The 72089-nt window shown below is 41.2% G+C and overlaps 1 protein-coding gene across 1 annotated transcript; it reads left to right on the forward strand.

Moving 5' to 3' along the window:
• Positions 1-3544: 3544 nt before the first annotated feature.
• On the forward strand, positions 3545-48251 carry tmx3b (thioredoxin related transmembrane protein 3b; the record flags this gene model as incomplete). Its single annotated transcript, XM_084048210.1, has 16 exons — positions 3545-3660; positions 6143-6203; positions 8810-8849; positions 10983-11106; positions 14037-14082; positions 22376-22456; positions 23905-24004; positions 24867-24944; positions 26633-26699; positions 38392-38490; positions 39891-39948; positions 40393-40446; positions 43551-43607; positions 45330-45459; positions 45767-45835; positions 47910-48251. Exons 1-16 carry the CDS (start codon positions 3615-3617, stop codon positions 48249-48251), a joined length of 1452 nt encoding a protein of 483 aa, XP_083904336.1. The 5' UTR covers positions 3545-3614.
• Positions 48252-72089: the final 23838 nt, after the last annotated feature.

A 72089-nucleotide genomic window follows, 5' to 3' on the forward strand; every position in this document is an offset into this window, starting at 1 on the left:
CCAGGGTCAGTGAAACCACAGCATTTTAACTAGATAATGACAATGCTTTATGTATTATTTGATTGAAGCATGCAGTGTTCTCTTATTTAAGCAGAAGAAAATGATCTAAAAGTTAAATGATATCCTACCGGTCTGTACTATCACAGTAATATTCCCTGTTTATTTTATTCTCAGGTGTTTTTGACCCATCTGCAAGTAATAACCTGAAACACCTCCAAGGAGTCTAATTAAGACCATCTGCACTCCAGGCAGCTCCCAACACAGCGTGTAGCAGCAGGACCCTCGCTACAAGAAGAGTCACTCCAGGCAAGGCAGCATGACGCTGGCCACCAACAGAGCCGTGCCTACTGCTCAAAAGCCCAGCAGTTTGATCAGCGTCACCACCAGCGTCCATCAGATTTTCCTGGAGACTGTGTACTGTACTGGTTGACAGAGGATTCAACATTGCAGATAGTGTAGGATCTGTCATGGCATGATTAGTCACACTAGCCTTTACAAAAGGGGGAAAAACAGCTATATTAATCTAAACTAATATTATACTTTACTATACTAGACCATACCCGTAGGGGAATATGAGCACCCAACGTGTGCAGTTTGGCTTATGCGCTGAGAACAGACACTATCAGGGATCGAAAGTGAGTTTGTACTGTGTAGTGGAGTGGTTCTCAAACGTTTTTATGTCAAGGACCCCCAAATTGACACTTGTTAGCCCGCGGACCCCCATTTCAAAAGATATGCCAGGGACCCCCATAAGAGCGTTTTTTTACGGCTCTAGCAGTGAATCTCAACCATTTTAATTTCAAGGACCCCCAGTTTGACATGCATTAGGGCTATGGACCCCCATTTAATGGCATTTCTATGTCTTGGACCCCAAGTTATATAGTAAAGTCCACGCAGACCAAGTGAAAGGTCAAGTTTATGGTTTAAGTGGTTAAATGTCTGAAAATACAAATGAACATGGATCCAATATAGTGCTGTCAAACATCTATGAAGCTATCTATGAAATCTATGAAAAGTTTGAATCTGCCACACAATTTTATACAATATGTAGTGGGGATCTCTGATCATCTCTCAGCTATGGGGTCCTTCGTCTGAAACACCTTGAAGACCCCTGGTATAATATATAAATAGAATTAACTGTAAGCGTAGGTATGAATGTGACATATACAGAATATGTTATTTTTGCAGACGATACCAACCTGTATTGTTCTGGGGAGAGTTTGGAGCAGCTCCTGAATGCGGTAGAGGTAGAGTTGACAACACTAAAGAAGTGGTTCGATATAAATAAACTATCCCTGAATTTAAGTAAAACTAAATTTATGATATTTGGCACAAGGAAAATAAATTGTAAACAAAAAAATAAAATTAATGATGTTGAGATAGAAAGAGTGTATGAAAATAAATTCTTGGGTGTAATTATTGATAGTAAATTAAACTGGAAATCTCATATAGATAATGTAAAAATAAAAATGTCTAAAATTATTGCAATATTATACAAAACCAAACATATTCTGAATCAGAAGACACTATATATATTGTATTGTTCTCTCATAGTTCCATAAATTACTTATTGTGTGGAAATATGGGGGAACACATATAAAACTAACACAAACCCAATATTCATATTACAGAAGAGAGCTATAAGAATAATAACTAGAACAGATTACTATGAACCAACTAATAAACTTTTTATCAAATTAAATACCCTAAAATTCGAGGATCTAGTTAACTTAAAAACAGTGCTAATCGCATACAAGGCGCACAATAAGCAACTCCCGATCTGCATTCAGGGGCTGTTTGAAGCTAGGGAAACCAGGTATTGGTTGAGGGGAGCAAATATGCTTAAGATAAAAAAGGCCAGAACAAATATAAAAAAACAATGTGTTTCTGCAAAAGCAATTCAGATATGGAATAACTGTGAAAATGATTTAAAAATATGTAGTTCTATTGGCAAATTTAAGAAAATGAAATATAGTAATATAATATGATAGGATAATTACATACGTTGCTATAGTAAATATAGTGATGTGGAATTGAGGATTAAGCAATTATTTGAAGGATAGAAGTATTATCAATGATTGAAATGTAATTCATTTTCTGTTTTATATCGTTTGAAAGTATTATGTACGTATATGTGTATATATATATGTGTATGTAGATAGATATGTATATATATATATTTATATTTATACAGCAAAGGAATATTTTCTTTTTCAATAATTGAGTATAAAAATAGATTTTCTGTTTTTTTTAAATATTATTCAATGCAAGAAGGGTAGGCACTATAAGCTCTTAGCTTCAGCCTACGCCTTTTTGGTCAAGCAGTTTTGTTCTGCTTTGTTTTTGGTTTAATTGTTTTGTCATTTATTGTATGAAATGCCATATGTATGTATGGTTGTATTGACCGAAATAAACTTTAACTAACTAACTCTACTGGTATTCCATATTGTCTCTGTATCCCAGCCAATTGACCCTAATAATGAATACATATCAATTAAAATGGGCAACTGTGTGTGTGTGTGTGTGTGTGTGTGTGTGTGTGTGTGTGTGTGTGTGTGTGTGTGTGTGTGTGTGTGTGTGTGTGTGTGTGTGTGTGTGTGTGTGTGTGTGTGTGTGTGTGTGTGTGTGCGCGCGCACACACACACAAATATTGTACATTTACTCCAATACAATTATTTGACAGTTTTAGTTACTTTGCAGATTTAGATTATGATCACAAAACATACATTAACCACTTCAGCCCCATATATACATTTCTGCCACTTGAAAATAGCCGATCTACAAGCTCACAATGCGTGGCGATGCGATGCATTGTGAGCTTGTAGATCTGCTATTTTCAATAGATTGTTATACATTTTGAACTTGTGAAATGGGACATTCTGCATTAGTACTTTAACTTCTGGTACTTTATGTACATTTTGATACCAATACTTTTGTACTTTTACCTTTAGTACATTTTGAATACCTTACTTTTACTTGCAAAATAGTATTTCTACACTGCAGTATTGATACTTTTACTTAGGTAAAAAAAGAATAGTAGGCCTACTTTTTCCACCACTGGCTTGTACTAAAAAAAAAACAAGCCCAAAAGTCGCTTATAATAAGCAAACATGGCAACGCTAGGGATACAAAAAAAACGACAGTGTCTCGCGCAAGCGAAAATAGCCAGATCTACAAGCTCACAAACCGTAGCGAAGCGACGCGTTGTGAGCTTGTCGATCGGCTTTTTTCCCTCGCGCGAGACATGGCGCATGCTCAGAAGCTGTGCGCTTCAACCAAGCCCCCCCCAGAACCACGGAGAACGGTCGGCACTTCAGAGGCCTGGTGGCTAAAATGTAGTATTGCAGGGACTTCCGCAATTAAACCACTACCGCGCACGCTCCCACCGTCTGAAATGCTAGCGCGCATGCTCCGCTCGCTCCAAAATGGAGCCCATCCAGGAAGTAGATGAAGCTCTGGGTGTTCCATGCGCTTGTATGAGCAAACTTTCACTTGAAATGAATAGCTCGGAGGCGGAGGGGCCGTGCGTTCTCTAGATATATCATAAACTCTATGATTTGGTTTCAACGGACAGAAACAGTATTTCCTGTTACTAAACTGAGACCATAGAGGTGATGATGATGATGGCAGGACTAGGGAAAGCCTCCCTGCTTCGTGGAGGTAACATTTAATACGTTTATTATAGGTTTATTGGGTTTATTTTGAGCTGTAAAAGTGCATGTTATTCATTGCAAAACAAGCGAGGGAATTGACAGACAGCAGGAAGAGGAAGAAGACAGTTTTTTAGCTGATGATGCTCTGCTCTCTGCTCCAGTCTAACTACTAGGGCTGCTGCCTGCTAATGTTGACTTTGTTCACATTTATGTTCATTTATTCATTGTTTTTTTGGCTTCATATTATAACTATAGGTGGTGTTGTTTGTAGCAGGCATTGCTACATCTGTGTAGCTGACATGATGAACAGTCCATGTTATTCATTGCAGAGAGGAGGAAGGATCCACACTCAGTTTAGCTGATGATGCTCTCTGCTCCAGTCTAACAGTACATAACTACTAGGGCTGCTGCCTGCTAATGTTGTTCACATTTATGTTCATTATATTCATTGTTTTTGCCTTATGCTGTTACACTAGATGGTGTTGTTTGTAGCATTCATTGCTACTGTGTAGCTGACCTAAAACAGTCCATGTTATTCATTGCAGTGAGGAAGGAAGGAGGACCCACACATTTTAGCTGATTATGCTCTGCTCAGTCAGTACAGTAGATCATCGGTTCTCAAATAAGTGGGGTCCGGGGACCCCCAGGGGTCCTTGTTGAGGGAGTTCCAGGAGCAGGGCTGCCAACACTCCTGGATGTTTTTTTTCTGGAGCTTTGTTGTAAACCCTTTCCAGTGAAAGTATATAATGTTTATTTTTGCAATGTTGACAATGCAATGTTATATATTAGTGTGTGGGTTGCACCCCCCCCCCCCCAAACCCCAAACAAAAACAAAATAATGTTGGCAGCCCTGTCCAGGGGGTCCCCAGCTAAATGATGGATGGTTAGGAACCAAATGGACCCTTATGGGTCTGTAACTTGGAGAGTGTACAAAGGGTCCATTTGGTTCCATGTGTACACTCTCAGTGTTACATTAACATTGATTTTAGACATTAGATCCCAGAGAAATGTCATTGAAATGTCATTACATGGGGGTCCCTAGCCTGATGCATGTCAAACTGGGGGTTCTTGAAATTAAAATGGTTGAGAATCACTGCTATAGAGCCGTAAAAACCTTCTCTTATGGGGGTCCCTGGCATATCTTTTCAAATGGGGGTCCGCGGCCTAATAAGTGTCAATTTGGGGGTCTTTGACATGAAATAGTTTGATACACTGGTCTACAGTACTACTAGGGCTGCTACCTGCTGTTGTTGTTCACGTTTATGTTCATTAATCTATTGTTTTTTATTATATACTAGGGTGTGTTGTTTGTCTGTAAGCATTCATTGCTGCATCTGTGTAGCTCGAGTGGTTTTCAACCAGTGGTCCGGGGACTACCCGGTGGTCCTTGAAGGGGTTCCAGGTGGTCCCCAGCTAAATGATGGAGAGTTGGTAACCAAATGGACCCTCATAGATCTGGAGAGTGTATCTGGATCTGCAAGTGGATCTTGAGAGTGTAAAATGAAACATTCATTTTACACTCTCAAGAGTTAAATTATTGTTAAACACCTGCATTACTTAATTTACAAGAAGTCACACAATTAGAGCATGTAGAAGAATTGTTATTTTGATCAACGTTTTCCTGTTATCTCCCCTATGGAACCAACATCAATACAACATGGATGGAATTGTGGACAAAATCTTATTCAACGATTACAAAATATTCTGAGTCTTGTGTCTGAGAGTCTAAATCTCATCAAACGGTGGTTCTGTGGCTCAAATGCCGAAAAAATAATGGACCTTCAATCGAAAAGGGTTGAAAACCACTGGTGTAGCTGACCTTAAAACGTCCATGTTATTCATTGCAGTGAGGAAGGAAGGAAGACCCACACAGTTTATCTCATGATGCCCTGCTCAGTCAGTACAGTAGATCATCGGTTCTTAAAGTGGGGTCCGGGGACCCCCAGGGGTCCTTGAGGGAGTTCCAGGGGGTCCCCAGCTAAATGATGGATAGTTAGGAACCAAATGGACCCTTGTGGGTCTGTAACTCTGAGAGTGTACAAATGGAACCAAATCAACCAAATGGACCCTTATGGGTCTGTAACTCTGAGAGTGTACAAATGGAACCAAATGGGTCCATTTGGTTCCATTTGTACACTCTCAGAGTTAAATTAACATTGATTTCACAATATAAATTTGGGTCCCAGAGATAGAAATGCCATTAAATGGGGTCCGTAGCCTAATAATGCATGTCAAATCGGGGGGTCCTTGAAATGAAAATGGTTGAGAATCACTGCTAGAGCTGTAAAGATCTTCTCTTATAGGGGTCCCTGGCATATCTTTTCAAATGGGGCTCCGCGGCCTAATAAGTGTCCATTTGGGGTCCTTGACATGAAAAGGTTTGAGGACCACAGCAGTAGATCTACTAGTGCTGCTGCTGTTTGTTCACATTTATGTTCATTTATTCTCCATAATAATTTGCTGGTGATGTTTCCTCTTAACTTTTACAGTGGTGGTGTGTGTCTTCCTGAGTTCTACGGTGCTGGCAGTGGTGGAAGATCTGGACGACACGTAAGTGATGCTGTTTCTGTTGGTTCCTCACCTCAGTGTCCTTCATATAATGGTCACATTGTAGTCTACAGCAGAGGTCTTCAACAGTGGGTCCGGGACCCCTAGGGTGTACCCCTTTGTGTGATGGGATTGAACCCTATAGCATCCATATTCTGAAGAGAACTTTAGCCGAAAAATATTATTACTATTACTATTACTATTTTCGGCAAAGAGGTTTAGTGTAGTTTCAAGGGTTTACGTGGTTAAATATCTGAAAATACACATTAACATGAATCCAACATACACTGATGACAGTGTTGTCAAACAAGTCTATGCAACACAATTTTATACAATATGGGGGTCCCTGCTTCATCTCTCTCTCAGCTAGGGGGGTCCTTGGCCTGAAAAAACATTGAAGACCCCTGCCCTACAGTATATAACCTGTAATGGTCACATTTTAGTCTATGTCAGGGGTTCTCAAACCTTTTAGGCTCAGGGCACCCCTGTGAATAACCTTTTCATCCAGGGAACCCCTGAATTACATTTATTTTACAGCACCTTACATTTATGTCAAATATGTCACTCTTTCCCCCTAACATACAATGTCAGGAGGAGAAAAACTTTGAGAATATATCCGTTTCCATTCGGACAGATTGAAAATAACCTTTATATTTGTCGTTGAACCACTTAAATCCCAGCATCCCTATTTTGGGGGAACATTCACCAAAAATAGCTGATCGTAACGCGTTGTGAGCTTGTAAATCGGCTATTTTTGGTGAAGAGAATTGGTGTACTGTTGTAGGCTGAAAAAGATCGCACCAAGTACAGTGCAACTCAGGTCCGTTTAGAGCAGGTGTTCTCAACTTTTTTTTTTTTTTTTTTTTTTTTTTTGTTACTTTATATCGGTTTTAGGGTTATGGTTAGGTTATTTAATTATAATAGGTTATTTGATAATTATGTATTATATTACATTAAAAATGTTAATAATGAAATATTTTTATCTTGAATTTAGTAAATTAACTGATAAAACATGAATTAATAATAACATACAAAAATATTTTGTTAAAAAAAAAAAAAAAAACTTTTTTTCTTTTTCCACATTCACCCAAAAATCTGGCGACCCCCCCCAAATTATTTGGCGACCCCCAGGTTGAGAGCCACTGGTTTAGAGGGTGTAAGTGATATGAAGTGATATTGATGCATTCCAAATATTAGTAAAGTATTCTGAGGCACCCCTGCACTTGTGTCATGGCACCTTAGGGTGCCACGGCACCCACTTTTGAGAAACCCTGGCCTATGTAAGGCAACCAGGAACAAACAAGACGCAGCATCAGTTTGTTGACTGCAAATATCAGCGTTTTAAAAGGTGTCATGCTCGTTTGGCGAATAGCAGCAGCCAGCGTGTGTCAGGCAGCCTCTTAAGCTGTGTTTTCACTACAGTGCCAGTATTTTACCTGCAAAACCATTAGCATAACTTGCAGGAATGCCAATGGGAAGGGAGACAACGAGCATGAGCCTTAATTACCCTTATTTCCCCCCAACCTTTACCTGTATTAACACAAAACGTCTAATGGACTCTTTAACCAGGTGTGAGCTCTACCTACCTCCATCTCCACTGAAGTGGGTACAAATGAATGAAGGAAATAGACAGCGTTATGCACAGTTTGTTGTATAGTGCAGCTAGTAGCCTACATGATAAAGGGATGTTGTGTGTGTACAGAGATAAACACAAGTGGAGTTAAAAGTATGTAGACTTGCCCTGGATTAATGCATTTCATGAATGACCAGACAACCAATGAACAACAAAAACATGACTGATGACATGGGGCTCAAATTATTATAATGTATTTGCCAGCCAATCAGTGTAATGACTGTAATGTAATGACAAACAGTATAAATACAGGAGGTTGCATCATCCTGGACTCTAGGCTGATGCAACCTACTGTTTTCATCTCATTACAGTTTGTGTGGTTTGAAATTATTTTTTTTTTCCTTGGGTAATTTATAGCAGTGGTTTTCAACACTTTTCATATCAAGGTCCATTATTTATTGGGCATTTGAGCCACGGCACCACTGTTGGATGAGATTTAGACTCTCAAGACCCAAGACTTATCATATTTTGTTCTCGTTGGATGAGATTTCCACAATTCCATCCATGCTGTATTGATGTTGGTTCCATAGGAGAGATAACAGGCAAACGTTGATCAAAATGACAATTATTTAATTAAGTAATGCAGATGTTTAACAATAATGTAACTCTTGAGAGTGTAAAATGTAACCAAATGGACCCTTAAGGGTCCATTTGGTTACATCTTACACTCTCAAATGTTAAAGATCTATAAGGGTCCATTTGGTTTCATTTTACACTCAAGAGTTAAAGATCTAGAAGGGTCCGTTTGGTTACCAACTCTCCATCATTTAGCTGGGGACCACCTGGAACCCCATCAAGGACCACTGGTGGTCCCCCGGACCACTGGTTGAGAACCACTGATTTAGAAGATGGAGCGTTTGTGAGGACAGAGACGATCTGGCCAAAATGATATTGAGAATAATTAGACACTGTGTGTTCTGTGTCGGTTCATAAAAACTTGGAACTTATGCAAGTGTTTCTGTTCTTTTCCCCACAGATTTAAAGACACCAGAGTCGATGATGTCTGGCTGGTGGATGTGAGTTCAACACACACACGCACACGCACACGCACACGCACACGCACACGCACAGGCACACACTCACACTCACATCCATTCCATTCAGCGATGCTTTGCTCCATGGCTCCATGGCTCTACTGTCCTGTGTTCATCCCGTACGGAAGTGGTGGCGTTGGGGTGGATGAGGGGGGGGGGGTGAAGGAGGGTGGGTGTGTGTTTAGTGAATGAGAAGTCATGCATGGCGGGCTGAAGCCGGGGGGCTTGGGAAGGGGTTTATATCAGAGTTCATGTTGTCTGGGGCTCTGGGTCATATCTCTAGCTCCAAAAGCTGCTTACCCTCCTAGTTTGGAATGGAAGAGAGAGTGTGCTGGGGGGGGGGTGTTGGTGATTATGCAGAGACACGCACAGAGACGTCGAGAGATATCTCCAATCTCTACTTTTCAAGTAGTTGTCCTGGAACATATTGTATTGAGTCAGTGTATAACAAAAGCGATGAGTGCAGATTAGGTTTTTGTCAGTCGGCCTGGGTGGTTTGTTCAGATGAAGCCTGAACCATCTTAATGATGGGAATAGTTGTCTTAATGTTCAGACAGTGGATCGAGTTTTATCTAGCAAGGTACTTTTACCTGAGAGTAGTTATACTTATATATCAGCGAGGCTTGGCACACTACTTCCTGGCTTGATCACTGTCTCTGTACAGTAGATGCTCATGACTCTATTGATGCAATGGACATAGTTTATGATCTGGCAACCACTGACTAACTTGGCATGATTGGCCAGACTTATAACGTGGATTCACTCTCACGTTCCTCCCCGGTATCAGTCTGGACTTCAGAAAGATCAGGATAAACACTTGAATCGTTCTGATGCCTTGCTGGGTAATATTGACGTTCCAAAAGATGTGGTTATGTGTCGGGATATGAACTGATAAGGAACCCACAACACTGTAATGTATTATGTTCCCTCTGTATGAAGCTGTTGTGGAGTCTAGGGCAAAACTGTATAATGCTAAGCCAGGGTGGAATGACCATGTTGAAGAGCTCCGTGCAGAGGCTAGAAAGGCTTTTAAAATATGGGCTGAGTCAGGCAAAGGCCTGCCCTAGCCTTGACGACCTTGCAGGATTATGCAAAGGCTAAAATGTAACTTAGATAGCCTGTTATGTAGACAGATGTCAGCCAGGTCATTGTTGACCTGGCATCCTACAGTGCGTATAGTTTCAATGTACAGGCTGATGATTGGTTCACGTATGTATTAGTTCAGGGGTGATGCAATGTTGATGATGTAGAGGGCCACTATATTTCCACACTCACTCCAGAGGGACACATTACATATACTGTCGGGCAGACGCCTCTTATATCCGTATTTTAACATTTTTCGTAAATTAATTCCGTACTTCGCCATTCTATGTCACACAAATGTAGCAAAAATAGCAGATCTACAAGCTGCTATTTTTGCTACTTTTTAGTTGGAATCCAGATTTTTTTTTTGCTATTTTTTAATTGAAATCCTGAAACATATGTTTTTATTTAATTTCAAATGCATTTAGTTATACTTATGTTAACTTTATGAACTTAAATACAAAAACATTGGACATAAAAAAGACAATTGTAATACTAGTCATTCATTGTAATTGTAATACTAGTCATTAAGCTACTAATATAGACTGAAGTCATTAAAGCGGGTCATGTTTGCATGTTTGGAATTGTAACAGCTGAATTCAATAATATATCACTATTCTGATATTAACCTGCGGGCCGCACTAAGTTAAGGTGGGGGCCGCATGTGGCCCCCGGGCCACCAGTTGCCCGTGTATGTATTAGTTATTATTAGACTATTGGTTTACTTATATATTACTTTATTATTAGATTACTATTTATATGCATTTGATGTGTTATTGATGTATTATGATGTATTATCTTGTGTCCTTGCTTACCGGTACTCTAAGTCGCTCCGGATTAAGAGCGTCTGCTAAATGCCTAAACTGTAAAGGTAGACATGGACCTCTGTTTGAAAAGAAAAAAAAACACACTAATGCTTTTTAAATATGCCCTTTGTTTTATCAAAATAAATGAAGACGCTATGAGGTCAAAATCTCTGCTAAGGAAGTTTGGTCTCAAAACTAAAGGGTGTTTTTCTCTCTGCTCTGGTAGTTCTATGCTCCATGGTGTGGCTACTGCAAGAAGCTGGACCCCATATGGTTTGAAGTCGGTGCCGAGTTGAAGAGCTCCGGGTCGCCGGTCAGAGTGGGAAAGATGGACGCCACCGCATATTCTGGTGAGGAAAAACCTTATCTTGTATTAAGCCAAGGATTCATTTGACCCCTTCCTGTCCTGTTGTTGTTATTATTGTTGTCTCCGCCAGGAGACATTGTTTTCACTTTTTTTTTCACAAGCTAACATTGGTCAAGCCTCACGTGACACGTGACAATACGGTGAAATAGTGTGATCTGATTGGCTAGTGACGTATAGCGGCCTATAAATACATGTGTCACTTTGAAAGAGTCTGTGCCTCTTTCAAAGTGAGGTAAGACAGGAATAATCACGAAATGGCTGAGAAATGGCGGATACTGTAACAATTGGATAGGACACTTACACAGACAGGACAGATAGGACACTTACACAGACAGGACAGATAGGACACTTACACAGACAGGACAGATAGGACACTTACACAGACAGGACAGATAGGACAATTACACAGACAGGACAGATAGGACACTTACACAGACAGGACAGATAGGACACTTACACAGACAGGACAGATAGGACACTTACACAGACAGGACGGATAGGACACTTACATAGACAGGACGGATAGGACACTTATACAGACAGGACGGATAGGACACTTATACAGACAGGACGGATAGGACACTTATACAGACAGGACGGATAGGACACTTATACAGACAGGACGGATAGGACACTTATACAGACAGGACGGATAGGACACTTATACAGACAGGACGGATAGGACACTTATACAGATGGATAGGACACTTGTGTCATGTTACTATGACACAGTAACATGTTCTATTCTTTGTAAGAATTAGAACATAAGAATTAGAACATTCCCAACACAAGTCTGCTGGCGGAGACTTGTGCTCCGAGGAGCACTTTTTCTAGTTATTATTCTTTCTGCATTATGCATGATATATCATTCCAACCCAAGCTGACCAGAACATGGGTACAATACAGGGGTTGACACTAAGGTCTCAGAGGCACTTGCCCGTCGGGCAAGTACAGGTCATGTTCTACTTGCCCACAGGTCTTGCCCACTTGCCTGAAAAGTAAATCGTCCTTTATAAAATGAGTAAAATGTTCACTTATTTTTAGCGGCGCTAGCCGGATCCTGCTCTATACCTGACTTTGTCCGTGTGCGTACGTCAACGTTCTGATTGGTCAGGTGCGTCAACAAAGTGATTGGTCAAGCTTCACGTGACACGTGGCTATAAACACATTATAAACACATATCGATGACAAAATGTATCAAAGGCGCCGCTACCTTCTCACAGGGTGTGATTTTTTTAACTTTCTACTTGCGAATTCTTGGGCTGCACGATAAAAAATGTCATACCTCAATATTTATTCATTAGTGTCAACCCCTGCAGTATATCATTCTGTGTTTGAACACAGCTTTGGTGCAGAAGCTCTGATCAGCCGACCTTGAGCAGAGCGCTCAACTACATACTACTGTATATACATCCATTAAGACCGGGAACGCATCTGTGTCATTTTTAGATTTCTTTGGGCTGTTCAAAAATAACAGATATACAAGCTCATAGCACAAGCTATCCGTGAACGCATACTGTGTCATTTGAGGGTTTTTTCCGTCTGTAACCATTATTTTATACTTTGGGCTGTTCAAAAATAGCAGATCTACAAGCTCTTGTAGATCTGCAATTTTTTGGAAAAATAGTGAAAATGTGTGCAAATCTTTGAATATATATCTATCTAAACTAAAGCCAACATTTGTAACTCAAGTCTTTGCTTCTGGTGCAACAAAATATTTTGAGATGGGGGTCTGCGGCCAAGTACTCATTTTGGGGGTCCTTGACATGAAAAAGGACCCCCGCTATGAGCTTGTAGATCTGCTATTTTTGAATAGCCCAAAGTATAACATAACATGGTTATAGCTAAAAATCTAAAATGACACAGATGCGTTCCCCGATTTGAATGGGTTAATATGTCTTTGAGGTAGAAATGAAACTCTCTCATGGAAACAGGTTTGGTTTGCAGTGGTTATTATTAGAGATGTGTCTAAACATGCCTGCTGTATTTTTTCACAATGAATACTGTTTGTGAATGAGGAAAAAACATACTTCTCCACAACTTGTACAAGTTGTGTCCCCATTTCCAGCAAGCTATAGGATGGCTTTTGATTGATTGATTGAATACTTTTGTTTGTCAGAAATGTAAACCGCACATGGTACAGTAAGACATTTAAGGGATAGTTCACCCCCAATATGACTTATTTTCTATGTATCAGTCACACCATGCAGACTTGAATTCATGGATATTTTATAGTTTGTGTCTCACTCCTAAGACAATAATTTGATGACCGGCAGCGGTTCCGGTAGGAGACACAAAGAGTCTCCTTTGTGTCTCCTACCGGAACCGCTGGTCATCAAATTATTGTCTTAGGAATGAGACAAAAAACTAAAACATATATACATGAATTCAAGTCTGCATGGGGTGACCCATCGATCAAAAGTGAACTATCCCTTTCAAAGCTAAAAGGATAACACGAAAAAGCCTTGGGGGGGGCTTCCTATTTCCTTCTCTCCTTTGAAGCTCCACTAATCACGTTCAACCCAGATTTGGCTCAAACAAGGGGTTAAATTTGTTCTCCTGCTATGCCACAAACAGACAGTCATAAAGGATGCCACCAACAGTCATAAAGGAGCATACAGTACATTTAAACATTGAACCCTTCAAGGGCATGAATGAAGTTACACAGATATAACATCATCACAATCCACAGAATCATACATCAAAGCCATGATGAACTATGCTGATCATGAAGTATGAACAGTGAGACCCTAATTGCCGTGCCTGCCTAAAGTATAACGATGCTCGATGAATTCTTTTAGGTCAGTTTTTACATGGTCAGAGTTAAAGTAACAGTAAACTATGAGGATTCCTCTGTGCTGCATTACTGTAAACATACCTGAGTCTGAGTTGATCTATTTTTCTATGTTGTAGGAATGGCTTCAGAGTTTGGTGTTCGTGGGTACCCTACGATAAAACTGTAAGTATCATTACTGGCTTTACTGATATCCATAAAACACCGCTGTAGTCTTATGATGCACATTTGAACCGCTCAAACTTGTAGATCTGCTATTTTTGAAAAATCGTGAACATTGGTGCAAATCTTTGAATATATATATATATACATGTTTTAAAGCGAACATTTTGAACTCCGATCTGTGCTTCTGAGGGTGCCTGGAACAACATATTTTGATATGGGGGTCCCCGGCCATATACTTATCATTTTGGGGGTTCTTGACATGAACAAGTTTGAGCACCACTGATATAGCAACATACTGTTAGGATTTAGAAAACATTTTTAGATATGTATTTGGCCACGGACCCCCGCCCATCTCAAAATATTTTGTCCCAGAGACCCCCCAGAAGCATGTGAAACAAAATTTGAGTTACAAAAAATATATATATTCAAAGATTTGCACATATTTTCAAGATTTTTCAAAAATAGCAGATCTACAAGCTCATAGCGCGGCACTCGGTGCCACGCTATGAGCTTGTATATCTACTATTTTTGAATATCCAAAGACATTTTAAAATGAACAGATGCGTTCCCGCCGGTCTTAATGGGTTAAAGGATAAACAAAAGGCTTGACAATGTTTGCTTAATGACAAACCGTCGTCTCTGCTGCCATGTGTTGTCCTTTGGGCAAGGCACCTTCAGGGAACTCAACCCAGTAGGGAGTCAGGTGTTGTTGCCAAATAACCAAACCCTCAACAACAGCAATACCAACTAATTGTCTTTATACCATGAATGCCTTGCACATTGTTATGGATATTATTAACCCATTAACCTGGAACTGTGTCATTTTTAGATTTGAGCTAAAAAGCTTTATTTTACACTTGGCTATTCAAAAATAGCAGATATACAAGCTCATAGCGCGGCACCGAGTGCCGCGCTACGAGCTTGTAGATCTGCTATTTTTGAAAAATCGTGAACATGTGTGCAAATCTTTGAATATATATATTTTCAAAGCCGAACACTTTTGACTCAAATCGTTGCCTCTGGGGGTCCCTGGAACAACATATTTTGATGGGGGTCCGCGGCCAAATACATATCATTTTGGGGGTCCTTGACATGAAAAAGATTGAGCACCACTGATATAGAAACATACGTTTTTCAGAAAACTGTTGGGATTTAGGAGACATGTAGAATCGGCTTCAGGTCTCAATGGGTTAATCCAGACATTATGCTCTGATGGAATGTGTTTCATATCAATATTTATAGTTTTTACGATGTGGCTCCTAGGGGCTGCGCCGTCCAGAAGAGGGTCTCTGTGTGTGTGTGTGTGTGTGTGTCTGTCTGGGGATAATCTTACAAACCACTGATCAGCTTCAAATTTCATATTCCAGTAGTCAAGGAATATCTGTCACATTTTGTGAACTAGAACTCAAACGATATAGTAACGTAGCAGGAATTATGTTCAATATAATGAGCGGTGCCGTCTCTGGGGGTTTTGTAACCCAGAGAGGCTACACACATGGACCCTTATGGGTCCATTTGGTTACACTCTCCCAGGGTTAAATTAATGCTGGTCCCTGTGTACATTTTATATCTGTTGTGTATGTGCCTAAGAAAACTAAACAAGACCCTTATTTGAGTCGACAAACTGCGTTCTATTCTACTCTTTTACGCTTTTTGTGTTATCCTTTGTAGCACAACTCTACACCCTAGAGAGCAGTGGTTCTCAAACTTTTTCATGTCAAGGACCCCCAAATTGACACTTATTAGCCCGCGGACCCCCATTTGAAAACATATGCCTCAGGGTCCCCATAAGAGAAGATCTTTACAGCATAGAAGTGATTCTCAACCATTTTAATTCAAGGACCCCCAGTTTGACGTGCATTATTAGGCTATGGACCCCCATTTAATGACATTTCTATCTCTGGGACCCCAATTTATATCTTAAAATCAATGTTAATTTAACTCAGAGTGTAAAAATGGAACGGGTCCATTTGGTTCCATTTGTACACTCAGTGTTACAGACCTGTAAGGGTCCATTTGGTTCCATTTGTACTCTCTCAGAGTTACAGATCTGTAAGGGTCTATTTGGTTCCATTTGTACGCTCTCAGAGTTACAGACCCAAATAAAATTCATTCATAAGGGTCCATTTGGTTCCTAACTATCTATAATTTAGCTGGGGAGTGGGGACCCCCTGGAACTCCCTCAAGGACCCCTGGGGGTCCCCGGACCCCACTTTGAGAACCAATGGTTTAGAGAGTACCTCCAGTCAGTTTGAAATGCTGTGGAGGTAACAGTACCAGGGGTGATGCAACTTTTATGATGTAGAGGGCCACTATATTTCCACTCTCACTCCAGAGGGACACATTGCATATACTGTACAGAAACCTCTTATCTCTGTATTATAACTTTTTTTTCGTAATTAATGCTCTACTCCGTCATTCTATGTCACACAAAAGTAGCAAAAATTGCCGATCTACAAGCTCAAAACACGTCGTAGTGCGATGCGTTGAGGTTGTAGATCTACTATTTTTGCAATTTTTTTTATTGGAATCCTGAATTCTTTTTTTGCTTGAATTGGAATCCTGAAAAGTAACATTTTTATTTAATTTCAAATGCATGTTATACTTATGTTGACTTTATGAACTTACTTAAATACAGATACATTGGACATAAAAAAGACAATAACATTTTAATACTAGTCATTAAGCTACTAATATAGACTGAAGTAATGAAAGCGGGTCATATTTGCATGTTTGAAATTGTAAACAGCTGAAATCAATAATATATCAGTATTCTGATATTTACTTGTGGGCCGCATTAAATGAAGGTGGGGGCCGCATGTGGGCCCCGGGCCGCCAGTTGCCCTTGTATGGCCTGGACAGTATTCTTACCATTTTTTAAACTTTTGTAACTACAGACCTCATTAGTGATTGTGCAATTGCCTTCTTTTTCTTATCCCATTCAGCCCGGGAACGCATCTGTGTCATTTTAAGATTTCTTTGGCTATTCAAAAATAGCAGATCTACAAGCTCATTGCGCGGCACCGAGTGCCGCGGTATGAGCTTGTATATCTGCTATTTTTTTTAATGGTGAAAATTTGTGCAAATCTTGAATATATATTCTACAAATGTCTTCTAAATCCTGTGTCGCTATATCAGTGGTGCTCCGACTTTTCCATGTCAAGGACCACCCAAAATTACATGTATTTGGCCTCGGACCCCCATGTCCAAAATGTGTTATTCCAGGGACCCCCCCAGAAGCACAGATAGGAGTTAAAAATGTTCGCTTTAACTATAAAGAATACATCACATAGATGCACCTGGGATGTATCATCAGTGTTGTAGCCTGGGGTCATCGGGTGTTTCGGGTCTCACAACAACATACACCCTCGCCCAGGTGACCCAGCCGGGGTTGATCAAGCCCCAACTTACGTCCCAGGTAGATACCCACGGTCAGTCCTATAGGGCAAGACAGGGCCAATCAGTCCGCTTCTCCAAAACTACTCTGCCGGAACTCGGGGGAGGCTCTGGCACGTGGAGGGACTAGGCTCTGTGGGTTGTCTCCTGGCCGGACTCCTCCTTCGTCTCACCAGGTCCAGGACCTGAGCGCTGCACCAGACCCTCTGCACCATCCCGATCCAAACATTTCTTTCTGGCGTGATGGTTCCTTGGGCCGATACCACTAGATTGGGCCGTCTAATGGTATTAGCACCACTTGCGGTTTGCTTGAATGGCCCTCCTAAAGGCCTCACACGCCTCACACGCGGCACTCAATGCCGCGCTATGAGCTTGTAGATCTGCTATTTTTGAATAGCCCAAAGAAATCTTAAACTGACACAGATGCGTTCCCGGTCTTAAAGGGTGAACATGAATTTATGATTGTGTTCAGATCCCAGCTGCTTCCTCGTGGTGACTTTGACAGAACTAATCATCAGACATGACAGCATGTCTCCTCCTCCCAAATAATTTTTCTTTCAAACAAAATCATGAATCATCCGCCCATCGTAATGGGCTCTCTGTACCGTTAACTGTCGAGCTCGTTTGAAGGAAACTGCCGATAGGATCACAACAGGGTTCATCACATTAACCCATTTAGACCGGGAACGCATCTGTGTCATTTTTTAAAACTCTTTTATTGACAAAAACGGGAATTCCCGTCCGATGGTACTATGGCTATCATGGCCATGGACGGAAATGACAAAATTATTTAAAAAAAAATTGACCCAAAGACCAAGGAGATATGATTTTTCGAAGATCTAGACTCCCATACACTTCCTTGTTAACTTAAAACTTAAACATTCTGTATCTCGGCTCCTGAGTACTTTTTTTTTTTCAATGAAAAATCTCTGGCAATGGGAGCACACTTTTCTGAAAAACTCTGGCAGTCAAAGAGTTAATGTCCTTGGGCTATTCAAAAATAGCAGATATTGTAGATCTGCTATTTTTGAAAAATCGCGAAAATGTTTGCAAATCTTTGAATATATATATTTTAAAGCTAACATTTGTTACTCAAATCTTTGCTTCTGGGGGTCTCTGGAACTAAATATTGTGAGATGGGGGTCCGTGGCCAAATACATGTCTAAAAATGATTTCTAAATCCTAACAGTATGTTTGGATGAGGCTATATCAGTGGTGCTCCAACTTTTCCATGTCAAGGACCCCCAAAATGATATGTATTTGGCCTCGGACCCCCATATCAAAACTTGTTGTTACAGGGACCCCCAGAAGCAAAGTTGTGAGAAGCCGATTCTACATGTCTCCTAAATCCCAACAGTATTCTGAAAAACGTATGTTTCTATATAAGTGGTGCTCAAACTTTTTCATATCAAGGACCCCCAAAATGATATGTATTTGAATGGCAAAATATTTAGTTCCAGGGACCCCTTCCCTAGAAGCAAAGATTTGAGTTACAATGTTCGCTTTAAAAAATATATATTCAAAGATTTGCACACATTTTCACGATTTTTCAAAAAATAGCAGATCTACAAGCGCATAGCGCGGCACCGAGTGCCGCGCTATGAGCTTGTAGATCTGCTATTTTTGAATAGCCCAAAGTATTAAAATAATGCTTTTTATCTCAAATCCTAAAATGACACAGATGCGTTCCCGGTCTTAATGGGTTAAACCAAGTCAGATGATGAAACATCTCAGACAGACAACAGGAGACCTTTCTTCCCCCGACAATAGAAAGATGTCCGATAAAGACTTCCAGTTATTTTTTTTTTGTCTCCCATGAGCTCATTTGGCCCTGTGGGCTGATGCAACCTCCGCAGTCACGCCCGAAACTCCCGTTATACTTGGTTGGCACGACACGACGCGCAGCCGAGTATAAATCACGTCTTTAATGCGTTGTGCGCAACATGGGAGCACGAGTCTCCTTCGCTAGGGCTCCTTCGTTAGTTAGCTCCCTTGTTTTCATACCTGTACCGAGGGAACGGAAATGGAGCCGTATCTTTAACCCATTGAGACCTGAAGCCGATTCTACATGTCTCCTAAATCTCAACAGTTTTCTGAAAAACGTTTGTTTCTATATCAGTGGTGCTCAATCTTTTTCATGTCAAGGACCCCCAAAATTATATGTATTTGGCCGCGGACCCCCATCAAAATATTTTGTTCCAGGGACCCCCAGAAGCAAAGATTTGAGTTAAAAATGTTCGCTTTAAAAATATATATATATTCAAAGATTTGCACACATTTTCACAAATTTTCAGAAATATCAGATCTACAAGCTTGTAGCGCGGCACTCGGTGCCGCGCTATGAGCTTGTAGATCTGCTATTTTTGAATAGCCCAAAGTGTAAAATAATGCTTTTTAGCTCAAATCTAAAAATGACACAGTTTTAGGTCTTAATGGGTTAAGATGTGATCATTTTAACTTGGATGGAAGGCCTTGAGGTTGGTTTCCCTCTCTCGTGGCGTAGAGTAGACAATCCCCCCAGAGCAGCTTGTTTTAGAAACGGGCAGTTTAGACACCTATTAGTGTCTTAAGAGCTCTTGTACCTGTGAGTCATCCTCTCCATAACATCTTGGCAGGCCGGAAAAGCAGTCGTAAGGATCTGTTCTGTTCGTTACGGTTTAAGAACGCTTTTGTCCCAACAGCAATTAGCTCTTCAACTCCATGACCAGCCTCTAGGCCTATGAACTGGACTAATGGTCTTAGTTTCTAGTTTGAGTTATTTATGGGTCTATGTGCAATGACAAAGATGTATTATTATTCCCAGTGACACCTTTTGAATGCTTTTTATGCTTATTCATTATATTTGTCTTCTCTCAGTTTTAACCAGTGCCCCCCCCCCCCCCCCCCCTCTTTTTGTGATGTGTTTTTTACTAACCTTCCTGAATGCCTGTATGAGCTATGGGATATCTGAATTTCCCCTCGGGATTAATAAAGTATCTATCTACCTGCTACAGATGTTTGACATATCACGGTTGAAAATTTAGTTTTAATTTGAGTGTTTTTTTTTTGTTTTTTTTCTTTTCTTTTGCCGTGGTTCTTCTCTGCGTTTTCATTTTCTAAACATTCATTTCCTTTGATACTTTGTGTTTTTGTCACAAAGTATGCAAAGCAATTCCACCAGCATTGTTTCTCACTAGGCCTGTCACAATTATTACATAATCGTCTAATGGCAATTATTTTTGCGTAATTGTCATAATCGTTTCCATGTTGAAACATTTTCACACATTGTCAAATATATATATAAAAAAAAAAAGCAGGAATAGCAGATCTACAAACTTACAACGCGTCACTTTGTGTATCTGTGTCCGCGTATCTTCCCTGTGAAATCTTTTATTCGGAAGCCTAAAAGGCACACAATTATATCGTTAATTGCAATTATTTGAGTGACAATTAATCATGAACTTAAATTTCTAATCGTGACAGCCCTACTTCTCACACTACATTATTTTATTTAGTTCAAATGTCCCAGTTAAAATGTGCCTGTCGGCACTTGAGAGAAAATGAGTGGCATAAAACCCTGAAAACTAGTATTGCAATGAAATGACCTTCCTTATGTTTTTCCCCCCACACTCTATATATTTTCTCACTCTTTCTATGGACATATCTTGTCTCTCTCACTCTTTCTATGGACATATCTTGTCTCTCTCACTCTTTCTATGGACATATCTTGTCTCTCTCACTCTTTCTATGGACATATCTTGTCTCTCTCACTCTTTCTATGGACATATCTTCTCTCTCTCACTCTTTCTATGGACATATCTTCTCTCTCTCTCACTCTTTCTATGGACATATCTTGTCTCTCTCACTCTTTCTATGGACATATCTTCTCTCTCTCTCACTCTTTCTATGGACATATCTTGTCTCTCTCACTCTTTCTATGGACATATCTTCTCTCTCTCTCACTCTTTCTATGGACGTATCTTCTCTCTCTCACTCTTTCTATGGACATGTCTTGTCTCTCTCACTCTTTCTATGGACATATCTTCTCACTCTTTCTATGGACATATCTTCTCTCTCACTCTTTCTATGGACATATCTTCTCACTCTTTCTATGGACATATCTTCTCTCTCACTCTTTCTATGGACATATCTTCTCTCTCACTCTTTCTATGGACATATCTTGTCTCTCTCACTCTTTCTATGGACATATCTTCTCTCTCACTCTTTCTATGGACATATCTTGTCTCTCTCACTCTTTCTATGGACATATCTTGTCTCTCTCACTCTTTCTATGGACATATCTTCTCTCTCTCTCACTCTTTCTATGGACATATCTTCTCTCTCTCACTCTTTCTATGGACATATCTTGTCTCTCTCACTCTTTCTATGGACATATCTTCTCTCTCTCACTCTTTCTATGGACATATCTTGTCTCTCACTCTTTCTATGGACATATCTTGTCTCTCTCACTCTTTCTATGGACATATCTTGTCTCTCACTCTTTCTATGGACATATCTTGTCTCTCTCACTCTTTCTATGGACATATCTTCTCTCTCTCACTCTTTCTATGGACATATCTTGTCTCTCTCACTCTTTCTATGGACATATCTTGTCTCTCTCACTCTTTCTATGGACATATCTTGTCTCTCTCACTCTTTCTATGGACATATCTTCTCTCTCTCACTCTTTCTATGGACATATCTTGTCTCTCTCACTCTTTCTATGGACATATCTTGTCTCTCTCACTCTTTCTATGGACATATCTTGTCTCTCACTCTTTCTATGGACATATCTTGTCTCTCTCACTCTTTCTATGGACATATCTTGTCTCTCTCACTCTTTCTATGGACATATCTCGTCTCTCTCACTCTTTCTATGGATATGTCTTGTCTGTGTGTCTCTTGGTGTCTCTCTCAGGCTGAAGGGGGATCTGGCCTATAACTACAAAGGACCCAGAACAAAAGATGACATCATGGAGTTCGCCAACAGGGTGGCGGGGTAAGTCGAAAAAGCGTTCCATTTCAATGTCAACATGAAAGCAGATATTTTTACTTGAGTAAAAGTAGCAATACCACAATATAAAAGAATACCCTGTTACAAGTAAAAGGCCTGTGTTCAAAATGTTACTCGAGTAAAAGTACAAAAGTATTGGCATCAAAATATACTCAAAGTACCAAAAGTAAAGTACAAGCTTGCAACGCGTTGTGAGCTTGTAGATCGGCTATTTGCAAATGGCCTAGGTATAAAGGGCTGAAGTGGTTCATGTATGTTTCATCATTTTTATCTGCAAAGTAAGTAATAACTAAAGCTTTCAAATAATTGTAGTGGAGTAAAAGTACAATATTTGCCTCTGAGATGTAGTAGAGTTGGAGTAGAAGTAAAAGTATTGCAAATTGGAAATACTCCAGTAAAGTAAAAAGTACCTCAAAATTGTACTTATGTACAGTACTTGAGTACACATACTTAGTTACTTTACAGCACTGCATGAAAGGCCGTAAGCCTATACCCTGCTGTGGACTCTTATCTGCCTTCACAGGAGCAGCCTGTGTTGATGAGCCATGCATGCAATCGCATGTAGGCTTGTATATCTGTGGCCTCGCTCTCTGAGTCTTCTGCCTCAGATCTCACAGTCCTAAGCCACTGTATCAGTGGAGCCTGACACGTTATTCTCTCTCTCTCTCGAGGGAGGAATCAAGCTACCAAACCAAACCCATGACTGAAGAGTCTTATCAAAAGCCTGGCTCACAATTTGAGGTTGAGGACTGTGCCAAGTAATGTGGATTATCCGCCACTAGGTGGCAACCTAAGTCCATTATATAAGTGACAGCTCAAGCAGAGGGAACTGCTTGGTTAAACATGGTGTACTAGACAAAGAATCTGATACAAACGTATTTTAATCAATGTTTATCTCATAGATTATGTTTATTATATACTTATGTATTTGGTTTTAAGCTGAATATCGTCTCTGTCGGGTGGAAACCTGTCCAACATCCTGTTTTCAGGATTCAAATTCAAAAACGGCAAAAGTGGCAGATCTACAAGCTCAAAATGAGCTTGTAGATCTGCTACTTTTGGATGATTTTGTGTGACGCTGTAGTATGATCAAGTAGGGTGTTAATTTACGAAAAAACACAAAAAGTTAGAATATGGAGATATGGGGGGTACAAAATATTTTGTACCAGGGACCCCCAGAAGCAAACATTCTGATTCTGAAAAAATATATAATATATTTCAAAGACTTTCAAAGAATTTTAACAATTTTTCAAAAATAGCAGATCTACAAGCTCATAGCGCGAGTCATGAGCTTGTAGATCTGCTATTTTTGAATAGCCGAAAGACCCTCTCCAGCCCAGCAGTCTGTGCTCTTGTCAGACTGCATTTATGTTTATGTAAATAACTACTCTTGTTATGAATAATAATGTGTCTGTGTTGTTATTCCACTCCAGGCCAGCAGTCCGTGCTCTGCCCAGCAAGCAGATGTTTGACCACATGATGAAGCGACACGACGTGCTGTTTGTCTACGTGGGCGGAGAGTCTCCTCTCAAGGTGGGTGTTGTGGAATTCTGGAATTCAATCAACAATTGATGAGGCATTAGGAGTCGAGACAATATTGTAGGTGGTGATGGTTATAGGAGTCGAGACAATATTGTAGGTGGTGATGGTTATACTTTAATGTACACAATATCATAGGGAGAAGTACAATAACAGTCAGATCGGTGGTACTTTAGTCCTGCCAAAGAGCACAGGTCTCAAACCATAGTTATACTGCTAAGTTATACTTAACACATTGACTGCCAGAATTATTTTCACTGCCTATTGTTATTCATGACAGAGATTTTTCAATGGAAAAAAAAAAGTACTCAGGAGCCGAGATACAAAATTTTAAAGTTTTAAGTTAACAAGGAAGTGGATGAGAGTAAAGATCTTCGAAAATTCATATCTCCTTGGTCTTTGGGTCAAATTTAAAAAAAAAAAAGTAAAAAAAAACTCGTTTTAGGCACTAAAGTGATGAAAAGCTAAAAACGAGTTAAGTCGTTTTAGGCATTCAATGTGTTAAGAACAGTACTTGAGTACATGCACTTAGTTGCTTTCCAGCACTGTGCGTTACTGGCCTAGAATCTAAACATCAGAAACAGACAGACACTGCAATGCTTTTTCCACATCAAAGTGTTTGAAGACACTTTACTGCAGAGCTGTCACAGCAGTAAACGGCTGCCTAACGATCGGATGATGATGATGATGATGAATAACACACGCTGATGTTTATGTCACCGATTTGGCCAAGTGTTATTATATATAAAGACGTTTCAAGCTGTAAGTGTCTGAACCTTGATGGCTGAGAGAGACTTAGAGATCCATTATAAAAACTGAAAGGCTGAATAAATGTGTGTTTTGGTGCTTTTTGCAGGAGAAGTACATCGACGTGGCTTCAGAGCTCATTGTGTACACCTACTTCTTCTCTGCTTCAGAGGACGTCTTACCAGAGGTAAAGTGTTGTTAATTTTTCACTCTTACCAGATGTTAGGTGTTTTATATGAAATTAGCCTTTTTCACTCTTTGAAAGTCCTCTTTGCTGTGTATGCGTGGATTAAAGCAGTGGTTCTCAAACTTTGTCATGTCAAGGACCCCCAAATTGATACATATACGTGGCCGCGGACCCTCATCTGAAAATACGTTGTGCCAGGGACCCCCAGAAGCAAAGATGTGTGTTAAAAATGTTTGAGTTAAATATTTGCACACATTTTCGAGATTTTTCTAAAAAAGCAGATCTACAAGCTCGTAGCACGTCACTTCGTGCCACACTATGAGCTTGTAGATCTGCTTTTTTTTAAATAGCTATAGAAAGATGGCGGATTTGAAATAGCTGAAAAATAGGCTTCATTTATGGTCTGTAGAAACCAATGGCGTCACTTTGTCCATTCTTCTTATTGTCTAACATGGGAGTGACAGGCAGCAAAGCTCGTCGGGAAGTGGACTCAATCCCGCGACACGCTGGGCTTTGCAGCCTATGGGGTGCCTGGACTGCCACACCGCGGCCCAGGCCAAAATAATAAAGAAGCTAAACGAGGCAGTAGATCATTTTAAACACCCAGCTGGTGTTTTCCGGCCCCTTAACCCATTAAGACCTGGAACTGTGTCATGTTTAGATTTGAGCTAAAAAAGCATTATTTTACACTTTGGGCTATTCAAAAATAGAGTGCCGCGCTATGAGCTTGTATATCTGCTATTTTTGAAAAACCATGAAAAAGTGTGCAAATCTTTGAATATATATATTTCTAAAGCGAACATTTTTAACTCAAATCTTTGCTTCTGGGGGGTCCCTGGAACAAAATATTTTGATGGGGGTCGGCGGCCAAATACATATAATTTTGGGGGTCCTTGACATGAAAAAGATTGAGCACCACTGATATAGAAACATACGTTTTTGAGAAAACTGTTGGGATTTAGGAGACATGTAGAATCGGCTTCAGGTCTCAATGGGTTAATCTAAGCTCTCTCCAGTTAGGATGGCAGCAGCGTTCACACAGAACCAAAGGACAGAGGATGACATTCATTCTCTCAGCATTATGATCACACTCTAAATGCCACACGGGTTCATACTGGAGCCTCCATGCTGCTCCTGGCATCATTACTTGGCATGAGGTCCCACAGTTTGCCGCAGTGGCCTTCTGCCAACCCCGCCCCTTTTCCCATATGTTTACTTTCTTGAATGTATGTGTAAAAGTGAAAGGATGATGATTTATGGCAGTGGTTCTCAAACGTTTTCATGTCAAGGACCCCCAAAATGATATGTATTTGGCCGCGGACCCCCATCTCAAAATATTTTGTTCCAGGGACCCCCAAAAGCAAAGATTTGAGTTACAAATGTTCGCTTTAAAAATATATATTCAAAGATTTGCAAAAAAGTTCAATATTTTTCAAAAATAGCAGATCTACAAGCTCATAGCGCGGCACTCGGTGCCGCGCTATGAGCTTGTAGATCTGCTATTTTTGAATAGCCAAAGTATAAAAGGTCATAATTATTCTGATGCTATATTTACACATTTTGCTGGGTACCCCCTGGAACCCCCTCAAGTACCCCTGGGGGTCCCCGGACCCCACTTTGAGAACCAAGGATTTATGGAAGTTGGTTTTGAATTATGTATTTTCTTTTCTGTTTGTTTTTTCCACCAGTCGGTGACATTGCCCGAGCTGCCTTCCGTTGTGGTCTTCAAGGACGGGGCCCACTTCACCTACGATGGTGAGTGTATATGAATGTCGTTAACAGGTGTACCTATAACCGTAGACAGGAGGTGAAGATATTCTTTATGGATTTACTGCTCCATTCGCTCCCTGGTTAACTTATTACTTTAAGATCCTGTATCTCGGCTCCTGTGTATTTTTTTATTTACTATGTGTTTTTGGTGAAACATGCTATTTTCAACTGGCTGCAATTATGGAACGGATTACCGCAATCGGATCGTTTTTTTCCCACGATTCTACGAGACTCCTGTGTGTGTGTGTGTGTGTGTGTGTGTGTGTGTGTGTGTGTAAAGAGGGGATCACCGTGAGGTTCAAAATATTATAATAATATAATATTTTGTGACTACTTAAAAAATGGTTAAAATATCTTAAAAAATGCTGGCACTGGGTGGGAATAAAAAAAAAAACTCTGGCAGGAAATGTGTTAATGATTGAGTTAACGCCTGTTCCTCATATTCGCTCATGTTCACTCCACTGTTTGTGTCTCAACAGTGCCTTTTTAGTTAGGGTGAATATTTGATTTTGACACACACACCAATAATGAAACTGCACTCTGCTGCTGGGATGGAGCGCCTGTGGTTTACATAATGTTGTCATTAAATAGACGATGTAGTTGCTCAATCTTGATCATTTCACAGCTACAACTGCTAAATCACACAAATAAACAACACAGAATCTATCTTGGCCTCCTAGAGTGGATGAATGTGGTTGTTAACAGGTGTACTTTATGTGATTGTAGCAGTACTGTACACTGGTGGTAACAGCTGTACTTTGTCCTATATTCTTCCTCTATTTTGTTTAAGCAGATTCTTTTTTTTTACATTTTCTGCAAATACATTGACCTAAAATAACATGTTTTCTTCGAAAATTAGGCCATTCTAGTTCAGGAATATTTGGGTTGGCATGTGTTCAGCTTGCCTCCTTCTCTCTGTCTCTGTCTCTTTCTCTCAGTCTCTCTCTCTCTCTCTCTCTCTCTCTCTCTCTCTCTCTCTCTCTCTCTCTCTCTCTCTCTCTCTCTGTCTCTGTCTCTGTCTCTGTCTCTCTCTCTGTCTCTCTCTCTCAGTCTCTCTCTCTCTCTCGTTCCAGTCTCCTTCCATCTTGCTCACCACACTGGAGTCAGTGCTCTTGGCTCACTTCCTGGCCTTGGCACCACTATTGTCAGTGTGGTCATGTCCACCATGTTGTGGTCATGTCCACCATGTTGTGGGCATGCCCACCATGTTGTGGGCATGTCCACCATGTCGTGGGCATGACCACCATGTCGTGGTCATGTCCACCATGTCGTGGTCATGTCCACCATGTCGTGGTCATGTCCACCATGTCGTGGTCATGTCCACCATGTCGTGGGCATGTCCACCATGTCGTGGGCATGTCCACCATGTTGTGGTCATGTCCACCATGTTGTGGGCATGTCCACCATGTTGTGGTCATGTCCACCATGTTGTGGACATGTCCACCATGTTGTGGGCATGTCCACCATGTTGTGGGCATGTCCACCATGTTGTGGGCATGTCCACCATGTTGTGGTCATGTCCACCATGTTGTGGGCATGCCCACCATGTTGTGGGCATGTCCACCATGTTGTGGGCATGACCACCATGTCGTGGGCATGACCACCATGTCGTGGTCATGTCCACCATGTCGTGGTCATGTCCACCATGTCGTGGGCATGTCCACCATGTCGTGGTCATGTCCACCATGTTGTGGTCATGCCCACCATGTTGTGGGCATGTCCACCATGTTGTGGTCATGTCCACCATGTTGTGGTCATGTCCACCATGTTGTGGGCATGTCCACCATGTTGTGGTCATGTCCACCATGTTGTGGGCATGTCCACCATGTTGTGGTCATGCCCACCATGTTGTGGGCATGTCCACCATGTTGTGGTCATGTCCACCATGTTGTGGTCATGTCCACCATGTTGTGGTCATGTCCACCATGTTGTGGGCATGTCCACCATGTTGTGGTCATGTCCACCATGTTGTGGTCATGTCCACCATGTCGTGGTCATGCCCACCATGTCGTGGTCATGTCCACCATGTTGTGGTCATGTCCACCATGTCGTGGTCATGCCCACCATGTTGTGGGCATGTCCACCATGTTGTGGGCATGTCCACCATGTTGTGGTCATGCCCACCATGTTGTGGGCATGTCCACCATGTTGTGGTTGGTTTGTGCTTGGGGGGGGGGGGGTGTGCTGTGTGCGCACATCTCAGCCGGGGGTTGGACGAATTTCAAGGACCCCCATAATTCTGAGAGTGTACGAATACGGGTCCATTTGGTTCTATTTGTACACTCTGAGAGTTACAGACCTTGTAAGGGTCCATTTGGTTCCATTTGTACACTCTGAGAGTTACAGACCTTGTAAGGGTCCATTTGGAACACCCTCAAGGAACCCTGAGGGTCCCTGGACTCCACTTTGAGATCCACTGTCCTATAGATTAGTTTAAATTACACACTGGTATCGGAATCCGTATCGGGAAGGATTTTTATTTTATTTGAAGGGTTCTCTTCAAATCAACCTCCAAATCCACCGTGAAAGCTCAACAATAACATACATTAGACCATATGTTACATTAAACACAACATGACACCATGCACAGCATGTAGGTTACACAATTAACCCATTCAATCCGGGAACGCATCTGTATCATTTTTTATGATTTCTTTGGCTGTTCAAAAATAACAGATACACAAGTTCATAGCGCGGCACGAGTGCCCTGCCCAGCTTCCCTCTCTCGAACACGGGGCCAATTGTGTTCATATAGATGCTCGAAAAAGCCGGATGCACGGAGGTGGATTTGAACCCACAACCTCCGGTGTTAGTGGTGGGCGGGCACTTTCACCACTGCGCCTTTTTTTTCTCTTCACCGTTATGCATGAGCGCAGTGGTGGAAAAAGTACTCAAATTCTTTACTTAAGTAAAAGTACCAATACTGCACTATAAAAATACTCTGTTACAAGTAAAAGTTCAGAATTCAAAATCTACTTGAGTAAAAGTACAAAAGTATTGGCATCAAAATGTACTTAAAGTACCAAAAGTAAAAGTACTAAATATTTGAAAATAGCCGATCTACAAGCTCACAACGCGTCGCAATGCGACGCGTTGTGAGCTTGTAGATCTGCTGTTTTCAAATAGCCTAGGTATAAAATGGGGCTGAAGTGGTTAATGTATTTTTCATTATATCATAATTTATATCTGAAAAGTAACTAGTAACTAAAGTTTTCAAATAATTGTAGTGGAGTAAAAGTATAATATTTGCCTCTGAGATGTAGTGGAGTAGAAGTAAAAGTATTGGAAATTGGAAATACTCAAGTAAAGTACAAATACCTAAAAATGTTACTTAAGCACAGTACTTAAGTAATGTACTTAGTTACTTTCCACCACTGCATGAGCGGTGCTCCATCCTCCTCCTCAGCGGTGCAGGGTGAGCGCTCCGCGCTCCGCCATGATCTCCTGCACGTGGCGGCCGCTCAGCGCCTCCTCCGGGAGGCGGAAGCGGAAGAGCCGGGCGTCCAGGCACAGCGCCAGGACGAACGGGCCCCAGTAGTGAGCGTTGGGGAGGTCGGGCGCGCGGTGGAGCGCCCGCAGCACGAAACTGAGCTCCGCGCTGCTGCTGCTCGCCCCCTCCTCCTCCTCCTCCTCCTCCTCCTCCTCCTCGGCCGCCTAGGGTATGGGATGGGACGATAATTATCGTTATTATCGTTTATCGTGATTAAAAAAAAGCGCTCTCAATAATCCAGTGGTGGAAAAAGTACTCAAATTCTTTACTTAAGTAAAAGTACCAATAATGCAATATAAAAATACTCTGTTACAAGTAAAAGTCCAGAATTCTTAATTTACTTGAGTAAAAGTACAGAAGTATTGGCATCAAAGTGTACTTAAAGTACCAAAAGTAAAAGTACTAAAATGTTTGAAAATAGCAGATCTACAAGCTCACAACGCGAGCTTGTAGATCGGCTATTTTCAAATAGCCTAGGTATAAGATGGGGCTAAAGTGGTTAATGTATGTTTTATAATGTAATAATGTATATCTGCAAAGTAACTAGCAACTAAAGTTTTCAAATAATTGTAGTGGAGTAAAAGTACAATATTTGCCTCTGAGATGTAGTGGAGTATAAGTAAAAGTATTGGATATTGGAAACACTCAAGTAAAGTACAAATACCTGAAAATTGTACTTAAGTACAGTACTTAAGTAAATATACTTAGTTACTTTCCACCACTGCAATAATCGAATTGCAGGGATTTTAATTCATGGTGAAATTGTCCTCCGTCATGCACCAGGATGAATTAGCTTTTGTTGGGCTGCAAATTCAGCACCACTTAAACCCTCTGTACTGTACTGAACACAGACCTGTAATGAACGCATTTTGTACGCTCTTATTTCACTCTACACAAATCGATTCACCTCATGACACGTTGTAAGCTTGTAGATCAGCTATTTGTGCACATTTTTTGTTTAGTTTTGGAAAGTATACAATTATTAAATACGTCGGTAATTTATTTTATATATATTCAGTTTTCATATTATGTATATTTCAGTTATTTGTCATATCTGTGCCCTGTGCAACTTATGATTACGAAGCCTAAAAGGCAAACAGAATTACGTTTTTGATGTTGCAATGTCAAAAACACATTTAAATCCTTAATCGCAATTATTTGCTGTCAACTTAAATTTGTAATCCTGACAGTCTTAGCTGGAGGTTCAACTGGTTTAACAAAAGTGGCGTTTTAAGCGTATTTTGATTATCGCGTTAATCGCAATAATTTTGGCCACAATAACGGTGAGGTGTAATTTTTCATAATTACATTACATTACATTACAGTCATTTAGCAGACGCTTTTATCCAAAGCGACTTACAATAAGTGCATTCAACATAGGTAGCGAACGAAACTACTAATCACCAGAAGTCTTAAGTGCATTTCCTGCAAAAACAAGCAACCAAGAGTACTTTCTTAAACAGATGAGACAAAATAGCAAAATCATAATAGCATAATCATAATAGCATAACGGTCCCACATCCCTACCGTTGTCACCCACGTGACGTCGGTCTGCTCCACCTGTCCGTTGTTGAACGGGGTCTTCCTCCTCCGGCACCAGAACCTGAGCAGGAGCGGCTCGTCGCAGAACACGTTGACCACGAACACGCCGCTTTGCACAGAGTCCTCCAGCACCCTGATGCGTAGGCTGCTCCGAAAGGCAGCCGTCGTCATGGTCACTGACGGCGATATTAAAGCCCGTCAAGGATCGAAGACGCCGGCGGCACAAGGGGCGAGATGACACACCACGCTGGTGAATCCTTTGCTCACTTTACGGGTTTTCCCTTTACATCTACGAGGAGGAAAAATAAAGGACGCATTAAAGGTAGGGTTAGTGATATTTGTTGGTTAAAACACAAAGTTTTTTGTTAAACAGCTTAAAGCACTATATTGTGATAGTAATCATTGCTATAGAGTGTTTGTTCAGTAACAGGAGTCTCCCTGTCTCTCCAGCTCTTTAATAAACAGACAATACATTTTCAGGTAGGTGACAACATTTCAGCCAATCAGGAGAGAGTACCCATTTATCTGCTTATTTTTAGCGGCGCTAGCCGCTCTATACCTTTAGGTATAGATCTATACCTTTAGGTATAGAGTGGATCCTGCTCTATACCTGACTTTGTCCGTGTTCACCGTCAACGCTCTGATTGGTCAGACCCGTCAACGCTCTGATTGGTCAGACCCGTCAACGCTCTGATTGGTCAGACCCGTCAACGCTTTGATTGGTCAGACCCGTCAACAAAGTGATTGGTCAGACCCGTCAACAAAGTGATTGGTCAGACCCGTCAACAAAGTGATTGGTCAGACCCGTCAACAAAGTGATTGGTCAGACCCGTCAACAAAGTGATTGGTCAAGCTTCACGTGACACATGGTTATAAACACATTATAAACACATATCGATGACATAATGTATCAAAGGCGCCGCTACCTTCACACAGGGTGTGATTTTTTTTTTTATAGTTTCCAGTGTCTGCTAATTTCTTTGTCATCTCTTCCAATTTAATTTGTTTAATATGTATCCTGACTGAGTTCTCTCTCCTGATTGGATACAATTGGTATCACGTCCTGAAAATGCATTTTTTGTTTAACACATTGGCTGCCAGAATTATTTATTTATTTTCTACAGTAGACTGCCAGACTTTTTCAATGAAAAAAAAAAGTACTCAGGAGCCGAGATACAGATTGTTTAAGTTTTAAGTTAACAAGGAAGTGGATGGGAGTTTAAATCGTCGAAAAATCATATCTCCTTGGTCTTTGGGTCAAATTTTTTTTTAATTTTTTTTAAATAGAAAGCAGGTCTGCGTCTTTGGCAGCGTGCGTTCTAAGGACTCAATAGAACGCAGATCTGCGTTTTTGGCAGCCAATGTGTTTAATAAAGAGCTAATAAATACACCTGTTGCTAAACAAACACTCTGTAGCAATGAGTACTATCAGAATAAAGAGATATTTAACGCTTATTTTGACCAAAGAAAATCACTTACCCTACCTTTTAATATCAGGAGTGGTTTTGAGAGCTGTATGTGAAAGTAATCAGTCTGTACTGGCACCGCGGTGATCCCTTCAGCCGTGGAGAGAATTCTCTAGCATGCATCAAAGAATGATTTTTTCTGACTCGTAGTCTGTGCTTTAAATATGCATTAACCTGTGGTGCGATGGTGCATTACAGCAGGTCTGTCTGTGTGTTCGCTTAGAGAGCAACACCTGTAGCTCAGTTACACAGGGTTGAGGCGTTTATATGGTTCTCTCTATCGCTCGCCTACATTTACATATCGTTCTCCACTGAACTGCACGTCCGCATAGGGAAATCTTGAGTGCAAATTGAACCCATTAAGGCCTGAGGTTCCGATTCTGCAAGATGTCTTCTAAATCCTAACAGTTTTCTGAAAAAAACGTATGTTACTATATCAGTGGTGCTCAAACCTTTTCATGTCAAGGACCCCCCAGAATTATATGTATTTGGCAGCTCACAACGCGTTGTGAGCTGCCAAATACATATAATTTAGATCTGCGATCTGCTATATACATATAAATTAGATCTGCTATTTTCATAATATTTATCTGTGGAACTGAGTTAAGCTAAATGTAATGCCTCAACTCCTACAATTACCAAGTGCTTCTCAGGGTGGGGGGTCCCCAGTTCAAATATGATTATTTTGTGGGATCCCCAGTTCAATTATGATTATTTGGGGGGGTCCACACTCCCCAGTTCAAATATGATTATTTAGGGGGGTCGCGGCCTGAAAAGTTTGAGAACCCCTGAACCAGACTGTGGGAAGGCCATCCGGTTACGTGACTTTTATCATGTGTAAGAACACAGCTCTCTGCCTATACTAGGTAAGCTGCTTTCTTTCCTGGATGATATAACAAAGGCTTTCCGTAGAACCAGCTGGTGGCTTTGATGACATACGTTTTATCGGAAAGTTAGACAAGGGTCAGTTTGCATAATTCTCACACCGCAGAGAGCTCTTTGGTGACGGTCTGATTTACATTTCATGAGTGTGTAGATGAGATAAAAGGCGGGTGACATTTCATGGTATTTATGCATTTATCTATGTGTTGTCTGTCATATTGATTCAATAGCGTTTTGTTGCCCGGCTTCTGTCTTTTACCGTCTCTGGCATGAAGCCAAACACCTTGACATGGTTTTTAGTCCTAGTGCATTCTTTCTCCTCTAACACATTTTCTACTGATCAACAGTAGGATCTGTCTTGGCTCTTCTGCCGCAACAATATGTCACTTTAGGAAACACTAGGGACCATGCGATATCAGCCCATTACTGCCATCTGCCTCTCGCCTTGCCTGAGCTGTCATTCATAGAGTATTATGACCTTATCCCTGCCTCACCCCCCATACCGTCCCCGCTTCTCTTTTTTTCAGGTAGAAAATCCAACAAACAAAGGAATAAATGTAAGAAATACACAGAAAGGCAAAAGTGAAGTAAAGACAAACAAATACACATTAGCATTGTGTTGAGGTAGGCGTTATATTACAAGGATTAACATTATCACTGAATTTTCTTTTTTCTTTTTTTCAATCATTCATGCAATGAGTCACATTTCCAGCCTAGTTATTTCCAACAGCTCAAACAAGACATATATATATATATATATATATATATATATATATATATATATATATATATATATATATATATATATATATATATATATATATATATATATATATATATATATATATATATATATATAATATTATATTATACCAGAGAGGGTCGTGTAAAAATTCTTGGCTTTGATGGAATCTTAGATTAGGTGTATTTCTATTTGATGCAGAAACACAACATAATTGCTTTGATTATTTTTACAAAACATACATTAACCACTTCATCCCTATATACTTACCTAGGCTATTTGAAAATAGCAAATAGAAAATAGCCAAGCTCACAACACGTCGCGACGTGTTGTGAGCTTGTAGATCTGCTGTTTTCAAAAGATTTGTATACATTTTGAACACTTCTGCATAATGAGTACTTTTACTTTACCTTTACTTTTTGATGGCAATAACTTTTGTACTAGATATTTTTTAGTTTTTGTCTCATTCCTAAGACAATAATTTGATGACCGGCAGCGGTTCCGGTAGGAGACACAAAGAGTCTCCTTTGTATCTCCTACCGGAACCACTGCCTACCGGTCCACTGGTCATCACATTATTGTCTTAGGAATGAGAGAAAAACTAAACAATATCCATGAATTCAAGTCTCCATGGAGTGACTAATCGATAGAAAAACAAAACATATTTTGTGGGGTGAACTATCCCTTTAACGCATGGGGTTTTCAACAGGGGGTCCTCAGTTACTACAGGGGGTCCGCCAAATCTTCGTTTTCTGAGGAGTGTGAGCTTGTAGATCGGCTAGAGTTATTTTATTTTTTGGCAAAGAGTTATACAGTAGGTGTAGAGGGGAAAAAAGACCAGCAAAAGTTTATCTGAAACACAAGTGTATACAATACAGAGGGGGGTCCCTGCTTCATCTCTCTCAGCTAGGGGGTCCTTGGCCTGAAAACGTTGAAGACCCCTGCTTTAACGCAAATGTAAATTGCAGAAGACATTCAGCATCATCCGACTGCATCAATAAATATGCCATCTTGTGTGCCGATGCTGTTTTAGGGCCTTTTCAGTGTTCAGTATGCACCACCAGGCCTGACCAAAAAGTTACTTATTTAATCAATAAGTTGAACATCTTTCTCCCTGAATCCTCAGCTTAGCACTTATGTCGAGTGCAGCAAGGAGAAGCTTAATCCATTAAGACCGGGAACGCATCTGTGTAACCACTTAAGCCATTATTTAATACTTTGGCTATTAAAAAATAGCAGATCTACAAGCTCATGCCGCGCTACGAGCTTGTAGATCTTCAGTTTTTGAAAAATCGTGAACATTTTGTGCAAATCTTTGAATATTTATGATTTTAAGCGAACATGTGTAACTGTCAGATGTCTCAACAAATGTCTTCACTTTTCTGAAAAACTTATGTTGCTCTATCAGTGGTGCTCAAACTTCTTCTTGCCAAGGACCCCCCCGAAATTATGTTTTTGGCCGCCGATCCCCATCAAAATATGTTGTTCCAGGGACCCCCAGAAGCAAAGATTTGAGTTAAAATGTTTCAACAAAAATATATGTGTTCAAAGATTTGCACACGTTTTCAAGTTTAAAAAAAAATAGCAGATCTACAAGCTCGCAGCGCGGCACTCGGTGCCGCGCTACGAGCTTGTAGATCTACTATTTTTGAATAGCCATAGAAATGTTAAAATGACACAGGTCTATATGGATTAAATGGCCTCCTTTTGCTGAACAGACATACTGGCATACTTTCATCTTCAACTTGCTATAATGTGTTTGCTCGTTGGATAATCTGTATGATTTATTTTTGGTAAAGTGCTCATCAAGTTCTCTGAACCCACGCAAAGTCATCCTGAAATGGCTTTATACGTTTAACCCAGCAGTCAAAAGCATAACTTTTCACTTTATAATAATTATGCAACAAAATGAAAGAGAAAATAGCCTTTTGCATGATTTGACTGCTGTCATCAGAAGGCTACCCCCTCTCTACAGCAATATACATCAAAGACCACATTTCATATTTTGGTGAAGTTGTTAAGAGGAGCGTCAGATATCTCACTACTATGTTTTCCATAACAATAGATTGTATAAACTCTACAGGCTGTGCATAGCCAGGGTCTATCAATCCATTAAGACCGGGAAAGCATCTGTGTCATTTTAACATTTCTTTGGGCTATTCAAAAAACAGCTAATATATAATATACAAGCTCATAGCGTGGCATAGAGTGCCGTGCTATGAGCTTGTAGATCTGCTATTTAAAAAAGAATTACCAACATTCTAACTCCAATCTTTGCTTCTGGGGGGTCCCTGGAAAAACATATTTTGAGATGGGGGTCTGCGGCCAAATGCATATGATTTTGGGGGTCCTTGACATGAAATAGTTTGAGAACCACTGATATAGAAACATACGTTTTTCAAAAAACTGTTAGGATTTAGAAGACATTTGTAGAATCCCCCAGAACCAAAGATTTGAGTTACAAATGTGAAGAGGTGCCAATGATTATTGCGTCTCTCAGTCAGAGAGGACCAGCTAAGTGGTGAACTGAGTCCAGAGGCTTGAGAGATAAGAGGTTTCTACCCAACAATGACAATATCTTGAAAAGAGTAAGAACCCTGTATGGCTCTCTCTCTCTCTCTCCTCCTGCTCCAGCCTGTTGTCTATAAAGCCAGAACCACTGTGTGCAAGCAGCTCTCTGTGGAATGTCTGCCCACATTGTGCTGACTCAGCAGCACTCGCTCACCGTGTAACAAGACGTGTTCTGTTTTTTTATTTCTCCTTTTCTCTGTTTCATGGATTTGCATGTAGAGAGCCAGAAGTCAAGTAGCTCGCGCTGCATTTAGATGAGCTGTGGGGGGGGGGGGGGGTTTAAATAACAAGCCTTTAACCAGAGCTCTTATCTTGTCATGTTAAGTTGCTGTTACATGGTGGTCCTCCTATCAGCCCTTCGCTGGGTCCTCCTGCTCATGAACTGTGATAAACTCCTCCTCCTTGGCTGGGGTGTGTGTGTGTGTGTGTGTGTGTGTGTGTGTGTGTGTGTGTGTGTGTGTGTGTGTGTGTGTGTGTGTGTGTGTGTGTGTGTGTGTGTGTGTGTGTGTGTGTGTGTGTGTGTGTGTGTGTGTGTGTGTGTGTGTGTGTGTGTGTGTGTGTGTGTGTGTGTGTTTATTAGAGTTCTCAACGGGCCTGAAAATTAAGGCCCGGCCCTAACTAGGCCCTACTGGGCTGGCCCAAGGATCGGCCCGGCCCGAACAATTACTATACTTTCAGGCCCAAAAACGGTAAAAAAAGAGAAGAAAAAGAAAGTAGACATTTGAATTAAATCTTGATCAAGGACGTGCGCTGTGCACTGCAGGATGCCTGTGTGTCTCTGAGTCTGTGCGACTGGGCATGCTCAAACATTCGGTGCACGGCCCCCCGCCCGGGGCGGCTTGGAGCTTCAGGCGGTCCTCGCTCCGAGTAGCCGCTCCAACCTTTTTATAAACCAGCTCCACGCTCACGTCAAAAAAATCGCGTCGCTCCGCTCACATGCTCTGGTGTGTATCTTTTGTAAGAATTTGTGTCTTTGTGTTGCAGAGTATGAGGACGGGAGCTTGTCATCCTGGGTGAACAAAGAGCGCTTCCAGGGATACCTGCAGATTGATGGCTTCACCCTGTATGAGCTGGGAGAAACAGGTGTGTTTAAACCTCTGTTGTGGATGAGTGGCCAAACTATCTTAATTCTTGGCATAATACCATAAGTCCTGCGTCTCTGACGCACCGTAATGAAAAAGGACGCATTCATGGCACCGTTGTTGCGTCCCTGGGACACACTACAATTGTCACCAACAGAAAAAAAATATGAAAATAATTCGCGGTAAAATATTTTTCTTACCGCGAATATTTTACAAATCCATGGGACACCACCATTTTGCATGGCCACATCCTACTTTATCCTACTTTATAAACGATAAAATCCACGTAGAAATAGTCTTAGAAAGACGATACAAATGATTATAAGGATCCATGGGAGCCGCCATTTTGCGCATGCTCATTGCTCAGACCGAATTCTTTGGGTAACGATTTTGCGTGTAACACACACACACAAGGGCCGTCTGTTGCGGAGTTGAAAAGTGACGTCTCTGACATGACGTAGACCCGTAGCAGACCTGATGGTTAACACGTTTGAAAACAACAAACGTGAATTAAAAATAAACTATACAAATAAAAGAAAAAAATAATAATGTTAGTGTAAAATGGCACCAAAAAAGATTCTCAAGCCTGCTGCAGGGCAACAGAAAATAGCAAGCCTATTTTCTAAACCCAAATCAAGTACTGCTAATGATGATGACCCCATACCTACCTCCATGACTACATCCTCTGTATCTACCTGTGATTTTACTTCATCTCAAGGTAATAGTTACATAGATACATGTTCTACATGAATATAACCATATAAGATGAAACACAAGTTAAACGCTGTGCATTTTTGTGGGACCCATAAAATGTCCCTGGGACCCATCTAAAAGACCACCCCTGCATCCCAGGACCCATTACATTGAAAACCTAGCAACATCACTGTAATACTATTACGTATTCACCTATTAGCATACAGTATATACAATAAACATATTGTTTTATTTAGAATAACTTATCATTTCCCTAGTGTTCCAAATGTCAGATTAGATATCACATTTGAATTAATCAGTGTGTGTGTGTGTGTGTGTGTGTGTGTGTGTGTGTGTGTGTGTGTGTGTGTGTGTGTGTGTGTGTGTGTGTGTGTGTGTGTGTGTGTGTGTGTGTGTGTGTGTGTGTGAAATAAAATCCTCATTGTTGTAAAACATTTGAATACACAGCAAAAAACTAATGCCTGCAACCAAAATCAAGCCTGCCACCCGTCATCACATTATTTGTTGACCACCAGGGGGCAAACTAGCTCATTAAAACCCGGGTCTCTGCCTTCAGACCACCACAGCAGCCTTAAGTTGTGTACCAGCTGTTTTATACGGACGGTTTGTCATGGTATGGGCTTGGGGGTCAGAACTGCACCAGAATCACGCTTGTGATTTGTAATCCTCTGTCTGGCCACTTTGCAGGCAAACTGGTGGCGATCGCAGTCATCGACGAGAAGGATTCCACAGAGGAGAGTGGCAGGTACAATAAATCAATCAATCAATCAATCAATACCCACCTTTTGAAATTAAAGAATGGGTTGCGGCTCAGTAAGATCAGAATCTTTATTGTCACATCAAAGGTTTACAGGTGTGTTGAGGAGAAAATGAGGTGCGTGAGCGTATCAGCTGGTATCTGTTCTAGACATTTAGTGCTAGAAGAGTATCAGTGCATGTACATGAGGATTAAGGTGCAGAGTATCAGAGTATTTTGCTCTTTTGTGCACAACTAACTCCCATGGCAACTGCTGCTTTGGTGACATTTAAAGCACAGGGGCTTTCAAATGACAGATACAAAGTTTAGATTCTCCCCCACAAATTGCTAAGCTGGGCGATAAAATGAGCCCCCCCGTGCCTCAGAAAGACCTGTATGTATGTATGTATTTGTGCTATTTATTTCACTCACTTCTCATTTTGATCCTTATAGATTAAAGAGCCTGATCCAGACGGTGGCCAAGGAATACCGGGAGAATTTTAACAGGTAAGACACGCGTGGATGATAAGGTACGGATGGTAAAGGGAAATCTCACTTTCAAACATGTTTGGGGTCATGTTGTTGTCTTCTCAGGCGTTTGTGATCACCCCAAACACAATCAAATCTCATACTGCCCTCCTAATACGTGAGGGAGCCATGTTTTTTCTATAACTTTTTTCAATTTTTATATTGTATTACAATTGTTTTGAAAAAAGCAATTGAAAAAACACGACCCCTTCACATATTTGAACCAGAACCAGAACCTAACATGTTTGAAAGTGAAATATCCCTGTAAGGCACGGATGTTGAGGCACAGATGTTTGCTCTGAGGTCAAAAGATGAAGCATGATCCATATTCCATGATCCATTCAGCTATGGAGGCGGCCATACCTGAGTGGTTAGTGAGCCCGCCTGGGGAACCAGAGCCCCTGGTTTCACCTCATTGAAAGAGGTACTATACATCTCAAATCCTCCTATGATCAAAGTGCCTCTATACCTTCCCAGGCAATCACATGTAGAGACTGATTGAATTATACCAAATCTCTATCATCACTTAGAGCTCTATCTCTGTCGCTTGTCTATTCTCATTCTTTTTATTTTAAGATTAAGACCGGGAACGCATCTGTGTCACTTTAGATTTCTTTGGCTATTCAAAAATAGCAGATATACAAGCTCATAGCACGGCACCAAGGCTATGAGCTTGTAGATCTGCTATTTTTGGGCAACAAAAAGTTGTGAAAATGTGTGCAAAATCTTATATACAAATACATATATACATTTTAACTCAAATCTTTGCTTCTGGGGGTCCCTGGAACAAAATATTTTCAGATGAGGGTCCGCAGCCAAATACATATCATTTTGGGTGGTCCTTGACATGAAAAAAGTTTGAGAACCACTGATATTATAGCAACATACGTTTTTTTTAAAACACTGTTAGGATTTAGAAATGTTCGCTTTACAAAACATATATATTCAAAGATTTGCACACATTTTCACTATTTTTCAAAAAAAATAGCAGATCTACAAGCAAAAATTACACAGATGCGTTCCCGGTCTAAATGGATTAATTTGTTCGATTTTGACTCTGGAGGTCTCTGTTTGATGACTGCCATCCCCCTTACACAACCCTAAAACAGGACTATAACGACATGGTGTATTGTTGTCCATACAGCATATAAGCAGAAACACACAGTTCACACTCAATATGATGTTTCAAATCTAGCGAGCTGGTCGCGGTCTGAGAAGGTTGAGAACTACTGGTGTCATGTCGCCGGCTTCCCTTGCATTCCAAGTTTTTTTGTTTTTTTTTCTCCACGACAAGCAAATCCACGTAAAAAGAATCCATTCATGTTGAGCGAGGACCCTGGCTACAGCCTGGAACCATAACATTTCCCTCGCGAGTTACAACCGGGGGGGATCGCGCATCGCGCATGACCGGTTTTCACCACCGGAAACGGATTCGGAGATATAGGCGTTTTAAAGAAGGAAATAGACAGGAAGCGGATGGAAGCCATGTTTTTGTTTCCGGTGATCTATCTGGCCCTTCCTTCTCAAGATCACAATGGGTACTCCCAGAGCTGCTCTAGCCCCGCCCGTGCGGAGAAAAACGACTGAAATCACGGTTCAGACCGTGAACGGCACCATAGCGCTACTATGTAAACACACGGTTCAGACCGTGATCGGCACCCGATGTGTTAAGTGGTTAATCCAAGTAATCGATTAAGTTGATTAAAACAAATCTATTCAAATTCAATGTTGATTCGTTGATACATATATAAGAAAAAATAAATAAAGATAAACCTTGCTTCTCGATTATTCAGTTGGGTTATTGTTTCTAAATATATATTGAAATTCTTTATTGGGAATAACCCCTTGAGATGAACCATCTCGTTTTCAAGGGGCTCCGCAGTTACATAATACATAATAATACATTTAAGCCCACAAAACACAAATAGACAGGACAAAACAACATCAATCAAGATTTTGACATTATTTCTATATACTGTAAACCAGGGGTCTTCAACGTTTTCAGGCCAAGGACCCCCTAGTTGAGAGAGAGATGAATCAGGGACCCCCTCTATATTGTATAAAATGATGTTTCAGATAAACTTTTGCTGCTCTTTTTTTCCCTCTACACCTATAACTCTGAGGCGTTGTGAGCTTGTAGATCTGCTATTTTTGGCTAAAGCTCTCCTCAGAAAAGGGATGCTAGGGTTCAAGTGGTTAAGGTATTAAAAAAAATCATCTCACGTCTGGTCGAGACCAGTTGTTGACGTTGGCTGCGCCCGTTTATTCCATTCTAGACCTGCAGAGCAGCATTGTCTGACGGTCTGACAGGCATCTGGACACATATATCCACTCCAAAATGTATATCTACACTAATAAATAATCCCTGTGAAAATATAACATTTTATAAAGTAATTTAAACAAACTGCTTTAACAGTCATTCGGTTGCATTGGCTATTTTCAGCGCAGCAGCGCAGCAGTGCTTCTGCGAGAGAATTTTCGGGAGCCCCGACCATCTTTTCACTGAGTGAGGTCTACAAACTTACAGTAGCTTGTCCTATGTTATGGAGTTATGTCATAGAGAGTTATGTAGGCTACACAACCTGGCTGGGTTAAGGATATAAACCCGACGCTCCAATATTAACGTGGCAGCACGGAATCACTGCATTCCGCCCGAGTCTCATGTACCGCTACGCTACGGACATGAAAGACAAAGTTGGGCGTGTGTGTGTGTGTGTGTGTGTGTGTGTGTGTGAGTGTGAGTGTGTGAGTGAGGCGTGTGCGGCGAGGCCAGCGGGGGAAACTGTTTCTTATTGGCGTTTCATGTCTTTGGTCGTATTCTGGTTCGTCTTCATGTCGTGAAATCGGGGCGTTTTGAGAATATTTAAGGGCGTGTTATTTAAATGACGCTCGGTTTCAACCGTCACATCTATCAACGCTGGGACCAAGTGTACGCTCGGATCAGCCGTGTAGGATGCGTTGATAAATGTGACTTCGACGTTGGTGTACGGCCGAATATATGGACAAATATACGCCGGTTTCTACGCTGCGTTGATACATGAGGGCCAGTGTGTGCTCATGGTTGTGTGTCTTGTCCTCCACAGAGACTTCCAGTTTGGACACATGGACGGAAACGACTACATCAATGGTCTCATCATGGGGTGAGTGTGTTCACCGTCCTGGACCGTTATACCCTTTAATCCCCCAAAATATGTGTTAATTGTTTAGGAAACGGCACTAGTGTACTGGTGGTGAAGCTGGCTCTCTGGTCCATTATTACACATGCACTCTCTGGGATCCATCAATTATACTGACGGCCCGTCATTTTCATGTTTCATCTTAGTGCTCTCTGTGCAATCTGGACACGAGGAGCACCATGAGAACTCCTGCTGTCTGCACGTTGTGATGAGAGCACGATGTTGAGGGGAATGTAGAGGACTTTTGAGGAATGGCTTGTGTGTGTGCGCATGTACGTGTGCGTGCGTGAGTGAGCGTTTATGGATTAAAGCTTTTATATTGGAAGTGCACTTTAATAGCTTGTCGGAGAGCGGTGCTAATGATCCGGCGAGCCCTGCCTGCTAGCATAGCGTTGCGGACCTTCCAGGAACCTGTGTGTGTGTGTGTGTGTGTGTGTGTGTGTGTGTGTGTGTGTGTGTGTGTGTGTGTGTGTGCGCGCTCGCATGCTTGTGCTTTGATAATGAATGAAAAGGTTAATTGCTGCTTTTATAACTAATAACAATACTAATCATATGGTCTCTGTCGGTGTGGAAACCTCGTATGTCCAAAACCGCTTCTTTCCAGGATTCAAATTAAATAAAACTGCAAAAGTAGCAGATCTACAAGATCCAAACTCTGTGTGATCTTAGTGATCCTCTGACCAGTGGAGTGATCCTCCTCATGAATGGGTTAATATAGATTAGAGACCGTATGGAGAGCTGTGTGTGTGTGTGTGTGTGTGTGTGTGTGTGTGTGTGTGTGTGTGTGTGTGTGTGTGTGTGTGTGTGTGTGTGTGTGTGTGTGTGTGTGTGTGTGTGTGTGTGTGTGTGTGTGTGTGTGTGTGTGTGTGTGTGTGTGTGTGTGTGTGTGTGTGTGTGTGTGTGTGTGTACTCTTTTACTTCTACTCCACTACATCGCAGAGGGGAAAAAAAAACATGCATGTGTCCCGTATCCTGCGTAGGGCCTCTGTGGAGTCTAAACCGGCACTGCTGATACTTTTACTTAAGCAAAGAATGTTAGTACTTTTACTACGTTTGTGTGTGTGTGTGTGTGTGTGTTATTAGTTATATTTAGATTAAAGAGTATTTGAAGTGGTCACTCTAGCAATGCAATTCATGTTTAGAAGTATCTTCCATGAAGCATGAATGGTCTCAGAAATGTCATCAAAGCAAAGCATCAAGCTGTGACTTCTTCAACTGGTTGGGCTGTATGTAGAACAACAGCAGCAACATAAGGTTTAGAATGATAATACCTCATTTTCAGTGGTGGAAGAAGTACTCGCTCGTTTTACTTAAGTAAAAGTATTAATACCATAATGAAGACATACTCTGTTACAAGTGAAAGTCCGGTATTCAAAGTTTACTTGAGTAAAAATACAAAAGTATTGGCATCAAAATGTACTTAAAGTACCAAACCTAAAAGTGCTCATTATGGAAGAATGTCACATTTCACATCAAAATAATTTCAAAATAGCAAATGAGATTGATTTTATTTGTGCTTTTTTATCCATGTGTGTTGATTAAAAGTCAAAAGAGTTTACTGTGTGTGTGTGTGTGTGTGTGTGTGTGTGTGTGTGTGTGTGTGTGTGTGTGTGTGTGTGTGTGTGTGTGTGTGTGTGTGTGTGTGTGTGTGTGTGTGTGTGTGTGTGTGTGTGTGTCTCCTCTCAGCGAGGTGTCAGTGCCATCTGTGGTGATCCTCAACACGTCCAACGAACAGTACTTCCTGCCCGACGGACCCACGGACACCGTGGAGCAGCTGGTCCACTTCATCACCAGCGTCCTGAACGGATCCGCACAGGTCCTCCTCCTTCTCCTCCTCCTCCTTCTCCTCCTTTTACTTATCCCTCCCTCCCTCCATGCTTCCTGTTTATGTTAACCCATTAAGACCGGGGACGCATCTGTGTGTCATTTTTTGATATATATATATATATTGATATTTTTGCTATGAGCTTGTAGATCTGCTATTTTTGAAAAATAGTGAAAATATGTGCACATCTTTGAATACATAATTTTTTAAAGCGAATATTTTTTACTCAAATCTTTTTTCTCTAGGCCTTTGACATGGCCTCTAAGAAACTCATTTCTCCTTCTCTCTCCTCTTGCAGGCCTATGGAGGCGATGGCGTTGTCCAGAGGGTGAAGAGGGTGGCCTTTGATGCCAGGTCTACCATCATGGTAAGTAAGGCCTTTGATCATTGTTGATTTTGAAAAATCTAAAACTACTACCTAAAACTACGACAAGAAGATTTTCGTCTTTTAGCTTTTTTCACTGACAAACGAAATTAAAACGAAATAAAAACTTAAGCTACGACGCTTAAGTTGTAGCGCGGGTATGACAGACCGAAAATAGCAGATCTACAAGCTCACAACACGGTCGCAGCGGCTATTTTCGGCAAGTGAAAATCATCCATTTCAATATCACCCTATTTACCGGGGAAACTCCCCCCTGTCAGGTGATGCATTGAAGGAGGCATGAGCTCGGCCCTGGCCTCCCTAGGTTGGCAGAAGGAGTGTAGCGCCCAGGATTACATGGACAATTGGCACTGGGTGTAAAAAATGGCGTTACAAAATCGTGGGATACAAAGTTAAAAAAAAGCGTCTGCTAAATCATTGGTTCTCAAAGTGGGGTCCGGGGACCCCCAGGGGTGCTTTAGGGGGTTCCAGGGGGTCCCCAGCTAAATGATGGATAGGAACCAAACGGACCCTTATGGGTCTGTAACTCTGTGAGTGTACAAATGGAACCAAATGGACCCGTTAGGGTCCATTTGGTTCAATTTGTACACTCACACTCACACTCACTCAGAGTTAAATTAACATTGATTTTACAATATGAATTGGGGTCCCAGAGATAGAAATGCTATTAAATGGGGATCCATAGCCTAATAGGACCCTCAGGTCTTCAAGTGCTGACCTACTCGAGGTGCCTAAAATGACATATACAAAATACGGTGAAGCAGCATTCTGCTTTTACGGACCAACAGTGTGGAATAAACTCCCATTACACCTAAAACAGGCAGCCTCTGTCGATAGCTTTAAAGCACAGCTCAAGACCTATTTCTTCACTCTTGCTTTTAGTTGACTCTTTGGTTGATTTTTAAGTCCTCACTGTATTGCCTATTTTAATGTTTTATGCTTTTGCTTTTATTTTATTTTATTTTTTGTTTGCTTTATTGTTAAATTGGTTGTAACTGTAACTGTATTCTTGCTCTGTAAAGCACTTTGCGCTGCATTTCATGTCATGAAAGGTGCTATACAAATAAAGTTTATTATTATTATTATTATTAATAATGCATGTCAAACCGGGGGCCCTTGAAATTAAAATGGTTGAGAATCACTGCTAGAGCAGTAAAAATCTTCTCTTATGGGGGGGTCCCTGACATATCTTTTCAAATGGGGGTCCGCAGGGCCAATAAGTGTCAATTTTGGGGTCCTTGACACAAAATAGTTTGAGAACCACTGTGCTGAATGACTGTAATGTAATGTAATGTAATATAATGTCCCTCTTTGTCGATTTTTTTCCCTCCCTTTCCCCCGTGGCTCACCCTGGGCGGTCCCATCCACATGGATTAAAGTTCTCAGTCACCAAGACTGATTTCAGTCATTTGGATTCCATGGAAGCCAGCATGTCTTCTATGGAAGCATGTTGCGCAGCAAAAATAGCCGATCTACAAGCTCTCAATGCGTCTAGCGACGCATTGAGAGCTTGTAGAAAGGCTATTTTCGGTTATTTTAAGATTAGAGCATTCGAAGTGGTCAAACTAGCAATATGTTCAGAAGCATCTTTCCATAATATCTTAATCGTCTCGGATATTTTACCCATTAAGACCTGGAATGCATCTGTGTCACTTTAGATTTATTTGGCTATTCAAAAATAGCAGATCTACAAGCTGCTTGTAGATCTGCTATTTTTGCTTGTAGATCTGCTATTTTTGAAAAATCTTGAAAAAAAAACATTTTTTGATTTTTTTTTTTCCAAAAACTGTTAGGATTTAGATTTTAGAAGCAACGGTTAAAGCCTGAATCTGTGATTTCTTCACATGGTTGGCAGTATGTAGAACAGCAGGACCAATATTACTAAAGCATCCTGATTTGACATATTGTGTTCATCGTTTAGGAATCGGCGCTAGTGTGTGTGTGTGTGTGTGTGTGTGGGGGATCCTTTCACACCGTTTCACAAATCGTACATTAGGACATTTTCAGTCGTGAGATTAAATGTTACTTTAATCCATGCATCCGTCCCTACACACAGTCGGTGTTCCGCAGCTCCCCGGTCCTCGGCTGCTTCCTGTTCGGCCTCCCGCTGGGCGTCATCAGCCTGATGTGCTACGGCATCTGCACCGCCGAGACCGACGACGGCTCCGAGGACATGGAGCTCCTCAAGAGGGAGGGGGGGCTCACCGACGAGGAGGAGGAGGAGGAGGGGGAGGAGGAGGAGGAGGACGAGGAGCAGGACGAAGACGGGGAGCGCAGACGCACCACCGGCGCACTGGAGGGCGCCAGGGAGGAGAACGGAGGAGGAGGGGGGGAGGGAGGCGAGGAGGAGGAGGAGGAGCCAGAGGAGAAGGCGCCGGGGGAGAAAAAAACGGATTAACGTCGAGGGCGGGGGAGAGGCGGGGGCCATAGATGTAGAAAAACCTAGATACCTCATTGGCCCCGCTGCAAGTTCATTGGAAGCGACCTGTATCGCGGCGGGCGGCCATATTAGAGGGCGGCGGCGCGCTTCCTGACTCCTCCTCCTGGCCAATCACGGCGCAGTCTTTTTCCCGGCACTTGGCGGAATCTAGTTGTGTATAAAAAAAAATATATCACGGTCGTATTTTTTTTTTATACAACTACAAAGATCTGCTCAAATATACAAGATTTTTCAAAAATAGCAGATCTACAAGCTCATAGCACGGCACTCGGTGCCGCGCTATGAGCTTGTAGATCTGCTATTTTTGAATATCCAAAAATACAAAAGGTCGAAGTGGTTAAAATTATTGCGATGCTATATTAACACATTTTGCCAAGTCCCGGGAAAAAAAGCCTACGCCGTGATTGGTCCGGTAGTCAGGAAGGCGTGCCCCTCCTCTAATACGGCGTCCGCGATACAGACACGCCCCCCCCCCCACCACCCCCCCCCCCCCAGAGGCCGGAGGAGGCGTCTATACCTTTATATGTCTATGGGCGGGGCATCCCACCATTTATGGAAAGGATGGATTTTTTCAGGCCTATAATAATAATAAGTCAAATCCAGTGATATAAAAACTCAAGACATATCCACATGTTTTGCTCCTTTTGTTTTTTCATCCTTGCTCACCCCGATTCCCCCCCCCCCCCCCCCTCCCCTCGCTCCTTCCCCTCCCCTCCCCCGAGTCCCCCTGGTGGCCATCTTGACACCTGCAGTACCAAACCCCATCTCACACAACGTGGCGCACATCGAACGGAGTGTCATTCCGTACGTAGACGCCTAAGAAAACCCCGAAAACCCGTGCATAGCCTAAACTAAACCAGTGGTTCTCAAACTTTTTTTTAATGTCAAGGACCCCCTAAAATGATATGTAATTGGTCGCGGACCACCATGTCAAAAGGGACCCCTCCCCCCCTTCAAGAAGCAAAGATTTGAGTTACAAATGTTCGCTTCAAAAAATATTATATTCCAAAGATTTGCTCGCATATTCAGGATTTTTTTCAAAAATAGCAGATCTACAAGCTCATAGCGCGGCACTCGGTGCCGCGCTATGAGCTTGTAGATCTGCTATTTTTGAATAGCCAAAATATAAAAGGTTAAAGTGGTTTAAAATGATTGTGATGCTATATTAACACATTATCCCACACAGTCTCAAGCGAACCGGAGCCACGTGAGGGGCCACCGAGCGAGCTTAAAGCGAACGAGTCGGCGTCCCCGAACGGCTGCGACGTTCGCTTGAGCTTAACTCTGCGCCGTTTTGAGTCGTATACCTGCCGATAGGCACAGAATGGTGAATCATGTCGTGGGGGGACTGCTCTGCTTACGCGTTGCAACCCGTGTTATTTCACCGCGGGATTCGCGGAGTCATATGCATGTTTTTTTTTTTGGGGGGGGGGGGGGGGGGGGGTTCTAGGTGTCTACGCTGCACGGAATGGCAAAACGTACATGTGACGGACGACCTCTTCTCTGGAGACCAGGCTGTCGAGTACAGTTACAGTACCATAGACCAGGGGTCCTAAGCGTTTTCAGGCCAAGGACCCCCCATAAATGAGAAAAGAGATGAACCCCCTACTATAAATATACATTGTGTTGCATATTCAACTTTTTCATAGATAGCTCCGTGTATTTTTAAAGCTGTTAACCACTTAAACCCTCAATACCCGGAAAGCTTGTGCTTGGGTCTCTTTTTTTGCCCCCCCCTACCCCAAACCTCTTTGCTGAAAATAGCAGATCTACAAGTTCACAACGCCTCGCGCTGCGAGGCGTTGTGAGCTTGTAGATCGGCTATTTTCAGCCAATGTCCCCCCCCCCCAGAATATCAATACTACGGTTCAAGTGGTTAATGTAAAAAAAAAAAAAAAAGTTTGTATCACACAAAGAACTGGCGGTCCCCCCCCTGTAGTAACTCTGAGGACCCCCTAGGTGTCCCGGACCCCCTGTTGAAGACCGCTACCATAGACTGTTTCTCCTGACTTCTCCTAACAGGCTCTGACAATAATTGTCTAATGATGTCGGACACTTAGTTGAAGCCGCCCACGTTTGTAACATGTTTTCACGTTTTTCTGTCTATTTTGCTGTTTCCTTTTATACAGGAATGCAAACAGGTCATTTCAGAGCAAAGGGATGACTTACAACCAAACTGATATCTTTAAAAAATATATATATAATTTCATCACACAACCACCCACTGTGGGTATGACTCCATCTCTGGCGTACATCGTTCTGTCGTGGTTATAGTTTGAATTGTTCTGTTTCTTACAGCAGTGGATCTCAAACTTTTTCCATGTCAAGGACCCCCAAAATTATATGTATTTGGCCGCGGACCCCCATCTCAAAATATTTTGTTCCAGGGACCCCCCTAGAAGCAAAGATTTGAGTTACAAATGTTCGCTTTAAAAAATATACATTCAAAGATTTGCACAAATTTTCAACATTTTTCAAAAATAGCAGATCTACAAGCTCATAGTGCGGCACTCGGTGCCGCACTATGAGCTTGTAGATCTGCTATTTTTGAATAGCCAAAGTATAAAAGGTCATAATTATTCTGATGCTATATTAACACATTTTTTCGGGGTACCCCCTGGAACACCCTCAAGTACCCCTGGGGGTCCCCGGACCCCACTTTGAGAACCAATGTCTTACAGGACCCAGTTAAGGTTCTTCTATCATTTTTTGTACCATACAATGATTTCCAATCTGCTTGTAAATTGATAATACACATAACAGTAGCAACATCCTGAGGGTTAATGTGCCCCTAAAAGTTAAATGAACACTCAGGATTTGACTGTGCCTGACGTTGTGTTTAGCCCCTACAAACACTGTATATCCTGTATCCAGTAAATGAATCACGTGTGGACAGCACAGGAAGTGAAAGTGCCCAAAAAGAAGGAAATGCTGCCATAAATGAATAATGCTTCTTTTCTATTGTATGTGTTTTGCCTGATATATTAAAAAAAAAGAAAAAAAAACTATTCTGGAGCTGCAAAGTGCCGAGACAGTCCCTGCTTTTCAGAGTTGTTGCCACAAGAACATCTGTTCATGGCCCAGGGAACGTGGCAGCTGAAGGCCATCTTGAAATATTGTTTTTTTGAGGAGGTTTGGCAATAGTTTGATAGATACAGGAGCATAGTTCCCTTTTTTTTTTTTAGAGGACCAATGCTTGTTTTAACCCTCTTAGACCTGGGAAGCGTCTGTGTCATTTTAAAGCTTTATTTGGCTATTCAAAAATAACAGATCTACAAGCTCATAGCGCGGCACTCATGAGCTTGTAGATCTGCTATTTTTGAAAAATCATGAACATTTTGTGGAAATATATATATATATTTTTTTTTTGACATTTCTAACTCAAATCTTTGCTTCTGGGGAGGTTCCCTGGAACAAAACATTTTACAAATTAAAAATATAAAAAATATATATATTCCAACATGTGCACACATTTTCACGATTTTTTCAAAAATAGCAGATCTACAAGCTCGTAGCGCGGCACTTGGTGCCGCGCTATGAGCTTGTATATCTGCTATTTTTGAGTAGCCAAATAAATCTTACAAATAATTTGTCATTTTAACTTAAAATGTCACAAATGATGCTTTCCCGGTGTTAATGGGATAAGGCACTATAAGGGATGATTGGCATAAACATCTGTTTGCTTTTTAATCTCAATTAAGAGCGTATAACCTGACTATGAGCTGGTATTCCAGGGACGTTGTGCATGAAAAATGTGCGAATAATACCTGTCATTCTGATGTTGTTTTTTGTTTTGTTATTATCTGCCGATTGCCTGACTCATTCATTGTCAGTGTTTATGCTTTATTCCACTGTATACGTGTGCAATGCAATGGAACAAAGTATAGAATGGTATGTTCTTGTTCTTTTTATGATTCGTTTTTCAATTATGGGTGTGACGAGGTACCTACCGGAACTTGAAATGGGTCTTTATTACCTGTATATCATACATGGACAACTGGCGGCCCGGGGGGCCACTCGCGGCCCCCACCTTCACTTAATGCGGCCCGCGGATTAATATCGGAATAGTGATATATTATTGATTTCAGCTGTTACAATTCCAAACATGACCCGTTTTAATGACTTCAGTCTATATTGTTAGTTTATTTACTTTTTTATGTCCAATGTATTTGTATTTAAGTTCATAAAGTTAACTTAAGTATAACTAAATGCATTTGAAATTAAATAAAAATGTTACTTTTCATTCCAAAATAGCAGATCTACAAGCTCAAAACGCGTTGCGATGCGACACGTTTTGAGCTTGTAGATCAGCTATTTTTGCTACTTTTGTGTGACAGACTAGAAATGACGAAAAAAGTTATATGGTAAATACGGTGGCCATCATCAAAGTTGCATCACCCCTGCTGTATATCATACTGTAACTACAGTAGTGGTGATGGTAAATCTCTCCATTAACATTAACATACAGCGATTTATTATTGGTTGCAAGATGGCGCCACGCACCGAAAATAGCAGAAGTACATATGCTGCAAGTATATACTGTAAAATCACCCTTTATGGTGGAATCGGTATAGTCTCTCCAGACAGGTGTGTTGGCTCCCACAGTTTTCAAATGCTTTTGCATAACGTCCTGTACTTTAGGAATCTCTGAAAATGAGTAAAACATTTAAGTTGAACGTCCCAACGCCCTCTCTACTTCTGTTTCACCTCTGCTGTCGTGTACATAACAAATTAGTCGAAGCCTATCTAGCAAGCTGCTTTGCAGAAACTTGCTTTGGGGAAACCGACTCATTTTGTATGCGCGATCGCTGCGCCATTGTGACCCGCGTGAAAGATGCTATCGTTCCAGGCGTTAGCCAGGACCATCGTGCAAAATGCACGCATGCTTTGTTTCACATGGAATGCTCGTCGTGGAGTCTACAGCTTAAACAGCGCCGCGCAGCTCAGCGGTGAGATTTCTGGCACCGAACGTAACCTGTTATTTTAAAATTCTGGCACCGAATGTGTTAAGACAAATTCACTGCACAGTCTGTCTACATGAAGGCATACCTAACATGTTACATGAAGGCATACCCAACATGTTGTATGCTCATTACAATAACATTCAGAAGGTGCGCTCCGTAGAGCGCAGATCTCCACCAGCCATTGTTTTATTTTTAAAACAAGGTTGTGAATTAACTGTGTACTTATTTTGATTCAGTGAACTTGTGTTTCTTGTTGGAAAAGCTCATTTAGTAGGCAATGTGCATCTGTAGTAGTGCACCTTCACTTAACGTATTTTTTGTTGAGATCTCTCTCTTTCTCTCTCTCTCTCTCATATGACTCTCTATTTGTGTTGCGGTGCATGCGGGCAGTGTATGTCACGAATCACGATGTGTATGTATGTGTGTGTGGGGGGGCGGCACATACATGTGTCATAGTTTACCGTGCTCGCTACGTGTGTGTGTGTGTGTGTGTGTGTGTGTGGGGGCGGCACATACATGTGTCATAGTTTACCGTGCTCGCTACGTGTGTGTGTGTGTGTGTGTGTGTGTGTGTGCCTATGTGTGTACATTGTATTGGTTACTGTGTGTCTCTATGTTTTGATGAGGAGTTGTAAAACTGCTGAAGATGATGGTCACTGTCTGTGGTGAAAGCATTCACAAGAACATGTTTAATAACGTGGTTGTCACTGACAGATTGGGGTAGAAGTATTCAGGGAGCGTCTTCCTTGGCTTACTGGCCGCGTGCACTAAAAACAGGGCGCTGATTGGTCCAGCGGTTTAGACAGACTAGACTGAAAGAACGAGCCCAATCGATGGTCTTGAAGGGCGGAGCCAAACCCAGGCGCTGGATTCCAGCGCCTGGGTTTGGAGCACTCTGATTGGTTAGGAGATAACAAGGTCCTAAGACCAGCGTTCCTGCAAGGTTCTCCCAGGCTTTTTTTCTTTTGAAACAAAAAAAAAGGCATGGGTTTCCGAGGCTAAGACAGACAGACAGACAGACAGACAGACACATGGATATAGATGCATGTTGTTCAGCGAAAATAGCCGATCTACAAGCTCTCAATTTCACCTCCTCTCCTTTTCACACTGTTTGACAAACCACACATTTTTATTGTTGCTTTAACCCATGCAGACAGACAGACAATATGTCGTCCTGCCTCTGGCTGGTGGAGATGATGAGAAATGCATTCGTTGGACCTGTAGAAGAACACAGATATTGTTTTGTCCCGTTCCAGTGGCATAGCGGCACACTGGATTATTATTTGGTCTTTTAGCTCCGCAATGATTGGAGGGTAAAGTGCCGGGACAGATTTCCTCTCGAGTAAAGCAAGTAACAAAATGCTAATGAATGTTTTGGAGGTTGTTTCCCTTTGTTTTGCTGTGCGGGTAAAGATTGATTCTTGTCTCATTGTATAACTCTTCTTCCCTAAACCTTAACCCATGAGCCTTCTTCACCTGAAGTGAGAAACCTTCAACCCTTCCTCCCCCATATCATACATGTTCATACATGTCATTGTTCTTTGTTTAGCCTATTAGTAAGTCTTTGTAAGTCAAATGACAAACCTGTTGATTTTTATTGTTTTGTTTTCACCTGGCTGAAGTTCTCTGTGCTTTTTGAAACTGCGTTTAGGAAGCCACGCCCCTCTTCACCCCTCTTTTGCCTTTTGTTTCCCGGTCTTTGTAGAATAGCCTTCCATTCTCTGCCAAACGTTCACATTGGGTTTGAATTAAGATTGTCACACTTTATTACAGGATTGAAATTATTGAAATAAAGATTGTCCTCTTTTTTTTTTTACTTCCTTGTTTGACTATCGTTTTTTTGGGGCCTCCCCCCAGTCGTTCATTGTCTCCGCCAGGCCGAAAGGCATGGCGAGAGATTATGTTTTGCCCCCTGTCCGTCCGTCCGTCCGTCCGTCCGTCCGTCCGTGTGTGTGTCCGTCCTTCTGTCTGCGACCAGCTAATCTCCGCCACCGCTGACCCGGTCGCTGTGAAACTGCGCACACACACTCCCTGGATGCCACAGCAGAACCTCTGCCCCATTCAGATCAGCCTGTCATAGCGCCACCATGAGGCCGACTTTTGCTAAACAATTTTTTTTATATTACTCCTACAGATTTTTTCCAAAAAACACGCAAATCGGTACACAGTATCTCCATAGCCATGTGATCAACACGGATCTGTCTGATTTTCCATATTCCTTCCTGATTGGCTAAGATTGGCTTCCAAAGTTTGCAGAATTGGTTCATTTCGAACAAAATGCCTCAAAGCAAGTTTCGTGAAATTTTCCACATAGATTTCCACTTGGCCCAGGAAGAAATGCCTTCAAATCAGCCTCATGGTGGCGCTATAACAGGCCGATTCACGTTTTTAGCTATAACTGTACCGATCTGCGTGAAACTTTACACGCACACTCCCTAGAGCCCGAGGAAAAACATTTGCCCTGCGTTTTTCACATTGGCCTGTTATAGCGCCACCAGCAGGTCTAATTTAGCAAACCACATTTTTGGAACAAAATGCCTCAAATCACACCTGATTCGGATGCTATCAATGCATTGAATGGGACATTATCACCTTTTATTAGACGATTGAATGGGCGAAGTAGAAGACCTACTTACCTACCCGCGATTTATCAGACCATTCATTGGGTGTTACCAACGGAGATGACTTAAATAGTTCAGTTTTGGTTTTGGTTTTGGTTTTGGACCATGACGGAGGCACGCAGTCTCAGGCGAACTGGAGCCCCGTGAAGGACCACCGAGGGAGCTAAAGCGACCGAGTTGCCGTCCTGAACGGTGCGACGTTCGCCTGAGCCTACTCAGCGCCGTTGGAGTTATGTACCGATAGGCACAGAATCGTAAATATTGTTGTGGGGACTGCTCCGCCTCCAAGTAGGTCAGTAGCTCCTGATTACGCCCAATGAATGGTCTGACAAATTGCGGGTAGGTCCGTGTATCGCCTACTCGTCGCCTACTCGCCCAGTCAATGGTCTGATAAAACGTGATTATCTCCCATTCAATGCATTGATAGCATTCAAAGCCGGTGCAAATCATGAATGCAGTGTCCGATTGCCGTGCAAGGCCTAAGAAGAAATGGCACCCTTTTCACATTGGCCTATTATAGCGCCACCAGGAGGCCACAATAATCTACCTGACCTGGCGGAGACTTGTGCTCCGAGGAGCACTTTTTCTAGTTTGAGCTGTTTTTCTTTCTCTCAATATGTTTTTTCCATTTTAATTACTACATCTGAAGTAATTAATACATTTCTCCATTTAGGCTCCTGTTTCACACCTGTGCTTATTAATCATGGCACGTTTACCTACCCTACTGATTGATGCATTACCTGACGCAAAACTCCATTTATTTCTCCTCTTTGGGGAATGCGGGCGATGTGAGAGAGTGGAGCTGTGCGTAGTAACGTACAAGAAGTGCCGCGCTGTGAGCTTGTAGATCTGCTATTCTTTTTTTAAATAAATCGATTCTATTTTGTTTGTTTTTTAAAGTTTCAATCAGTTAGTCCTTGTTGTACTCAAGTAGGCCTACTGTACTTACAAGTACTGTAACCGAAGAAAAAAAAAAACGAAAGTCTCGCTAGACGAGATTGAAATCTCAAAACTTTTCTTTTTTTTTTTGCATAGTGTAATTTTTTTTTACTACTACTATTACTTTACTATTAAAATACGCAATCATCAGCCCATTCCCTAGGTGGGGTTGGCGAAAGGGCCCACTCTGTGTGGAGTTTGCATGTTCTTCCCGTGTCTCTCAGGGTAGTTGATACCCTCACAAAAACATGTAGTAATCCTGGTCACTAAACTCCTCCCCCATGACAGCCGGGGCGCCTGATGGAGGGGAAGGGAACTGGTTGGAATAACGTGTTCCTTCCACGCGCTACGTCCAACCAGGGAAACTCCCTCCTGTCAGGTGACAAGAAGGTCAGTTGGCTTTCATGCATTGAAGGAGGCATGAGCTCGGCCCTGGCCTCCCTAGGCTGGTGAGGGGAGTGTAGTGCCCAGGATCACTTAGAAAATTGGCACCGGGTGAAAAATAAGGGTTACAAAATCATGGGATAAAAATTATTAGAAAAAAAAAAAAAAAAAAACGCAATCGAACGCACCTATTGGCGCACGTTTTAAGCTGTGGTGGACCCGGGATGGAGTTATGACATTTTTGTACTGTACCATTCATCCTAAGATATCATAACATCATAGAAAAGGTAAGAAAAAACATGGTCCAAAAATCCCCTTTAAGGCTTCTACACATACACACACACACACACACACACACACACACACACACACACACACACCCTTTATACACAGACTGTTAGAATAGAAGAACAAAGAAGAGATCAGAGATGTTTGCTTTGTTCATCTTTAATGTCACTTTATTCACAAGACTATTTATACTGTGTCTTAGAGCAGTGCTGCTCACACTGTGGGTGAGGACCCCCAGGGGGTCCCCACATCATTATCTTAATGTACAACATTGTTTTCTCACTCAACAGTAAACAGACCAACATACAGTATAAGTGTATACAGGGTATCTGCACATTTATAAAGAGACCATTTAAGGACTTTTAAGACCTTTTTAATACAGATAAAATAAAATAAAAATAAGACCGTTACAGCGTCAAAAGTAATCAACAAACTATACTATAAAAAATGCTCAAACATTTGCCAAGTTGTCAAATATGACCTAAGAAAGGGGCAGAACTAATTTAAACAGCAGATACATGCACACAACACATCGCATTTGTGAGCTTGTAGATCTGCTATTTTCACAATATTTATCTGTGGAACCGAGTCAGACTAAATGTAACTCCTACAATTTCAAGTCATTATCAGGGTGGGTGGTCCCCAGTTCAAATATGATTATTTTGGGGGGTCCCCTGCAGTTCAAATATAATTATTTTGGGGGGTCCTCAGTTCAAAAATGATTATTTTGGGGGGTCGTGGTCTGACCAGTTTGAGAACCAGTAACAAAAAAAACTAACAAAAATATAATATTTCACCAGGAAAATAAAATCCATAAAGTAATGATTACATCATAACAAGACAAATGGTACCAAGAATGTGTATGAATACAAGAGGAGAACAACATATTAATATAGATTATTAACCACTTTAAGCCCCTGTTATACTTCATCATACAGAGCAAGAATAGCTGATCTACAAGATCACAAAGCAGGCTAAGAGAAAAAAACAATGAAACAATGAAGAAACGATTCTGGACTCGTGACATGAGAGACAAAACAGAAGTGTGATCTACTTGAGGTCACACAACTCAGCAGTGTGTCCAGTTGAAAATGGATAAAACCCAAGTCGAGCATGGAGGTTGTGTGTGAACGTGGTGTGGACTGTGGAGGAGATTTATGGTGTCAGACACACTGTAGAAGGACAGAGTACCTGCACTGTGGTCCAGGTACACTCCTACTCTGAAGGACACACGGCCTGGGATGGCAGTTTCAATGCCTCTGTGTATGAAAATATAACCTCGTTTCTTACACAATAAAGACCATGATTTATCATTGTTTCCGAAAAAAACATTTATCACCATACCCTGTTCTGCTGATATCTTTATATGAGACTGCTATATCAACATTGAAATCACTCCACTCTACCTCCCAGTAACAGTGTCCAGTCAGACCCTCTCTACTCAGAACCTGATGACACACTCCAGTGAATCTCTCTGGGTGATCAGGATGTGATTGTGGTTCGCCCATCACTGTTACTTTTCTGTTCCCTTTAGACAGAGACAGGTCTTGATGAGCTGTGTTTGGATCCAGTGTGATTGGACGTGAATATTGTAAGAAGTCAGCTCTGGTCTTGGGTTCTGGTGGTGTTGACATTCTCTTGTTCGTACTCCTTTGTGCACGCGCACGTGCACGCGGGCGGCAAGAGCTGGACTGTGGTGAGCTTTTGGTCTCAGCTCTGGTCTTGGGTTCTGGTGGTGTTGACAGTAAAACATCCTCTCTGTTCACTGTCTCTGAACAGAGAGGATGTTCTGTTTGTCCCTTCCTCTGTAAAGTCACACAACTCAGCAGTGCATCCATAATATGGAAGCCAAAATCCAACATGGAGGTTGTGTGTGAACGTGGTGTGGACTGTGTGGAGGAGAGTCATGGTGTCAGACACACTGTAGAAGGACAGAGTACCTGCACTGTGGTCCAGGTACACTCCTACTCTGGAGGACACACGGCCTGGGATGTCAGTATACATGAATCTGTGTCTGAACCTATAACCATAATAATATTTGTCTTTAATACACACTAAAGACCATGATTTATCATTGCAAGCAAATAGTCCACATTCAACACCAAACCTTGTTCTGCTGATATCTTTATATGAGACTGCTATATAAACAAGTTCTCCACTCCACTCTACCTCCCAGTAACAGCGTCCAGTCAGACCCTCTCTACTCAGAACCTGACTCAGTTCAGTAAATCTCTCTGGGTGATCAGGATATGATTGTGATGTGTGCATCACTGTTACTTTTCTGTTCCCTTTAGACAGAGACAGGTGTTGACTAGTTGTGTTTGGATCCAGTGTGATTGGACGTGAATATTGTAAGAAGTCAGCTCTGGTCTTGGGTTCTAGTGGTGTTGACATTCTCTTGTTCGTACTCCTTTGTGCACGCGGACGTGCACGCGGGCGGCAAGAGCTGGACTGTGGTGAGCTTTTGGTCTCAGCTCTGGTCTTGGGTTCTTGTGGTGTTGACAGTAAAACATCCTCTCTGTTCACTGTCTCTGAGACATTTGTCCCTTCCTCTGTAAAGTCACACAACTCAGCAGTGGTTCCAGTATAAGAATAAAGACTAAATCCAGCATGGAGGTTGTGTGTGAACGTGGTGTGGACTGTGTGGAGGAGAGTCATGGTGTCAGACACACGGTAGAAGGACAGAGTACCTGCACTGTGGTCCAGGTACACTCCTACTCTGGAGGACACACGGCCTGGGATGGGAGTATTAATGCCTCTGTGTCTGAAACTATAAGAATGTTTGCTACACTCTAAAGACCATGATTTATCATTGTATCCAAATTCATTCACCAGACATTCATCACCAGACCCTACATCTTTATATGAGACTGCTATGTGAACATAGCCTCCACTCCACTCTACCTCCCAGTAACAGCGTCCAGTCAGACTCTCTCTACTCAGAACCTGCCACTCTCCAGTGAATCTCTCTGGGTGATCAGGATGTGATTGTGATTTGTACATCCGTGTTACTTTTCTGTTCCCTTTAGACAGAGACAGGCGTTGATGAGCTGTGTTTGGATCCAGTGTGATTCGACGTGAATATTGTAAGAAGTCAGCTCTGGTCTTGGGTTCTGGTGATGGTGTTGACAGTATAACATTTACTGAGGCTTTGACCAGCTTGCGTTTCTTAAAAGCAGGAGACTGATGGTGAGGCTGGAGGTGATCCTCTTGAGCTTTCTTCTTTTGTTCCATCTATAAAATAAAACCTCAATTAAAACTTTGTTGAACTGTATAGAACTGTAATACAATTATAAATAAATATGTCTAATAGAACTTTAATACAATTATAAATAAATATGTATAATAGAACTTTAATAAAATTATAAATAAATATGTGTAATAGAACTGTAATACAACCGAAAGAAGAGGGGCAAGAAAAAAAGGCACACTGATATGAAAGCGCACGCGCGCGCGCGCACACACACACACACACACACACACACACACACACACACACACACACACACACACACACACACACACACACACACACACACACACACACACACACACACACACACACACACACACACACACACACACACACACACACACACACGCCATCCCTTAAACCTATACGAACCAATGGCAGCACAAACCAATAAGCTCTGCCCCTCAATAGACCCACACTGTAGCTGTGATCCACGTGAATTGGTACGAAATTTTTGTTAGAATCGTTAAATTTTTCATAAAAGCATGAAACTTGGTACACTTGTACAATTTGGGGCCCTGAACATTTTTTAAGATATGGAGCCATTGCAAAACGCTCCCTAGCCTTGGCAGCTATTTTACTTTCCGCCATAACCTAATTATGCATTTTGCATCATATCTCCTAAACCAAACATGATAATACAGAATAGGTGATGTCTACACCTATGTTTTGATGGTTAAGGATTACAGCGATACCATTTAAAACAAAGGTTCTCAAACTGTGGGTTAGGACCCCAAATGGAGTCACAGGAAGGTGGCAGTGGCTGCATTCAGATTTTTTTTTTTCATTTAAGTCTGTTTTTGTTTTGTCTTTGAAAAGCATACAATTAAAATAATGGTTCTGGCAACAGATATAGGCTATATACTATAGGCTATAATCATATATAGCAACATAAAATCAGCCAAAATTGGACAATGGAATAACACAGAAATGAATACATTGTGATTGTACAATTATCTAGCCAGTCACACAAGCAATGCAACTAATTAGATCTCCCCTGGTAAAGGGTATTTGAGTATTTGTTAGTGGTTTTATTATACTAACCAGTAGTCAAATAGAGTCAGGTTATAAACCTAAAAAAGTAAACACAAACACCAACGCAACGATAAATTACTGACATGAATTATACACACTATACTATAAACCATATCAGAAATATATATATATTGTCGTGTAAACACGCTCTCAATTCTTACCGTCAGTCTCTTGGAGCTCGCAATGGAAAATGACGAACGCAGCAATAACACCCTGGTAACTAGTAACACTTGTGCATGCGTAGAACACTTTGTCCTGATAGTGAGCATCCACTCCATTTATATGGGTTTGGTCTACCCATGTGGGTTTAACCTTCTGTTGATTAATCATGTGACTTGTGTATTGTCTTAAATGTGGAAACACAGGCTTTAGCTCTGTTCTAAACAGTAGCCACTGTTCCCCAGAGTGTCACATGAGGGCATGTTGATTGAATAGGTGACCTAATCAATCAACATGCCCTCATATGACATCTGTGAAGTCCACTGCTGTGCTGTGGCTTTTAGAATTTGTATATATTTGTACCTTCGGATTACTTCAGTTTAACTCCAAATAAGCAGTATTAACCTTCATATAAGCATGTATCAACTCCTAGAATAATAGCTCGGCCTATCACTGCGGTATAAGATCTTTGTTAAATAAACAGGAAAATACACACACAATAATAATCACAATAATAACCGCAAACTTCAGGCGCTGGAAGGCCCTGGATAATTCTACAGTTATCTATGTATAAGTTCACACTGCATTTTGATGTGACCTGTGAGTTTGCAGATGGACTTTTTTTAATACCTGGTGTTTCATCAGGATGGGGGACAATTATTTTGCCCAAGATGGGCCCAAGATATTGCCCATCTGTTCTATGTTTCCTGGCTGCTATGCCCAGCTCTATATACAGTAGCAGATAAGAAATATGTTACCAAGCTCTCATATGACATGGGCCAATGTCAATGTTCTCAATTTCTCCACATTCCACATCAATGGAGTGAAAAATTCTCAGAAATTGCCATTCATTCCAAAAGGGGGAACCTTTAGACTTCTACTAAGCTCCACACAGCCTCCATCCCCCACTCACACATCCCTGCTCCTGGGGTACTAATGCACCTCTATCACACCCCTATACAACCACACCTCACTCACCTACCCCACCAATCCCCCACTCTGCCTGGGCTCTGTCCGGGGTCAGAGCCACCCCTCGATAAAGCGCACCAGATAATGTATGTTGGCAAGCACATGTAATTTGAACCAAATTCTGTCCAAACATAATTGTACATAATATTAACTTCATAAAATAAGAAAGGCTGTTTTTAAGTTTGGGAATGTTTCCAGGAACATAGCATGCAGTTGAACACAGGGCCCTTGGAGAAAGAGTACCCAACAACCTTTTGAAAAGTTAACATACAGTAGGACTCTGGGAACATAGGAATGACCCTTCTCAGATATTGTGATTTCCTTTGTTCAACGTCACTAACTAAGTAAGAGTGGCTTATCATCGGTATTGGCTGAGAACGAGGGTGTCTATTCCCAATTTAGTGCACTAGACCCCTGGATTGCTGATGTGGAGTGCAACACCTACCATGATCTCTCAGTACTTAATGCACGACTTAGTTACCCAAGCCATGCTACTCATACACCGAGGTTCCTTTGGATCAAACCCAGAACCTCGTGGTCCTAAGGCGAGTGCTCTACCAACTGAGCTACCTGGACGTAAACAACGTTATTGAATTGACCATTACCTAAACGTTTTATACTTTTATGAAAAAGTTAACGATTTTCGAACAAAACCACCGGACTATACCTCACAACATCACTGAATTGACCATTAATTATTCACCTCAATAGTTTATGATGTTGTACATGATAGCATTGTAATCATTGACCATCAAATAGGTGTAGACATCACCTATTCTGTATTATCATGTTTGGTTTAGGAGTGATGATGCAAAATACTATTATTTGGTAATGGTGGAAAGTAAAATGGCCACCATCCATAAAAAAAATAATAATAATAACATTGTTGAAAAAATCATTTTCTTCCGTAATATAATTAAAAAATTGAAACTTTCATATATTCTAGATTCATTATGCATAAAGTGAAATATTTGAAACCTTTTTTTTAATCTTGATAATTATGGCATGCAGCTCATGAAAATCTAAATATTAGAATATCACATAAGACCACAAAAAAAAAGGATTTATAATACATAAATGTCGACCATGTGAAAAGTATGTTAGTTTATGCACTCAATACTTTTGAACAAAGTACTTCATCAATGGAGCGTGGCATGGAGGTGATCAGCCTGTGGTTCTGTTGAGGTGTTATGGAAGCCCAGGTTTGCTTTGATAGCAGCTTTAAGCTCATCTGTATGGTTGAGTCTAGTGTCTCACACCTTCCTATCGACAATACAACATAGATTCTCTGTGGGGTTCAGGTCAGGTCCGTTGGCTGGTCAGTCAAGCTCAGTAATACCATGGTCAGTAAACCAGTTACTAGTAGTTGTGTCTCTGTGGTTCAGGTGCCACGCCCTGCTGGAAAGGGAAATCGGCGTCTCCACAACGCTTGTCAATGTACGTAAAGATAAAGTGCTCTAAAGTCTCCTGGTAGATGGATATACCTTTATGAATGAATGATGAATGTCCTTTTATTTATTTATTTTCCTCAACATTTTGTCATTAATTATTATTATTTTAAAAGATTTTCTAAAGATTTTCCACACAAATTCACACATTTTTATGAGACAAAAACAGATTCAAACATTTTTCAAAAAATAATTGAATACGAATAAAAAATTATCAAAGAAATTCCCTAAATCAGAAAACGAATGTTTAAGAATCTGTGAAAATAGCAGATCTGCAAGCTCACAGCGCTGCGCGAAGCGACACGTTGTGAGCTTGTAGATCTGCTATGTGCTATGTGTTTTCTCTTTTGGGTTCAGAGCCTCTTTTGGGCTCATAGCACGGCACTCTGTCTTCATCCTGAAAATGTGTGCAAATCTTTGAATAAAGCGAACATTTTGTAACTCAAATCTTTGCTTCTGGGGGTCCCTGGAACAAAATATTTTCAGGGGGTCCGCAGCCAAATACATATCATTTTGGGGGTCCTTGACATGAAAAAGGTTTGAAGCACAACTGATATTATAGCAACATACGTTTTTTCAGAAAACTGATAGGATTTAGAAGACATTTGTAGAATCCCCGATTTTATTCCAAGATTTTAGTTTTAAAAAATAGCTTAAAAACATTAAAGGTTAAAGCTACAGGCTCACAACACATGAACGTGTAGATAGACATTTTAGATCTATTTGACTAAAAGATAGTTTTTGTAGAAATGGTAAAAATAAAAATAAATTAAAAAAAAGCCAAAAAGGTCATATTATCGTTGGATAAGATTTTTGTCAAAATAACAATTCTACTATATTCTCTAATTGTGCAGACTTCTTGTAAATTAAGTCATGCAGATGTTTAACAATAATTTAACTCCTGAGAGTGTAGAATGAAACCAAATGGACCCGTAAGGGTCCATTTGGTTTCATTTTACGCTCTCAAGAATTAAAGATGTATAAGGGTCCATTTGGTTTCATTTTACACTCTCAAGAGTTAAAGATGTATAAGGGTCTATTTGGTTTCATTTTACACTCTCAAGAGTTAAAGATGTATAAGGGTCCATTTGGTTTCATTTTACACTCTCAAGAGTTAAAGATGTATAAGGGTCTATTTGGTTTCATTTTACACTCTCAAGAGTTAAAGATGTATAAGGGTCCATTTGGTTTCATTTTACACTCTCAAGAGTTAAAGATGTATAAGGGTCCATTTGGTTTCATTTTACACTCTCAAGAGTTAAAGATCTATAAGGGTCCATTTGGTTTCATTTTACACTCTCAAGAGTTAAAGATGTATAAGGGTCCATTTAGTTTCATTTTACACTCTCAAGAGTTAAAGATGTATAAGGGTCTATTTGGTTTCATTTTACACTCTCAAGAGTTAAAGATCTATAAGGGTCCATTTGGTTACCAACTCGCCATCATCTAGCTGGGGACCACATGGAAACTCCTCAAGGACCACTGGTGGTCCCCGGACCACTGGTTGAGAAGCAGTACTTTAAGTGGTTCCGTTCATTGAACTAGATGAAGCCTTTCTACACAGACTGTTAGAATAGAAGAACAAAGAAGAGATCAGAGATGTTTGCTTTGTTCATCTTTAATGTCACTTTATTCACAAGACTATTTATACTGTGTCTTAGAGCTTTGTTCATCTTTAATGTCACTTTATTCACAAGACTATTTATACTGTGTCTTAGAGCAGTGCTGCTCACACTGTGGGTGAGGACCCCCAGGGGGTCCCCACATCATTATCTTAATGTACAACATTGTTTTCTCACTCAACAGTAAACAGACCAACATACAGTATACGTGTATACAGGGTATCTGCACATTTATAAAGAGACCATTGAAGGACTTAAACAAAGTCCCCAGTTAAAATATGATCATTTTGGGGGGTCGTGGTCTGAACAGTTTGAGACTTAAGTCTAAAAAATAACAAAAATACAATATTTCACTAGGAATATCAAATCCATAAAGTAATGATTACATCATAACAAGACATGGTACCAAGAAGGTGTATGAATACAAGAGGAGAACAACATATTAATATAGATTATTAATGACTTTAAGACCCTATTATACTTCCTCATACTACGCATAGCAAAAATAGCTGATCTAAAAGCTCACAAGGCAGGCTGAGAGAAAAAACAATAAATCAATGAAGAAACAATTCTGGACTTGTGACATGAGAGACAAAACAGAAGTGTGATCTACTTGAGGTCACACAACACAGCAGTGTTTACAGATAATAATGAATAAAGCCCAAATCCAGCATGGAGGTTGTGTGTGAACATGGTGTGGACTGTGTGGAGGAGAGTCATGGTGTCAGACACACTGTAGAAGGACAGAGTACCTGCACTGTGGTCCAGGTACACTCCTACTCTGGAGGACACACGGCCTGGGATGTCACTATCAATGCCTCTGTGTCTGAAACTATAACCTAGTGTCTTACACACTAAAGACCATGATTTATCATTGTGTCCAAATAAACATTCCTCACCATACCCCGTTCTGCCGATATCTTTATATGAGACTGCTACATCAACACCGTCTCCACTCCACTCTACCTCCCAGTAACAGCGTCCAGTCAGACCCTCTCTGCTCAGAACCTGCTCCCATTCAGTGAATCTCTCTGGTTGATCAGGATATGATTGTGATTTGTCCATCAGTGTTACTTTTCTGTTCCCTTTAGACAGAGACAGGTCTTGATGAGCTGTGTTTGGATCCAGTGTGATTGGACGTGAATATTTTAAGAAGTCAGCTCTGGTCTTGGGTTCGGGTGGTGTTGACAGCGAAACATCCACATCCAAACAATCACAGGCCACATCTCCAGGTCCAGCGTAGCAGTGATCAGGAGGAACATCTTGGAGTCCTGTTGATAGATTGAGACATAATTATGTATGTATCAATCTGATAAACATGTATTTCATTTGTATGTGATAAGATGTTTATTTGTCATTGCATGATCGACATACAGCGAAATGTTGTTTAGTACATCCATAACAACAGCATCAGCAACAAAGAGAAAAAAGGATAAATATAAAATATAAAACACTGCTCGAGCAATAAAACCCTTAGTCTGTTCAATAGGTCAGTCAGTTCAGTCCATAGTCACCTGTCAAAATTCATAAGAATTTTGACAGGTGAATTTTGAAGGGGAGGGTCTGAAACAGGTGGTGTCCAGGATGTGAGGGGTCCCTAAAGATCTTTAAGGCCCTGTTTTGGAGACGGTTTGAGTGAATGTCACTCAGGCGTGGAAGGGGAGAACCAAGAATCCACTGCGCCGTTTTAGTCACCCGCTGCAGATCCTTCCTCTCTGCATCAGTGCAGCTGGAATACCAGACTGTGCAGGCATAAGTCAGGATACTCTCGATGGTAGAACGGTAAAAGTTGATAAGCAGGTTATGTGGAAGTCCACTGCGCTTCAGTTTCCTCAGAAAGAAGAGGCGTTTCTGGGCCTTTTTGACCAGATTTGAGGTATTGAGGCTCCAGGTCAAGTCCTCCTAAATGTGCACGCCGAGGAATTTAAAACTGGAGACCCTCTCAACCTCCTCCCCCCCGATGCTAAGACAGCTGTGACTGGGTTTTTCCCTCCTGCAATCCATGATTATCTCCTTAGTTTTTTTTGTATGCAAGCTCAGATCATTGTCCTTGCATCAGACAGTCAGTGCACTGACCTCCTCCCTGTATGCCACCTCGTCATTATTTGTTATCAGACCCACTATGGTTGTGTCATCTGCGAACTTGACCAGAGTGTTAGAATGATGGTGGGCAGTACAGTCACTGGTAAAAAGAGAGTAAAGGATTGGGCGGAGAACACATCCTTGAGGGACGCCTGTGTCTGACTGCATAAGACTGCAGTACAGACAGACTGACTGCATAACACCAGTGTGTGTCAGACTGTGTGTCTAACATATGTTTTCCCTCATAGACGGCCTGTCACACGGCCTTAATGGTATAAATATTATGTATAAGTGAGGTCACAACGACTCTGGTTGCCTAGGAGACACAAGATAGACCGGTAATAATACTTCTAGTCCTGGATATACCATATTGGTTCCTCAGAGGTCACATGAGATGAGAGCTCCTTTCTGATTGGTTCGTACGGAAGAAGCCACAGTGAACCTTGTCCCTTGTATTGGGCTGATAAGAAAAGGCTTGTCAGGAATCAGCTGACACTCAGGTGAGGTTCAACGTTCGTCTTTATTATGAGCTTGTGAACATAAGATACTCTACAGCCACGTAAAAGTATTACAATGTTTGAAAATAGCAGATCTACAAGCTCACAACGCGTTGCGATGGGACGTGTTTTGCACCTAGATCGGCTTTTTTTCAAATAGCCTATAAGGGGGGGGGGGGGGGGGGGCAGATGTATTTCCATGGTTCCACACTGACTTTGATAAAGTGAGTGAAGGGCCACACACTGTACAATTGAATTGACACTTGAAACACATTGTGCTGAATTATGTTAAAACTGCATGAATTTGGTACACATGTCAGTCTACTTTACAATAAGGTACTTGCTACACATCTACTGTACAACAATCAGTTTCAGTTATTAAATGTTGTAACTGAAAATTGTTCAGTTAAAACTTTTTTTTTTTTTTACAGCTGTACTGTACCGTTATTACTCTGGTGTACTCTGACCTTACAATAAAAAGATTACTTGCATAAAACAATCCACGTCAATGCCGTATCAGCTGTTAAATGAGCCTATAAATGTGTACAGTATCTTATCTTGTCTGATATGCACCGCTCCACAGATTTAACACTGATCAAACACATTGCATTATGTTATAAATATGGACTCAAGGCAGACTGTTACATTATACATATAAAACATTTGAGTACATATACGGATGGAGGAATGCAGGTATAGTACTTAAATGGTAGTTAATTGGAGTGGAGTTAAATCCTTATTTCTCAAAACCATTAACATACGGCAGCCTGGGAGGGTCATTTTGTTTTTCTTTGAGGACTTGAGGACATTAAGATGGTCAAAGGGCCGGTTCCGGCCGCACAGATAGACTCTAGGTGGTGCTAGAGCCCCTGCCCTTTGCCCTCTTGACCAGAAGTGCCCTTTTGAAAAAAAGAAGAAAAAAAACATGTTTTTTTTTTTTAGTTTACAGCAGGGGTCTTCAACAGGGGGTCCTCGGAGTTACTACAGGGGGTCCGCCAATTCTTTATGTGATATGATTTTTCTTTTTACCATAACCACTCGAAACCTAGCATCCCTTTTCTGAGGAGAACTTTAGCCAAAAATAGCCGATCTACAAGCCCACAACGCCTCGCAGCGCGAGGCGTTGTGGGCTTGCAGATCTGCTATTTTTGGCAAAGAGGTATAGGTGTAGAGGGAAAAAAGAGCAGACCAAGTCAACAAAAAAAAGTATAATTTACTTGAGCACCTGCCCCTCAAAATGTCTGTGCACACCACTGCCGGGCCGTATGTTGCCCATGTGTGAGATAGACGGACAGCTGGATGACGTCATGAGAAGAATGAACCACCGTTTATCACAACATGTGTTTACATTTCTGTACTCGCTGTTTAAACTTCAGAAAACTCTCTGGAAGCATCAGCTTCATCACTAATCATTTCCCACACTTGTAAGATATTTTCTCTGGATAAACCCTTTCATATTTTTGTCTGTACATATAGTCGTTTATATTGTTTTATCATATTGTATTTTGGTGTTATTTTTTATGCCATGTTGAAGGATTTTGTCTCATCCTTTTAGACCAAGTTTATGCCTGTACTCGTGCCGCTTGCATTTCTGTCTGATAAAACACACAGACAGACAGACAGACAGACAGACATGTATTTACAAGAGAACTTAAAGGTCTCACCTGTCTTCTTCAGGCTCTCCACCACATCAGCCAACATGGTGTTTTTCTTCAGAACAGGTCTTGTGATGAAGGTGTGTCTGCACTGTGGACAGCTGAACCTCCCTCTCTGATCATCCTGGTTCCAGAATCCCTCGATACACCTCCTGCAGTAGCTGTGTCCACAGGGAACAGTCACTGGATCCTTCAGTAGATCCAGACAGACAGAACAATGCAACTGATCCACTTCATCTCCCTGCTGTGCCATCTTAGTACCACTGACTGTCTCACTGACTGACTGACTGACTGACTGACTGACTGACTGACTGACTGACTGACATCACATTATATACAGTCAGATATTTGACATAGGACCATCCTCCTAGTTCTCCTTCTTGACCACTCACACACTGGTTTCTAGGAACAAAAGACTTCTTGGGGTGGGCCTTCTCAGTCAGCACAATGGATCACACAATCTGCCTTAGTTTCAGCACATAACATTTATCTATCAAACTGTACTTTTACACAAGCTCATATTATGAAATCATTGTTTAACATCCTAATACCGTCAAAATAAGACCACACATGTATGTATTCCACCTTGTATGAATGATTTAAACAAAACGAGATGATTCAAAAGAACATAACATTTTCCTTAGATTCAAGAAGAAAAGTTTACGTGCAACTAACTGGTATCTCCCCATCCACATGTGTTCACACTTGTGTACTTACTACAAAATAAGCTTCTATTGTGAAATAAGAATGATTACTAGAATTCAATTTAAGTCTGCATGACTTTACCTTCTTTACCCTACTTCCTGGGGACACAGGGAGATAACAAATGCATTCAATTCAATTCAAAGGGCTTTATTGGCATGAGAAAACATACGTTTACATTGCCAAAGCAAAAAGCACAATACAACAATACAGCAATACAATCAAAACAAAAAATATGTACATTTGAAATTCAGAATCTTCAATAGATCAATTTCTATGTACCAAGATCACTGGGTGCAGGTATAGTGCAGGAATATACACAATGATTAGTCTTTAGGGTGGTTGTGTTCTGTTTGATATCCTTCTCCTATCACAGCAACTCACGCATCTTGCTGCTGTGTTTGCACATTGTTGTACTTCGCCCATGCAGATATGGGAGTTTTTTGTCATTGGTCATGTTTTCAAAATCTCTGTGTGTGGTTGTAATCTGTGGGAAGTATGTGTCTCTGATGTCTTGGTACAATGGACAGACGGTTAGGAAGTGTAGCTCGGTTTCCACTTCATTGTGTGTGCAGTGGGTGCATAGTCTGTCTTCTCTCGGGATACAGCATTCACCATAGCCTTCACCTTGCATGAAGACAATAGTATTGTAATCAGCCTGCTAGGTGACAAAGACATGGCCCGGTGACTTGTTTTGGTTCACACTTAAAGCTGGGAGCTTCTGCTCCAGGACAAAGACCAGGATCTTAAAGGGTTGACTGATCAACACATCAATAGCAGAGACATGCATTTATATTCAAATCCAAGGGTTTGCCACCCTGCTTTCTCATCCTCTTGAATCCCCTTGGTCACACTTTTCAGGCGAAGGCCTGAACATTCCCACAATGTTATTAGCCAATAGCAAATAATAATATTTACTTTAGATTTCCTACTCCATGTGTAATAATACTTCTAGTCCTGGATATACCATATTGGTTCCTCAGAGGTCACATGAGATGAGAGCTCCTTTCTGATTGGTTCGTACGGAAGAAGCCACAGTGAACCTTGTCCCTTGTATTGGGCTGATAAGAAAAGGCTTGTCAGGAATCAGCTGACACTCAGGTGAGGTTAAGAGTTCTTCTTTATTATGAACTTGTGAACATAAGATACTCTACAGCCATGTAAAAGTATTACAATGT

This window comes from Gymnoscopelus microlampas (genome assembly GCF_963454915.1).
Source record: "Gymnoscopelus microlampas genome assembly, chromosome: 22".
NCBI lineage: Eukaryota > Metazoa > Chordata > Actinopteri > Myctophiformes > Myctophidae > Gymnoscopelus > Gymnoscopelus microlampas.